The 72,089-nt window shown below is 46.9% G+C and overlaps 1 pseudogene; it reads right to left on the bottom strand.

The window, feature by feature from the left end:
• Positions 1 to 25,459: 25,459 nt before the first annotated feature.
• Positions 25,460 to 39,226, bottom strand: LOC107122453 (annotated as a pseudogene).
• Positions 39,227 to 72,089: the final 32,863 nt, after the last annotated feature.

Here is a 72,089-nt window from a genome sequence, read left to right as displayed (position 1 = left end):
GGTTTAGTGAGTTTTGACACACTCAGCCTGGAGGAAGCTGACAGGCTGCTCGTATCTGTGTGCCCAACCACATGCGATCTGGATCCATGCCCCTCCAGGCTTGTTAAAGCAGGCCACGAGGGGTTTCGAGGTGCTCTGCAGGAGATTGTTAACAAGTCCCTCATGGAGGGACAGTTCCCCAGAGCACTATGGTCCGCCCTCTCTTGAAAAAGCCATCTCTGGATCCGGCCGAATTGGCCAGCTATCGGCCGGTCTCCAATTTGCCCTATTTGGGCAAATTGATTGAGAGGGCGGTGGCGACACAGCTACAGGGCTACCTGGATGAGGCTTCTGTCCTCGATCCCTTCCAGTCTGGCTTTTGCCCTGGCCACGGGACGGAGACGGTGCTGGTCGCCTTGACGGATGACCTCCGTAGGCACCTGGATTGAGGAGGCGTGGCGGCGCTGGTGTTGTTGGACCTGTCGGCTGCGTTTGACATGGTCGACCACCAGTCTGGCCCACCGCCTCGCCGACGCAGGGATTTAGGGGCTTGCCCTTCAATGGTTTGTCTCTTTTCTCCAAGGTCGGGGACAGAGGGTGGCAATCGGGGACCAGCGATCCCGAAGGCATCTTCTTGAGTGTGGGGTGCCCCAGGGAGCTGTGCTGTCCCCGATGTTGTTTAACATCTACATGCGCCCCCTTGCCCAGATTGCCCGGAGGTGTGGGCTTCGGTGTCATCAATATGCGGATGACACCCAGCTCTATCTGATGCTGGGTGGCCAGTCGGACTCTGATCCCGAGGACCTTTATCGGGCGTTGCAAGCTGTGGCTGGTTGGCTCAGGCTGAGTCGGTTGAAATTAAACCCGGAAAAGACGGAGGTCCTGGGCCTGAGTCGGACCGGTCTGGGGTTGGGGCTCCCGCTCCCGGCCTTTGACGGGGTGCCATTGGTGCCTCGGTGTGAGGCTAGGAGTCTGGGGGTGCTCCTGGACTCCTCGTTGACAATGGAGGCCCAGGTAGCAGCCACTGCCAAGGCGGCCTTTTATCATCTGCTGCTGGCTCGGCAGTTGGTCCCCTACCTTGACCGCGAAGACCTGGCAACTGTGATCCATGCGACGGTCACCTCGAGGCTTGACTACTGTAGTGCTCTCTACTTAGGGCTGCCTCTGTTGCAAATCAGGAAGCTACAGCTAGTGCAGAATGCTGAGGCCAGGTTGTTTTTGGGTATCTCTAGGCGAGACCATATTCAGCCTGGGCTGCAAGCGCTGCACTGGCTGCCGATAGCATACCGGATTCGCTTTGAAGCGCTGGTTCTTACCTTTAAAGCCCTGAATGGCCAGGGTACGGCCTACCTGAAGGACTGCTTCTTCCCGTATGTTCCCTCAAGAGCACTCCGATTGGGGAATTGCCACCTCCTGGTAGTTCCGGGTCCCTGAGAGGTTAAGTTTGTCCCTATGAGGGCCAGGGCATTTTCGGTGGCGGCTCCTACCTGGTGGAATGAGCTCCCAGAGGAGATCCGGGCCCAGCGGGACTTTATGCAGTTCCGCAGGGCCTGTAAGACGGAGCTCTTCTGCCAGGCGTTTGAGTAGGAGCCACCGCTGTCACTATCCTACCAACGAGATAGTATGTCATCGGCTGCCCTACGAAGGTGGGACAGTTATGCCCAGGCTGAAGTTTTGACAGCTTAGCGGGGAGACTGCGTGCTGGAAATGGTTGGCCATCAAGCTGGAAGATCGTCCCCACTTTGGTTGATGATGTAGCACTGTGTTTTAGGTTGCTTATTGTGGTTTAAATATTGTATTTTATTGTGTGTTTTATTGTATTTTAGATTCCGGTTTCGCCGCTTGTGAACCGCCCTGAGCCTTTGGGAGGGCGGTATAGAAATCTAATAAATAAATAAATAAATAAACCGCTCCCGGGAGATCAATCCAATTGTTTAAAATCTACCTCATCCACCATGTTCCTCTGGAATGCTGCTGGTCGAATTGGAGGCTATTTGAATCCATGGGCGCGGCCACAAGCTCAAGGAAGAGGAGTGCAAGCAGGTGCTGGTCGAGGTCAGCCACAGCAAGCACCTCCTCAAGGTTTACAACAACCTCAGCCACCGGGTCGAGTACAACCTACTGTGCCACCTGATGCTGATCCTGTGCGAGCAGCTGTTCATCATGTACTCCAAAATCTCCAGCACAATCCAGTAGATTCTCCATGGTGGGACAGTACATTAGGACAGGATCCAATATCTCCCGTGAGAAACAATGTTCAAGAATTTGGTCCAGCAGACAATGCTGAGATTTTTGCAGCATTAAGTAGCAGTTGGTGTTACAGTTTTGCCATCTATACTCAGAAGTATTGATATCGCCCCATTTTCTGCTCAGGCGATACAAAACAATGCTATTGATATGGATGGTTACATACTGGCGTCTTGTATTTGTTGTCTAAGACACCGCCAACCTAGTGCACGGCATCAACAACTCATACTTGAGGTGATCATTCCTAGTCTGCCTGACAGTCAGATTCTTCCTCGGGCACAAGCAGAGCAACAACTTTATGATCTTCTCAACAATGTTCAAAATCTGCGGGACCAAGCATGGTTTGTAGAGGGTATGGCAGAGACAATGAGACATGCTGCTGCAGCTGCTGCAGCAGGTAAAGGTGCTGCTCCTCCTGATCCGTTTCCAAACTGGGATACAACAGATCCGGCACATCCAGGATGGACTCAAGGCACAACTTTGACAGATCAAATAGAGCATCTACGAACTGTGGTCAATCACATGGAAGGTCGCCAACGAGCAAGAGCACTGTACCCTGTTCTGTTATGTATAGTGTCCCTTGCTCTTAGAGGTGAGATCAGTCAACCCAAGCTGACACGTCTACAGTCCGATTTGCAACTTACAATGCCCACCATAGCAGGAAACTTGTCGCGAGAAGATATTAGATTGACTTGGACAAACTTTGGGCCTTACATAGATGATGAAAATGCACGAGCTATATTTTGTAGATGTTTGGGATTTATTCCTGCCCCTGCTGTTAGGCTCAGAGTAGCATTAGCTCAAGCTGCAGGATCTGGTTTGACATCTCTAGACACAATAGCTAGAGCAATACATGAACATCCTGATTTTCCATGGTTTTGGGTGCAAAAGCTTTATCCCCAGGATTGGCAGAATGCAGTTGCTGCTATACAGAGAGTAGGAGACAATCCCTACTATGGATTCAAAGGTGATCTCACCCATGTACGTTCTACACTGTTCAAGAAATTGGCATGGCTGTGTGGTCAACTACTGATAAAAACAGGAGATACTGCTCTAAAGTACTATAAAGGATTTCAGGAAGACACTAGGTATAAAACACAAGTAGAGCAGATAATTTCTGATTACATTGCTAATCTACCTCAACCTGATTTGTCTGTAAATCCTACTCCAGAAGAACATGGGGACTTTGGTGAGTTACTTGACGCTGTTGCTCTTTATCCAGGTGCTACAGGTACAGCTGCAAGAATGGATGGTTATGTGTAACTTCAGTTCATGAGTTGTGATAAACACTGTTATTACCTCATATTTTACTTGAATACAACTTGTTACCTCGGTTGATAGTTGGAGATCAACCAATTTATAGTTTACATTGCTTTAAAAAAAAAGAACCTCTCCCGCAGTATCTGGATTATTTTTAAAAACCTTTTTTGGGTGGTTGTTAATCTTTCATCAAAGACACTAAGGACTTCATTGTAAAGAAGTGTTCTTCAAAACGCAGTATTACTGATTATGGACGTCACAGTCCCAAATGAGGAAGCAAGGTTGATGGTTGAGAAAGTGTTTTGACTCATGCCCCATTAAACAGCCTCCAACCTTCTTTTTATTGGAACTGGAAGATTTAGTATTGGAGAAAAACTACTTTAGACACAAGGGTGTAGTTACGGGCAGCCCCATTGCTCCCAGTCCTGCAAATCTATTTATGACTTATTTTGGGGGAAAGTTCATTTACAATGAAGATGTTAACCCATTCCATAATTTTTGTCATCTTCACAAATTTGGAAGGACTGAGTTTTGTACATGGATTAATACTCTACATGAGACCATAAAATTCTCATGCCAGTACAATCATTTGTCTGTTATATTTTTGGATACATGGGTATACAGAAACAGTTCTAATGAACAGGCGGTAAAAACATACATCAAACCTTTTTGCCTGGGGTTGGTTGTCGGCCCTGCCCTCTGCTGTTGCTCTGCCTGTTGAGAAATTGGGTCTTTGAGCCTTTGAATTACAAGGCTCCTCCTTGTCAGAGGCAGAATTGAGTCAGCTGGGCTGGGAGAAGGAGCTGGGACAAAACGGCTGGTGAGGTGAGCGTTAGTCTTGCTTTTCCTAAACTGCTGTGGGAAGCATTAGCTGTGTGAGAGAACAGTGTGTGAGGGGGAGTGAGTGCTTGGAGCCAGCTGGAGAGGTATCTCTGATTGCTTCTGTGTGTTTGTTATCTGGTTTGTTGCTGAGGCAGGAGGGCCTGTTTGCCTCGGGCTGGTTGCTGGCCCAGTTCTCTGCTGTTGAGAGGTGGGAGCTGTGAGCCTTTGAACTGCAAGGCTCCTCCTCACCAGAGGCACAAGCTGAAGGGCTCTTGCCCTGTGGCTCTTAGCCTTGTGATCAGGCCTGAGGATCCCATAAGTACTTAAGAAAATTTTACATTGTTCTGCTTTACCCCTTTTGGCTCAGGTAGCCATTTGGTCACTTCTTTAAGTTTCAGGGTACATCAACACACCAAGGTATTTCTAGGTGAAAGAATCCACTTGAGACGTGATGATGTATGTGTACGGACCATTTCCGGTCACCTGTGGGGAGTGTGCCAGGTTTGTCCTCCGCCCTGAGGAAAAGATGGACTACGCTTGTCAGAAGTGTTAAGTTGATAGGACTCTTAGAGGAGAAGATTCGGAGTGTTGAGAAATGAACTAAGTTATGGTTTTATATCTGCTACACACGCAACACATGGACTGTGCACACATCTGTATACCATGAGCCAAAGAAAGCTGTTTGCATCGTCTACTGTGAGAGAGAGATTTCACATAGGGAACGCTTGCCTGCATTTTATTCTAATGTAACTTGCACACATTCAGCTCAGAGCATTATGGGTAGAAGAAGCACATGTTAGCCATTGTGAGCAGAAAAACAACCAAGAAGGAGGAATTCCCCCATTACTGAAAAGACGAGATGTCACGCAGGACACGGACCTGATCTGCATCTGTATTGCAAGTTTCCTGTTTATGCCTGGGAAAGTCAAGATTCATCTGTACTTCAAAGAGGATACAGGAAGCTGACATTTCACACCTGGCCAGATGGCATTCCATGAGATAGAGTGTAGTATTTCAAATATTGACCCAACCCATAGAATACCTGCCCCTTTCTCACATGCACCAATAGGGAAAAACTATGGGATGGATTTGTAAGTAGGTGGGATTACAGATTGGCAAGGTGCCACCCACCTGGAGATTCACCTATGAAAGTAAAGACCCAAACCCTAGGTCTTTGCTAGCCACCTCCCTTCTCTACGACCTCTATTTTCTTTACTACCCCTAAGGTCCAGCTTTCTATCCAACAATCCCTTTGTCTACCTTAAGATATCTTGGACTGCAGCCAAAGAGATCCATGCTTGCTTAGCTGGTTCTAGCAGGTGTGATTTAGCTTAAACGCCTAGGTATTACCTTCTACCTCATTCCCATTGCAACAGACAAGACTTCTGGAAACAGGTGAGTATAAACCGAAATAGCTACCTACCTACCTCCAAGTAAATAAGAAACTATCTTAATATCTTTCTGTAACTCTAAAGGAACCTTGAGTGTATGCAAATTGAGAGACTGATTATTTTGATATTGCTTAGTAAAGAAATTATTTGCTTTGGAAAAACACTCATGTGGTCTACATTACTGGGACTCTAGGTTCGGACACGACCCTGGTATAGCTGGCCAGGACTCACATTAAAATTTAGGTTGCCTCTGCTGTAAATAACAAAGACAAACAACATATTGCTGAACAAGCTCTTAATGTAATAAATATAACAATACAGATGTTATTTTGATTGTTGTTTTGTTTCAACAGATGAATACATCAAGAGACTAAAGTCTCAATGCAGGCAGGACGAACCTTCCCAGGCTTGACTGTCCGTTTCGACTTTTCGTCTTTATCAAACGTCCTATCAAAAATAAAACAATTTGATAGTGGGGGAAGCCAACTCTAAAGGAAGTCCATTTGCAATATTTCTCAATAAAAGTTTTTTTGATACATACAGTTTGTAGAAGTCTATCTTCAATACATAATTTTCATCAATATGTGCAAGTATTCTATAAGTATAAATATAAATACATTAAGTGAGATAATAATATATACCAATGTCATATTTACCAATTTATACACTCCAGACAATGATACAAAAATATATCTTTTACATTTACAAGAATCCTTATGATCACAGACATAATAAAAAGACATCTTACCAAAAGTGGCTACTTCAAGCTCTCAAGATAAACAGTTCCCTTCAGGGTAATGCATTTGAATATGTATAACAAGACCTTCAATATAAAGTGCAGCAGGCATCACATGTACTAGCTAGAAGGGAGGTCAACGTATCATGCTCCCATGTAGCCTATACTGTTAAAGTGATATAACACTAAAGAATCACTCGATGATACTATGTCAATCTTAGTCACCCAAAAAGCAAGACAGATCCAAAGCGGCATTGAGCCCCGCTGGTTGTTCGGTCCTGAGTCTGAAAGTCCACGCTGCCTCTCTTTGTAACAATAATTTTTTCATGTCCATACTAGTATAAGGTTTACTCCTAACTACTTCTAATACAAGACATTTGAAATCATTACAATCATGATTGACATCAACAAAGTGCTGGACCATCGGGGCTGTCATGTGTTTATGTTTGATCTTGGATTTGTGTTCCAAAACCCTAGTCCTCAGGGTCCTAGAGGTTTGCCCGACATATCTCAAATTGCACCCACAGATTAGGAGATAGATAACACATTTTGAGGCACAGGAGGAAAAAACTTTGATGGGCTTCTTTAAATTTACATCAGGGAAATCCAACACATCCGTTTCTATCATTAGCATACATGCGGCACACCTGCCGCACCTGTGATGACCATTTGGCAGACTAGCTTGTGAAGGCATCTTAAAGCTGTCTGCTCTAACTAATTTTTACAAAGAGAGGCAGCGTGGACTTTCAGACTCAGGACCGAACAACCAGCGGGGCTCAATGCTGCTTTGGATCTGTCTTGCTTTTTGGGTGACTAAGATTGACATAGTATCATTGAGTGATTCTTTAGTGTTATATCACTTTAACAGTATAGGCTACATGGGAGCATGATACGTTGACCTCCCTTCTAGCTAGTACATGTGATGCCTGCTGCACTTTATATTGAAGGTCTTGTTATACACATTCAAATGCATTACCCTGAAGGGAATTGTTTATTTTGAGAGCTTGAAGTAGCCACTTTTGGTAAGATGTCTTTTTATTATGTCTGTGATCATAAGGATTCTTGTAAATGTAAAAGATATATTTTTGTATCATTGTCTGGAGTGTATAAATTGGTAAATATGATATTGGTATATATATTATTATCTCACTTAATGTATTTATATTTATACTTATAGAATACTTGCACATATTGATGAAAATTATGTATTGAAGATAGACTTCTACAAACTGTATGTATCAAAAAAACTTTTATTGAGAAATATTGCAAATGGACTTCCTTTAGAGTTGGCTTCCCCCACTATCAAATTGTTTTATTTTTGATAGGACGTTTGATAAAGACGAAAAGTCGAAACGGACAGTCAAGCCTGGGAAGGTTCGTCCTGCCTGCATTGAGACTTTAGTCTCTTGATGTATTCATCTGTTGAAACAAAACAACAATCAAAATAACATCTGTATTGTTATATTTATTACATTAAGAACTTGTTCAGCAATATGTTGTTTGTCTTTGCTATGTAAATTGGGTCCTATTCTTTCATCTTCTGTAAATAAAGCAGTTGGCGTAACAGGAGCCTGGAGGAAAGGATTATTACTCTGCATGAAATCAAGGAAAGGGAGGAGTTCATTAACAGAAGTTTTGATGTCCAGCATAAGGAAGGAGAGACCAGTCAAAGGGACAACACAAGAGTATGGTTGACTGCCTTAACGAGACTCCTGAGTGCTTCAGCCCAACCCCAAATAAGACAAGTGAGATGGCACTCAATGCCATTGGAACTAAGGAATTGATTCCAGGCCCTTGCGGTGGAGGCAGAGACAGAAACACTGCCGGTGAAGGAATCACAAATACAAGGGAGGCAAAGGGAGGTGGACAGGGAGATACAAAAAAAATGGCACAGGAAGGAAAAGGAAGATCATACGTGACTCCCTGCTAAGGGGTATGGAATGTCCTGTGTTCAGGTCTGACACCCTAGCCTGAGATGTGTGTTGCTTGCCAAGGGTGAGAATTAAAGATATTATAGACATTATCCCCAAACTCATCAAACTTACAGAACATTGCCCATTTGTGAGGGTCCATGTGGTCCCTGTCATAGGAAAGGGAATTTGTGATGGTCTATGTGGGAACCAACAACATGGCTGTGAACACCATCAAAAGCATTAAGGTTGACTATGAAGTTCTCAGGAGGAAGCCGGAGGGAATGAGGATACAGGGGGGCGTTCTCTTTGATCCTTCCTGTCATGGAAAGGGGAATACAACCGGAGTAGACGATAATGAATGTGAACCACTGGGTGTGTTGGTGGGTGCCAGCAAAAGCAATCTGGATTCTGGGATCACGGGCTAGGTTTTCTGGACGACAACCTACTAGCACACAATGGACTTCACCTGTCAAGGTCAGGGAAGAATGTGTTTGGCAGAAACCTGGGGAGATTCATCAAGAGGGCTTTAAACTGACACCACAAGCGGAAGGAGACAACCAACATAGGGAGAGCAAACAACAGAGGCACATCTGGGAGGGCTGGGTCTAATGGACCCAAAGGTGTGGGGCCAGTGGAAAGTATCTGGTTGAGAATAAGGGAAGGAAGGACAAACACTGTTGTGGTTGGAGTCTGCTACAGACTTCCTGACCAGAATGAGGAGGTGGATGCTGGCTTCCTTGAACAGCTTGACAGGGTATCCAGACAACAAGGTGATGGCCCTAGTGTCATCCATGGTGGCACTAGGACTCTCCCAATATGTAACGACCCCCACTCACTGGGTTGGACACATGCTTGATTTTATCTTCGCAGCAGGGGTTTCAGTGGACTGGATCACTGCCTCAGCAGAGCCATGGTCAGACCACCATGCCCTGAAGGCCCATCTGAATGTTTCACCCCGATCCTGTTTGGGCAGCGAGAGTATTTTAGCTCACCTGCGGAGCCAAATATACCTTATGCAGCTTCAGATGGCCCTGCGGGATCTAATGCCCCCCAACTCTCAGCAGCCATCAATGAGATCACTCCCCAATGCACTCTGCGCCCTTGCTCTACAATGGCACCTTGGTTCACCCAGGAGTTGCAGCTAATGAAGCGAAGGCTAAGATGGCTAGAGAAGCAGTGGCGGTGCACCTATGATGAAGCTACAAGAACATCTTATAGGATGATTATGAGATCCTATGAGATGGCAGTCAAAGCCATGAAGAGAGAGTACTATGCGGTCATGATTGCATCTGCAAGCTCACGCCCAGCCCTGTTGTTTAGAACGATTCGGTCTTTGACTGTTCTGCCACAAAGCAGACCAAATGTTAGGGAATTGGACATTGGCTGTGAGGCCTTTGCAAGTTATTTCACAGATAAAGTCTTATCATTCTGCCAAGACCTCCCCACCACAGTTGAGACAGTGAGTGAACTCGAGGCTCCATGCATGTCTTCTAGTCAGGTTTTGGATTATTTCAGTCCGCTCAGAAATGTTTCCTGTGCAGCCTAAAGCTGATCTCACAGACCAGGCTCTTGATCTCTTAACTGGAAGTCAGCAGGAAGGAGAAGTCTTTTTTTTTTGGCCTAAAACCTGTATTGTTCAAGCAAGGCAACTACAGGCTGTTTTTTACAATTATTTTAAAGAAATTTTCTTCAATCACCCTGGAAAAACTCATCTTGCTACCCACAGCATTAATACCGGAAGTGCTTCAACTGTTGTATGTCATTCTTATTGAGTCAGCAGCAGGATGCTCGCCCCACTACTTCTAAAAGGAACGTCTTAAAAATCTGTTCAGCGTCTCATACTGTCGAGCAAAAACAGATCAATGAGAACCTCTTTAATCTGAACATTTCTATGAAGAATCAACTTGTTTACAAGGACTTTTGCAAAAGGAAGCAAGCCACCTACAACTAGGGTTGCCAGCCCCCAGGTCTGGGCGGGGTTTCCCCCACTTCTGGGGGCTTCAATCCACCTCACTGACCTGGTGGGTGGGGAAAGCTCCGCCCCCAAGAGCAGCCACCTGCACAGTCACCCCCTCCCTCCCCTCCTGCCTGATTTAAAGGGCTTCAGCCCTTTAAAGGTTTTTTTTTTTTAACTAGTGGAGCCTGTGCCTGTGACCTCCCTCTCCCTCCTGCTGGATTTAAAGGGCCGTCCAGCTGGTTGGCGGGCCATGTGGTCCCCACCGACCAACTGAAGCCCTTTAAATTGGGCAAGAGGGGAAAGGGGTGGCTGGGTGGGTGGTCACTCTCCACCCACACCTAGAATACCCCCCAAATCCCCCCACCAGAGTGAGGAGGGGACCTGGCAACCCTACCTACAACTCATCTCCCTGAAGAAACAAAAATATGTAAGAAACATTCTAGTCTTTTGCATGCTGCAGGCCACAACTGATCTTTCAGCAATATTGTCAGCTTCTCACAGCACACCCTCAGCCTGGCACAGAACTGTTCTTTCACAAGGACTATTCTTCTTCCTCACTAAATCCACACAGATAATATAGCTCTGGTGTGGCTTCAAGGACTCTTTTCACCACCTGTATCTGAAGATAGGCAGAATCTTCACAGCATACCAATTCACAATCTACTGCTAAACAGCTCCACTTCTCCAAACCATCTGACAAGACATTGACTACCAATTACCACCCACCCAAGGCTACAGGAAAATGGGCTGTAGATGGACCCCTCCCCAATGGTTGCAATGCCAGACTAGATGTTTACATGGAACGTTTTTGCTGCCAAGCCCAAATTGACGTGATCCAAGAAACAATCTCTTACAACACAACCACTTCTGCACCCAAAAAAATTGCAATGAACAGACTCAGAAACAATCCAGACACTAGTGAAGGAGATTGGGCACACAATAGAGACAGATCACTGGTTAAAAACATGGAAAACGCTAAAATACATGATAGCGACACCATACAAGGAAAATATATATAAAATGTTTTATAGGTAGCATTGGACCCCTGAAAAAATTGCAAAATGTTTCCCGAAGGCATCAAACTTCTGTTGGAGATGTAGAAAAATATAGGTTTATATCTCCACATATGGTGGAGATGTGATAAAATTCAGATTTTCTGGGGAAAAAATCTATTAAATATTTTAGAAGTAATAAAAATTAATATGCCGCTAATACCAGAAACATACTTACTAAATATGATACCGGAAACAATAAAAGACCATACACATATAATTGTATATATACCGACAGCAGCTAGAATACTTATAGCAAAATAGTGGAATTCAAAAAGCATACCCTCTATAAAAGAAATTAAGTATAAGATTCTGGAAGTAGCAGAAATGGACAAATTAAACATAGTATTACAAAATAAACCAGAGGAGCTATTTAGGGATAGATGGGAAATAATTTATGCTTGGCTAAAGATGGAGAAGATTAAACAGATCTGAAAATATGCTAGTTAAAGACAGATTATGTTTAAGAAGGAAGAAGAACTTTATGTTATGTTATGAAATGTATACGCTTTAAATGAAATTGTTTTGGTGAAAACTGAAATTAAATTTACCCAAAAACAAGAAAAAGAAAGAAACAATCCAGACACTATTAAAGAAACCGATAGAGGAGGAGCAGTTGTCATTGTGGACATTCAGGAAGCTGAAAGACAGCACTCCAATACTACTTTCTACAAATGACCATCCTCAAACCTCAACTCAAGAATACCAAAAAGAACTAAATGGCATTATGAAGAAATTATGCATACATGTACAGGAGTAGACAATGGTACTGCTGTTGTTGGACCTGTCAGCGGCGTTCAACATGGTCGACCACCAGTTGCTGATCCACTGGGATCCAGGGCCTTGCCTTGCAATGGCTTGTCTCCTTCCTCCAAGGTTGGGGACAGAGGGTGGCATTAGGGGAACAGACGTCCCAGAGGTACCCACTGGTCTGCGGGGTTCCTCAAGGGGCAGTGTTATCCCCGATATTATTTAACATCTACATGAGCCCCCTTGCTCAGATTGCCCGGAGGCATAGGCTAGGGTGTCACCAATATGCAGACGACACCCAGCTATATCTGTTGTTAGGTGGTCAAGTCCGACTCTACCCCAGATGACTTGGATAGGGCGCTTCAGGACATGGCAGGCTGGCTTAGACTGAGCTGACTGAAATTGAATCCAACGAAGACAGAGGTCCTGGTGGAATGAGCTCCCGGAAGAGATCAGGGCAATGCGGGACCTTGTACAGTTCCGCAGGGCCTGTAAGACGGAGCTCTTCCACCAGGCTTTCGAGTAGGAACCGCCACCACCACTATACCACCACCATGTTGTCATCCTTGTTGGTGGAATTTTCTACAAGGTGTGCTGGCCCTGGGATGGAAGAACTGACAAAGTGAAGTACTAACTAGAAGAGACGTCAGCATTCCCTGGAGCGTATCATCGGAATCCCCATCTTGGAACTATCATAGTTTACTGTTGAGCACCGATGTTTTAATTGTAATTATTTATTGGTTTTAAATCATTTTATGTATGGCATTTGCCTCTTATGTTAACCGCCCTGAGCCCATGTGGAAGGGTGGGATATAAATCTAATAAATAAATAAATAATAAATAAATATTGCCTTCCTTCATCAGACCATTTTATAGCAACCACCATCTGTACTTACTAACACTTTATGTAAATTGTTATGTGAATTTTATTGTATTTTATTGTTTTATCGTATTTTAAGTTGTTGTACACCGCTTTGAGCCAGTTTGCTTTGGCAAGGCAGGATATAAACCGAAAGTAATAATAAAAAATATACCTATATAGACACACCACAGAAAACCTTGTCCATGCACATTCAAACTTCTGCTCCAAATACCCAAACCCGGCAACCAAGGATGTCCTGTTGTCCTAGACATATGCACCATAACTTTAGGGATGTCTGGATACAAAGACTCCATTCTCAGATCCTATGCCATCAATGCCCCCAGTTATGTGTGCAACACCACAGATTTCCTGAGAAAAATACAATCTTTTAAGTAACACTATTTTGGTCACCATGGATGTTGAGTCTATGCACCAACATCCCTCACAAAAAGGAGGACAGGCTGTTAGGAACACCATCTGTTACAATACCACAACTGACCTCACTATCAGTTTGCCCTCACCCACAACTACTCCAGATTTTTGGTCCTGGCCTCAACCCGGTGGAACTCTCTACTGAACAACATCAGGGCCCTGCGGGATCTGAAACGCATTTGGTTCAGTTGCACAGCACTAACCCATCTATGTATGAATGTTGAAAAGTTTTTTTTATGTCTGAATGATATATTTTTAATGAGTCTAAGTTTTAAAATGTGTACACCTGAATAAATTTTGTATTTTCATAATATTTAGTGTCAGCTTAACCCTTGTGGATCCATAGCAACTTTTTGGGTTGAGCTCCCCCCCCCCTTTTTTTCCCTTTCCCCTTCCCTTCCTTTTTGTTAGCAGGCAGAGATGTCCTGCCAGGCTTTTAGTTGAGGGCAGCTGTCATGAAATGGGTCCTCGGGATCTAAGTGTTTGCATTTTCTGTAGAAATCTTGTCTGGATTGTTTCCAAGCTACAATGTACCTTAATAATGAGCAGCTGCAGCTGGTTACCAGTTAGCCGATAGTGGCCAGCTGTGAGCTATCAAAGTAACTGCTTGACAGCAGACTATCTTGACAGTTCAAGATCTATTGGCTGATCCTTGCGGCCGCCGCCGCCAGCGGTTTCCACCTCAGTCCCGGCGAAGCCGTTGTAGTGCTGGACCTCGCGAGTGGCTCGAGCAAGGTGGTGGTGGCGGCGGCGCCCGGAGGCATGGAGGCGCAGGGTGGCAGCCCTTTGCCGAGGCTGCGGGGTCCACGGCATAGCCCCGTGGGCGAAAACATGTGGGCAGCGCGACAGCCTCGCACAATCAACACAGCCACGTCAAGCGGAGGGGATGCGACGACGAGTCTGAGCCGGGACACGGTGGCCTTCGAGTCGGCGTATGACCGGCAGTGTCTGGAGGACCGACAGTTGTTGTGGGGCATCACAATGATGAGTCCTACGTTCGACAAGATCCCCATCCTGCTCGAGACCATGGAGTCGACTCGACGGCCTTCGTGGGAAGTCGCCTTGTGGCTCTGGGCAATTGTCACGGCTCACGTGGACTCGAGACTGGCCAACTGGGAGGCAACTGGAGAATGCGTGGGACCATTTCTCCGTCGTGAGGGACATGCTCCTCGCCACCTGGCGTGGCGAGATGACCGCAGACGTCTGCCTCGCTGCGCGAGCATTGTTGCTCGAAGAAGCGCAGCGGATTTTGACGGCGAGCGACGAGGACCGGCGGCGGGTGGGACCACCGCCGGAGTGGCTGACGGTGCGGTGCCTGTGTGCGGACCTGTGTGCAGACGGTGCGGTGCCTGTGTGCAGTCAATCAAGAACTGACACCTGAGCTAGGATAAAGTCAGGAGTCAGGAACTACCAAAGAATGCAAGAGGGTGCAAGGATATTCACACAGAAGACGTCAGAGAACGACGGGGAAGAACCTTCTGCATGAAGAGCTTGTGAACCTGCAGGAAGAGGTTGTCACTCTCTTCAGTACTTCTGCGTCAGCGTTGCTTGGAAGACTGCTGCATAGGGTCAGTGTTAGTGGCTAGATAGTCAGGGTTTTTAAAAAATGTTTGTCTTTGTTTCAGTGTCCACACCCTTCCCCTTACTTGTATGTTTTTACATATGTAATTCCTTTGTAAATAAATTTCTGATTCTGTTTTTTAAATAACTGGAGTTGAGTTACTGGCCCAGAACCCGAGTTTATGGTTAAAACCAGTGCCTAGAATTATACTACTTAAGGGGATTGATTTTTAATCGGCACACTACCCAACCCGATCAAAACATTGGGGGGCACGTCCCAAGGTTGTGACAGCAGCAAAGGGAGGTTGAGACTGGCACCCCTTTTTCTCTTTTTTTCCTCTAAGGCCCCCACATACCTTTCCCCTGCCCTGCCATGCGGGATAGCAGTGTGGCTGGCAATGGAGGACTATTTATCACCATCCTGATTGGTTCCAATTTCAAGTTTATTATTTGTGATTTTAATTATTTTTAACTGTTTATAGTGCTGTGAATCGCCCAGAGCCTGCTCTGCAGGGTGGGCGATTCATAAGTTTAATAAAATAAATTGGTGGTGATTTATTCCTTCGTATCAACAGAGCAGCCATGGGCACCCATGTGGCACCACAATATGTCAACATTTTGATAGCTGACCTGCAGCAGCGCTTCCTTAGCTCCCATCCGTTAACACCCCTTTTTCACCTGAGATTTACCAAGGATGTTTTCATTATATGGGCATGTGGGCAAGAAAGAACTGGAGAAATTTCACCAGGCCTCCAGCAACTTCTGCCCTACCATCCACCTGACCATGGACCAATCCACACAACTAGTACATCTTCTGGACACTGCTGTACAAACACATAAGCCAAGCATAGAAAGCACTTCATGCTGGAAAACATAATGTAAAAGTTTCCCTTGCCCGAAAGCTAGTCGAATCTGACTCTAGGGACGTGGTGCTCATCTCAGCAACCAAGTCGAAGAGCCAGCGCTGTCCAAAGACATTACTGTGGTCATGTGGCCAGCATGACTAAATGCCGAGGCATATGGAACGCTGTTACCTTCCCACCGAAGTGGTACCTATTTACCTTCTTGCAATTTCTTGCTTTCGAACTGCTAGGTTGGCAGGAGCTTGTGCCAGAGACGGGAGCTCACTCAGTCACACAGCACTCGGGTCTCGAAATGCCAAACTACAAACTTTCTGATCTGCAGCTCAGCATCTTAATAACTGAGCCACTGCGGCCCTACTGGAAAACATACTGATCACCAAACACCTACATGCCTCTAGTCACCATCCAAAACATACCAAACAATCCACTGTCTACAGCCAAGCTCTATACTACACCCACATTGGTTCCAACCCCTCAGACAGAGATGAACACCTGTGGGATCTACAACAGATGCTACAATACCACCACCACCCCATGTAGTAAGGGAACAATAAAGCCAGAATGATACAAAGGGATAACCTGCTACAACATAGGCCCAAACAAAACTACAACGGAATACCACTGGTGGTCACATACATCTCTCATCTCAAACTGGTTCAACACGTCATGAATGACCTGTGACCCATGCTGGACGACACTCCTCTGATAGGAGATCTAACCAAGAGCCCTTTCTTTGCTTTACTGGGAATTTGGATTAAAGACCTTTCACCTAATAAACATACTTGTCTCTCTCCTGAAGAAATGTGCAATGACTTGCTACTTTGAAGAGAGCTGTCATGGATCCTGGCTCCGCTGAGGATGACTATTCCTCAGGTGAGGAAGAAGCATGGAACAACCCAGCCTCCTCTGGAGCCAGCCCAGAAGAGGGACCTTTACCAGCACCTGAGGGAGAAGAGGCCCCAGCAGCTGCACAAGAGGGGCAGCAAGGCGAAGAGACTGAGGTGCCGTCAGAGGGAGAGACTGATCCAGAGCATGGCCCAGCACCCCCAGTTGGAGACACCCTGAGGCCAGAATCCCCACCTAGCTCACCTGATTGTCCCAGACTCAGGGCACGCCAGCGTCTGAATTGCAAGAGAGAAGGGGGAGTGCCAGATTTCAGCTTTTACAAAGGCAACGTGAGGTGGTGTGAGTCTTTGCAGAATGACTCCCAGGGAAGGGAGGATCTGGTTATAAACAACCTCGCTCACCTGCCTTGGCACAGAAGCAACCGTGTGTTCTCGGACCTAGTCCCAGCTGTCAGCCTCCGCTCCTCGCTCCTAGCTCCTGAAAACTCTGATTTCCCAGCTTTCTGACCTTCAGCTCCGTTTCTCAGCTTGTTTTTGGACTGTGTATCCAGTTTTCAGTGAAGGGTATTCGTGGTGACCGGCCAACCCCAACACAAGTGCCGTTTTGAAGATTATAAGCAGAAATATTAAAGAAATGGATATGAATGAGCAGACATATTGCTGGCCATCCAGAAAATTGGGTCATCAATAGATTACTGATGCTTTAATAGATTTGTAATTTGTAAGTCAATCACCGTGCCCAAGGGACAGCCAACCTGAGAGAAAAACCCAGAAAAGGGACATAGAGCCTCACAATGGGACATCCAACCCCAGATAGGTGAGGGTAGGGGACATTGACACCTATAGGAGCCGGGAGATCAAACCAGAGATGGAAATCCACTAGGAAGAGGAGAAATGAAGAGCGAAGTGGGGCCAAAGGACCAGAGTGCCAGCACTGCTCTCAGGAAGAAATCATGCTCCATAAACTGAAGGATGGGAGATAAGATGACCCCATTAACAACAAGTCACAAACCCCCCCATGACTGCCCCATAGCACAGTGACATGCCTGCAAGGATATGAAGATCAGAGCTCTGAAATACAAGCAGAAGTCTCTTTTGTTAGGTTTCTCCTGACTGGTCAGTTTTATTCCCAAATTGGCAATGCCACATGGGCACATGAGTATATCTTGGGGAAGTGATTTGCAATGCATTGTATTCGATAAAAGGTGCAGCTTGGCCTTCTTGAACACTGACAGTGACTCCACACAATGCTTGCCCTGGTGTGGGCACCCGAAATTATCATTTCCCACATGCTGCTGTGGGGTCAGCAGTTGACCCAAATCCCATGCCCTTTCCCCCAGATTTTTCTTTTTTTCAGTTTTCAGGATCTTTTCTCCCTACAGTGCTGGAGTCAGAGTATTCCAGTGGGGAACTCACGATTCACAGCTCATCACCCCTCCACTCTCTCTCCCACCCTCTTCAATTTGTTTGGCTGCTTCCCAAAAATTTTCCCCGCCCACCATCGTGTCTCTCCTTTCTGCGCATGCAGGTTTTTCTCTCCCCCCCCCCAGTTGCATTGCAATCCAATGATGGACCAACACCAAATGGCTGATTGCGTTGCTGTTTTTGTCATTTGTGTTGTCCTGTAGAATTAGCTATTGCTCGTGTTTATTCCTTTATTTTGGAGCATGACAATATTCAAAGTTCACAGCTCCACACAAAATGTTGTGACTAATAACGATGCAACCATACAATGCTGTGTAACTGCAAGCAGACCATTGCTGCATCCATCTAGTTGACAGAAAATGCCAACCTTTTCCAATTATTTCAAAGTATAGTTAAACTCCTGCAAGTGAGTAGTAAGGGGAGGAAAGCTTTTGTGATCAGTATTGATGCAGTGCTATGGATGAAGAAATGCATTAATGGACGCATGGGGCGTGCATTAATGTTCTCGCAGGACAACATGGGGGCAGTCCCTTTAACCCCAATGCTGCACCCATGGCCAGATCAGCTAATCAGGGAATGCTTGAGGAGGAGGAGGGTCGCTTTGAGCATAGACAGGAGGATTTTGGGTAGAGGAAGACTTGTAGGATCAAGCGCCATTTTGTAGCATCTGCTGTGCATCTGCTTTCTGCCTGTGCTGGGGAAACATGTCTGCAAACTCAAATATGGCTGGAGTCTGTGATGTTTCCCGGAGGGAAAAAAACTCTAGACCTGTTGGCGGTGTTCGACACAGTCGACCATCAGTTACTGACCCACCGCATCGCCGACACTGGGATTCAGTGGCTTGCCTTGCAGTGGCTTGTCTCCTTCCTTCAAGGTTGGGGACAAAGGGTGGCTTCAGGGGATCAAACATCCCGGAGGCACCCGCTGACTTGAGGGGTCCCTTAAGGGCCAGTACTATCGCCAATGTTATTCCACATCTACAAACGCCCCCATGCCCAGATTGCCCAGAGACATAGGCTAGGGTGTCACCAATATGCAGAAGACACCCAGCTATATCTGTTGTTGGGCAGTCAGTCTGACTCTACCCCAGATGACCTGGATCGGGCGCTTCAGGACGTGGTGGGCTGGCTTAGGCTGAGCTGACTGAAATTGAATCCGACGACGACGGAGGTCCTGTGCCTGAGTCGGAGTGGATCGGGGGTAGGGATCCCACTACCAACCTTCAATGGGGTGCCGTTGGTGTCAGCGCCAAGAGTTAGGAGTTTGGGAGTGCTCCTGGATGCCGCCTTAACAATGGAGGCCCAGGCCTCTAGATATCTGGTACCCTATCTTAGATAAAATAGACATTGACACCTTTGATTTGGAAACTATATCTAAAGCCAAATACAAGTTGTTGGTATTTGGTTAGTCTAGATTTCCCCAGCGAGACTTTTTTAATAGACTTTTTATGCTAATATTCATTGTGTAATCATTGACAGAGAGTCGTCATTTTGTATTGTAGTTTTTTATATTAATAAATTAAAAAAACAACAATGGAGGCCCAGGTAGCAGCCACTGTCAAAGCAGCCTTTTACCATCTTCGGCTGATCAGGCAGTTGGTTCCCTTCCTCAAATGCAATGACCTGGAAACAGTGATCCATGCTATGGTCATCTAGAGACTAGACTACTGCAATGCTCTCTACATGGGGCTGCCATTGTCCCAAATCCGGAAGCTGCAGCTGGTGCAAAACATGGCAGCCAGGCTGCTGATGGGCCTCTCTGTATGAGAGCACATCCAGCCTGTGCTGAAGGCACTGCACTGGCTCCCAATAGCATACCGGATTCGTTTCAAGATGCTGGTTTTGACCTTTAAAGCCCTATATGGTCAGGGGCCTGCCTACCTGAGGGACCGCCTTTCTCCAGAGAGCACTGAGGTCAGAGTCACAAAACTGCCTGGCTCTCCCCGGTCTGAAAGACACCAGATTGGCCTTGACCAGGGACAGGGCCTTTTCAGTGGCGGCTCCATACTGGTGGAATGAGCTCCCGGAAGATATCAGGGCCCTGCGGGACCTTTTACAGTTCCACAGGGCCTGTAAAATGGAGCTCTTCCTCCAGACCTTCGATTAGGAGCCGCCACTAGCACCAACAAATGGACAGCACCTGAACTGCTAACAACTAAACGGTTAAGGCCCTCATGTTGAGAGCAACAAGAACAGCTAATGACATGGGTATGGCCACAGTGTACTCTCTACCACCTAACATAGCCTTGGAGACGCTACCAACATCTATATGCGACAGCACTTTACGTATAAATGTGATTGCTTGATTGAATTTTAGGTTTTTGCTTTGTCGAGGTATCCATGTTTTACTGTATTTAATTCTGTTATTTTTTAACCTGTTGTAAGCTGCCCTGAGCCCTGCCCACACAGGGAGGGCGGAATATAAAGCAAAAGTATAAATAAATAAATTGGGAACAAGAGGAAGCTCTCGCTGCCTGCCACTGAAGCATTGATGTGTTCGAGGTGTGATGTGTTTGTACCTTTAAGTAGGTGGTTCTCCATTATAATGGAATGTATTTAAACTGATACAATGGGGAGGGTCGGTTGACTCTCAGGTGGTGTAATGTTGTTCTTTGCCCTTAGTTCTTGGCATCTCCTTCTACCAAATAAAGCTGTTCCACAAACAACGACTGGGTGTTGTTGTTCATCAGATGAGGCATATGGCCACAGAACATTATGCGAGAGGATCTCAAGGCAAATGCACGTCTTGGGGCACAAAACATCAGCAACGGAATGCAGGACCAAGTCAAAAGCTCTGCAGCAAGATTACAAGAGAATGGTTGACCACAACATGAAATCTGGGACATCACTGATATCGTGTCCCTTTCTCACACAGCTCAATCACACCCTGTGGAAGGATGCCAGCACCTGCCCACCAAAACTAAATTTGAGCCTGAAGGTGAAATATGTGAAGCCAGCAATGGTGAGAGAAACTGAACCCGTCTCCATATTACTACTCTCTTGGCTTATTCCCCCCCCCCCGGTTAGGTTAGGTGTAAGGGGGAAACACAATAAAAATGATTCACCAATGGTCTCTCCCCGTTAGGTTAGCTAGAAATTATAAAGGGACTAATAGTTGTTGGTATTGTAATGAACCCCCTCATGGATCACTGCCTTGTCGTGGCGAGGGGGCTTGCATAGTTCAATGAGGCTATGGGCTATGCTGTGGAGGGCCACCCAAGACGGACAGGCCACAGCAGAGAACTCAGACCAAGCGTGATCCCCTGGAGAAGGAAATGGCAACCCACTCCAGTATTTTTGCCAAGAAAACCCCATGGACAGTATCAAAAGGCTAAAAGATATGACGGCGGAAGATGAGCCCCTCAGGTCGGAAGGTGTCCAGTATGCTACTGGGGAAGAGCAGAGGGCAAGTACAAGTAACCCCAGAAAGAGTGAAGCGGCTGGGCCAAAGCCGAAAGGACGCTCAGTTGTGGATGTGTCTGATGGTGAAAGGAAAGTCCGATGCTGCAAAGAACAATACTGCATAGGAACCTGGAATGTAAGATCTATGAATCAAGGTAAGCTTGACGTGGTCAAAAATGAGATGGCAAGACTGAACATCGATATCTTAGGAATCAGTGAACTAAAGTGGACAGGAATGGGCGAATTTAACTCAGAAGACCATTATATCTACTACTGTGGCCAGGAATCTCGTAGAAAAAATGGTGTGGCCTTTATAGTCAACAAGAGAGTGCAGGGGGCAGTACTGGGATACAATCTCAAAAATGACAGAATGATTTCGGTCCGATTCCAAGGCAAACCATTCAACATCACAGTAATCCAAGTCTATGCCCCAACCACTGACGCAGAAGAGGCTGAAGTGGACCGGTTCTATGAAGACCGAACAACACCTCCTAGAACTAACACCAAAAAATGATGTCCTCATCTCTGAAGGCAAGATGGCGACGCCGCAGGAAGCTTGTGCTCACGTTCCTGCAGGGAAAAACTGAAAATGAGCTTGAATGCACTTTTTACAATGAGCCAAGGAAATGCCAGAAGGTCAGTGGACTTTCTAAGCGGGGAGAGGGCTATAACATCACCCCACTCTGCACGCTCTGTCTCGGCATGATCCCAACTGGCCAAAACATCCCGGCCTGGCCTACCTGGCGTGAGCTCGCCTTTTGTGGCCTCAGACAGCCATGGAAGCCCTGTCAGGGCTGGTAGATTGAGCGGCGGTGCTGGAACGGGGCCCGACTGGAGCGGCGGCTTTCCAGGGAGTGGCAGCGATGTGGGAAGTACAGCTGGAACGGCTCCCTCCCAACGGCAGCTGAGTGTCGGTGACGACAGTGGCAGTGGCAATACCATTGAGCCTGTGGCCACTGGAGAAGGCACCTGGGACGGGCCTCTCCTTCTCAGGGCCCTCTGGTCTCCTGGTGAATGGGTTGGTGTAGTTGTGGCCGCGGACTGCAGACTGATGCTGTGCTGGCACAGGGAACGTCGAGGAGGAGTGTTGGATGACTGCATTGCCGTGGATCAGCGAGCCGGTCGGGAGGAGAAGAGCGATGGCCGGGGAGGTAGCTTGGGCTTCGGCTCCGTAGGCTGTGGAGAAAGGTTGGGCAGCGGGACCCTGGGGAACCCAAGCCCGCAGTTGGAGAAAGCTGAGGGAGTAGTGCCCTTAGCAGTAGGACTACGGAAAAGCAGTGACCAGGAGTCACCTGGGCGTAATTGCTGTCTCCACATCAGCTTCGGGGATGACCTGTTAGAACATGGACCATCAGAACTTTTGAGACATAATTTGGGAGATCTGTGGGGGCCGAGCTTGGAGATACTGCTCGGTAACCCTGAGGGCCAAAACAACAGTGGCCTCCTAGCAGTGATTGGGCGAACTATCAGCTGACCGGTGACCTCTAGTGGTGACAGGGTGAACTCTCCATTGTTGTCAGGGCGGCTGCTAAGATCGGACGCTGCCAGGAATAGGGATAAATGAGTGAGTGATGTGGCTTAGTAAAAAGGGGTGTATGAGTGCTGGTGGCTGTGTATGGTTGATGCCTGGCTATTAGTGAATGAATGCTGGGTGGAAGTGTTAGCTGAGTGGGAGTACTGGGGATAGGGTTATTTAATTTAATTGTATTAGGTGTTGTAATTTTGTATTGTTACTTCCTAGTGGACCAGTTGAGTTAGGAACATTGTTTTAGTAGCATTCTAGTTCTTAGCAATAGAGCATTATTAGTTTTAGCCGTTGGTTCAGGAGTGTTATGTGGACCATCCTGCCTGTTCTGACCTGGCAGTCTAAAGTGCAACGAAGATGGCCAGGGGAACTTAACTATGTTGGCGCAGCAAATTCTGGTGCTCTTGGGGAGGGGGAAGGTTAGTGGTGGGCCTAGGCATAATACTAAGGGAAGGACGCGGAGACTGGCGAATGACTCGGTGCCCTTCCAGCCTACGGCTCATCCCAAGGGTGGCTGGCAGTGGGGCCAGGATTGATAACCCCCCTCCATCGTTGGTGTTGTGCAATGCCAGGTCCCTAGCCCAGGTGTCTTGATTAAGTTAGAAACTAGATCTCAAATTGCCCTCCAGTCTCCTCGCCCACCCAGAAAATTACAGTAGCCAATCGCTAACTTCTTGGCTATGACAGAACACAGCGTCACAGGAAAGGCCCCCTGGACCTAGCTCCTCCTCTAGGCCCCCCGAATATAATCTAGAATGCACCCACAGTTCTCTCTCTCGAGCACTCTCTCTGAAACCCCCCCATCACTCTCTAACGTCGCCCTCTATAACTCTGCTTTACCTCTTAAAGCCCAGCTTTCTTTCCCGAATCCTACCCATTCCTCTTTACGTTCTAGAGAGCCAGTTTGGTGTAGTGGTTAAGTGTGCGGACTCTAATATGGGAGAACCGGGTTTGATTCCCCACTCCTCCACTTGCACTTGCTGATGTGACCTTGGGTCAGTCACAAGCTCTGGCACAGCTGTCCTTGAAAAAGAGCAGTTTGTGTCAGAGTTCTCTCAGCCCCACCCACCTCACAGGGTGTCTGTTGTGGGGAGGGGAAGGGAAAGGAGTTTGTAAGCCGCTCTGAGACTCCAAGTGAAGGGCGGGGTATAAATCCAATCTCTTCTTCTTCTCTTCTCTAGTATTGCGCAGCTAGAACTTCTTGGCACGTGGTCTTAGCTGGCCTGAGTCCATTTGCCATTCTTTTCTAATTTTCTCCCCATCCTTACCCCTTCGCTGGAAGTTTGGAGCCACGCAGTTGAAGCTAGGTAATTATACCCCAGAGCATCAACCATCATTTTCCTGCAAATTGCAACTGTGCTGAATTACTCTATCTTGATTTCTTAGTTCTTGTGTGCTGTGATTGTTGTATGTTATTGAGTGAAGTGTGTCAGTAAACTATCATTATTATTAAGGAAGTCTGCCTCAGTCTCTCATTGGGAACCTCGGAAACAGCGCCATCCTCCGTAAACATAGACTGTAGAATCCCGAAAATAATAGCTGTACCAGTTGCTTCTCTTTGAGAGCAATTCGGCTAACAGTAGTCCCATGTGGCGGCGGCTGGAGACCCTGGACCTTCTGGACCTGTGGGGAGATAGGGCACTCCAGACCGCCCTAAGACAGTCCCACAGGAACATAGACGTGTTCCAAGAGGTGGCCAGAGGGGTGGATGCCCGAGGCCATCAGCAGTCTGCAGAAGAGTGCCGTGCGAAAGCCAAGGACATGTGTCTCAAATATAAAAAGACCGTGACTCAGAATGCAAGCTTGGGTGGTAGCAGACATAAATGCCCCTATTTCTATATCCTTTATTTTTAAGCAACAGCCCAACTTTGTCAAATTACAACGTACATTTAGAAGGATGAAATCTTAACCTCATGGTCAAGCACCTGCATGATCATGCATAGCACTGGAGTAATTTGGACTAGAATGCCCCTTAAGACTTTCCCACCCAATACTCGCACTTATAAGATCCTGTTCCACCTTCTCTTTTAAAAAAATGAAAGGGTCTGATACTGGGGCAACAGAACAGCAGACTCACATCACTGTATTTGGCACTGGCCCCATCTTATCCAAGGCTGAATCAAGATTCCAGTCGTTGAAGGAAGCATGGTAGGTACTAGCACCATGTATCTGTCTTGTAATGCACAGGAGATGCTTGCCACTTCTTGAAGGATACTGTGGATAACCAACCACTGTGTGGCCAAGATGGATAGGGAAGAGACCACCACATCTGTACAACCCTGACTTTCAACCATTCTAAGCCAACTAAGGGGCTTCTATAAGTTTCAAGACAAAAATGCCACCTACCACACTCAGAACCAACCAGTCTAGTTATGATACACACTACTATATACCTTAGAAATCTTTCCGTCAGCCATTGTTCTAAGTCTACCACTGGGAGGAGGGGGGAATTACATATACCCCTTCCAGTAGACCCAAGGGAAACAAAACCAAAGTCGGGGGGGGGGGGAGCCTTCCTTTAAAAACTGAAGTACATAAAGTGCTTCTTGTAATGATAAGTTTGAGATGTACAGTCAGGCTCAAGTTGTGCAGTTCACAAAGCATGGAAGGAAAAAGAGAAAAAGATGACAGACATGAGTTCCAAGTAGTTAGAAGCAGAGAGGGTCACGTTTAACCTAGGACTAGGCTGGACTTTCCACCAGGGGGATTTCTCCTAGATGGTGCAGGGGCTACTGGGCTAGGAACAGGTGCAGCCGGCAGGGGCTTTTCTTCATTCAGGCCTGAAGCAGTTTCTATTTCAGCGTCGGTGTTTTCTGGAACTTCAACTTCTCCACCCTTTGGATCTATATAGTCGCCACACTCTGCATCAGTAGACTTTCTTCTTTGGGACCCAGGTGCTTCAGAACTTTCACTGATATCACTGGACTTGGCTGCTGTTGACCTAGCCCAGGAAGGTGGATTCTCCTCCGGAGTCCCAAAGATGTTGGATGCCATCTTGTTTCTTCTCACTGGTTGTTCTTTTGGCTCATCAAACCCACTCAAGGAGAAATTGGAACCACCACCCGGAGGGCGAAGAACCCTGGAGCTGCTCCGGCCATTGGGATCCATCCCTTTGCAAGTGGTGGAGGAAAACCAGCCTGAGAAAAGCGCCCGATAAAGAGGCTACCGGGAGATGATATTCCCATACCTCTACTCCCTGCGACTGCAAGAGACAACTGCAGTGGCCTCCACATGCCCCTATTATGAGGAACTCGACCAATTCCTCCACACGGAGAGACAGATATGGACAGCAGAGCTGCTGCAGATGTCAGAGCTGCTCCCAGCCCAAGCCACCTCCGGGGGGCCCTCCACCACCACCTCACAGCAGCCATCCCTGGATCTGCTCAGAGCGCTATTGGGTCTTGTAGCACCTGTCGCCCTCTCCGTTGTACCCACCACCCGGCTTCCGCATTCCCGTGACGACCGGGCATCCGTGGCCAGTTTCCGTTTGCACACATGAGCGGATGCTTGTTCATGCGCATGTGTGAACTATGGTGGGAATTAAAAAAAAACTCGCTTGCCACGGGAGCGGCGCCTAGCAATTGCTGGTGCGATCGCGCCGCACCGCTTCTTTGCCGCGCTGCAGGATGGTCGTGTGATCGGCACCTCTCCCCTACACACGGAACCTCGACGGAACCTCCATGGGACGTCTGGTTGCACAACCATGCGTTAGTTTGCCCCGGGGCTGACTCCCCCCCCCCGCATTTTCCTGCCCGTGTGACCGGAGCCATAATAAGTTATTATGAAGCCTTTCTGTTAGAAGCATTATTAGAAATAGAAGGAGGAAATCGGAAATGGGTTAGGTTTGAAAATGAAGCAAATAAAGGAGTAGGAAGATTTAGTATTTTTACAAATAAAAGTTGAATATGGGGCCTAGGAACCCTACAGCACCCAGTATCGGAGGCAACCCCGTCCAGCTTTCTTTTCTAGGTATTGAAGAAGACACAAGAAGAATATAATAGAATATGATATAGAGGAAGTTGCATGCTGGTATTATAAGCGGGTAATAAAAGGAAATAAGAAAAAGATGAGAGTATAAACAAGATTGCGATTAAGTTATAAACAGGCAATATGTCACCTCAATGGTTGTTGATTTTTTTTTAGTTTCAAAAGGAGTATAATATATTTGGAAAGAATATCCGTATGACATTGTAACATATACTCAATAAAAATATTAATTAAAAAAATAGCTTGGAGGAAGTGGCAGTCAAAATGGTTAAAACGAACATCTAGACGGGCCCTACTAGAAACGTTAGAAGAGGTAGGTGTAGATTACAGATGTTGGGAATTACTCAAACAAAAAGGGTTCAGTAGAATACAGGACTTGCTGTCTACGAACACTTTAAAACCAAAACACTGGTTAAAAGTTGCAGGCTTATATAAAAAGATTAAAAATAATTGAAAATAGCAACATGGATATAGAAGAACCGATAGAAGAGATAAATTAATGGAAAAAACTAAAAGAGGAATAGCGGAAGTAATATACAAGAAAATGGTTTCAGATAAAGAAGGAATAATAGGCCACCTCCAAGGAAAATGGAGTATAGATACCCAAATAACAGAGCAGAAAGCAAAAAAGTTAATGGAAGGAATTAAGAGAATAAAAATACACCAGTTTAGGGAAATGGAACTAAAATTCTATACCAAATGGTACAGAACTCCAGCCACCTTAGCTAACATGTTCTCAGGGCTAAGCCCGAACTGTTGGCATTGTAAACGTGTGAAAGGATGGTACTCCCACATGTGGTGGGAATGCCCCGAGGTTACAAAATTATGGAAAATTATACTAAGAGTGATAAATGAGCTTTTTAAGGTAAAGCTGAATATAGATTTTGATCTGATGACGATGAGCCCTCTAGGTAATGAGACAATAAAGAAAAAACCCCAAGACTTATTGAAAGCAATGATATTAGCCGGCAAAGCAGTGATAGCATTAGGGTGGAAAGATAAAAGTAAATGGACAGAAAGAGCTTGGCATAATTATCTGTTTGATTTTGTCCAGTCAGATATAATGACAATGGCCCAGGATTGACCATGGGAAGATAAAACATCGAGGATCAAGGAAAAATGGATAAAAGAAGAACAGATATTCAGTGGAAGCTACAGGCCCCTGTGTTCCTGGCTGAAAGTTAAAGACTAGACTGAGGGGGGAGGGAATAGGGAGAAAATGTTAAAATTACCAAAAAAGGAACAATGAAAAGATGATATTGTATACTTTAAATAGCAAAAAAATTACTATTAAAAATATTACTATTTTTAGGTTTTAATTTAGCTGCCAAATACCTTACTATCCAATTAGGGACATGCATTAATGGATGAAAGAGATTCCCCCTGCACCTAGCTTTTATTAATTGTTACTGGCCAATGTTTTAATTAAGCAGATAAAGAGAACAAGGCTTAGCTATGTGGCCTATGGGAGCCCTGAAAGCCCTGGGTGACTTGACAGAACTTGACAGAAGAGAAGAGTAGAAAATAACACGGAAACAACAGGAAAAAGTGAAACATGATAGAGAAGAAATAAATATACAAAACACCAATAAAACAAAATAATAAATATAAAGAAAATAATACCTACCATAAGATCATACAAAAAGACTAACTGAACAACCACTGTTACTGAAGTGAGACAAACATATCTATACAGAGTAAACATTAAGAGTAGTCAGATACAACTGAATAGTGAAAATAAAATAAAATAAATAAATTTTTGCAAAGATGGCCACAGGGTCAGAGAAAAAAGTTTTTACGCCCCCTGGGCAAGGAGGTTTGTCACAACTTAAAGCAGGAGTAGTGCAAGTATCAATGACTGATTTACAGGCAATGATGCAAAATTGCCTAACCCAAGCCTCTGAACATACAGCAGAACTTATAAAAAAAGAGTTGGCCCCAATGCAAAATAAAATGGAAGAGATCTCATTGCAAATTAAAACAGAAACAGAAGAAATAAAAAGTGAGATTGCCAAAATAGTTCAAAACTCTAAAGAGCTAGAGGATAAGGTGGAGGATCTTGATCATGAAGTACAAGAAATAAAATCAAAAACAGAGAAAATAGAGGATACATTGATTGGTCTGGAAATGGAGACGGCAGGAACCATATTAAGATTTCAGAACATACCAGAACAAATAAACCAAAATTTGAGAGAAGAGCTGATAAATAATATAGCTGAACAGTTTAAGATAAGTGATGCAAAAGAACTTGCAGCTGATATAGACACGGTTTATAGGAAGAATTCTGCGTATACGAAAAAATATAAACTACTTAGAGAAGTCCAGATGAAATTCAATAAAAAAACAAGAAGAGATCAAATCCTCTTATAAGGCAAATACAAATAAACTAATAATAGAGGGAGAAGAAATAAGGATCCTGAAAGACATTCCATGGAGAGTCAGGGAAAGGCGGCGTACTTATGAGATCTTGATGAGACTATTGAACCAAAAACAAGTTCAATATAGGTGGTTAATACCGGAAGGTTTGTTGTTTACGTATAAAACTAGACGATACAAAATAAGATTCACTTTTCAAACTAGAAAAAAATTTTGATAAAGAGGGACAGGATTTAGGTTGGGAGAAAGAATATGAGGAAAGAAGAGGAAAAAGAGGGGATGGAAAAGAAGATGAGGAGGAAGAAGAGGAGGAAGAGGAAGAAGAGGAAAAAGAGGGAGAATTACAAAACACATTGTTACTAACACATCTTAATAGAGGATCAAAAAGAGAAACAGAGAAAAAGAAAAAACAAGTACTTAGGTTTAAAACCGAATCACAAATACGCACGAGATTGCAACTGAAAAATATTGTAAGGGCAAAGAAAGATAAACAAGATGGCCACTAAAAACTTAAAACTGTTATCAGTTAATGTCAATGGGTTGAATAATCCACAAAAAAGACAAAAAACCTTTCATCAACTAACAAAAATGCAGGCAGATGTTATCTGCCTCCAGGAAACTCATATAAAAGAAGAACATGTAAAATATATAGAATATAAAAAGTTAGGTTTGCCATTTGTTGCAGCAGATAAGGCAAAAAAAAAGGGGAGTGGTGACATATGTTAAAGAAAGGCTACATCCAATATTGAAATATAAATCAAAGGATGGAAGGATCGTGATAGTAACAATTAGAAAGAACGCAAAAGAACTTTGGATTGTAAACATCTATGCCCCTAATCAAAACCAAGAAGTATTCTTCAAGGAACTTAAAAATGTATTAGTAAGGGAGAATCCAGAAAATATATGTATATTAGGTTACTTCAATGCAGTCCTGGACCCAAAAGAAGATAGGAAAAAGATAGACTTTTGGACTAAAGTCCATGGAGACATGCAAAAAATACTAAAATTTTCCTTTAAAAAAGCACCTGAGATTCTGCTTTTAGGACTTAAAATGGAAGAACTAAACGTGAAGAAAAAGACTCTATTCTGGTATTTAATAACAACTGCGAGAATGGTTTATGCACAATGTTGGAAACAAGAGAAAATACCAGAAATAGAAGATTGGATACAAAAAGTTCTGTTCATGGCAGAAATGGACAAAATAACAAGAAAATTAAACAACAAAGAAGACCAAGAATTTTTTGAAAAATGGGATGACTTCAAGATTTATTTAGAAAAAAACTGGGATGTAAAACGAAATTTACTTTGTTTAGATCAATATTAAGTATAAGATTGTTATCTTGGAATGTATAAGACTTTTGGAGCACAGGGGAAACGCATTGCGGGAAGTCACTGGAGAGGAGGGAGGGGGAAGGGAAACTGACTATAAGAAAGTTGTATTGAATATGTGAAATATATTAAGAAAAATAAAAGTTTCTTGACCAAAAAAAAAAAAGTGAACAATTTAAACTTCAAGCCTTTGCCGACGACTTGGTCTTTATAATGGAAGAACCAAGGACTTCTATTGCACACCTAATGAAACAAATACAAGAATATGGGGCGATAGCAGGATTAAAGATTAATGTTAAGAAAACGAAGATACTAACAAAAATTGTGATAAGAAGGAAATAACCAAGATTCAGCAAATTACAGAGATGGAGGTAGTAAGCAAAATAAAATATTTAGGCATTACAATAACAAATAAAAATATACAATTATATGATAATAATTATAAAGTACTAGTAGAAGAGATTAGGAGAGATTTACAGAAGTGGCAAGAGCTACACATTTCGTTTATGGGTAGAATTGCTACGATAAAAATGTCCATTTTACCACGCTTCTTGTTCTTAGCACAAACCATTCCAATACTCAAAAACAACAAAATTTTCAAAAAATTAGATCAAATAATAAGGAAATTTATCTGGCAAGCAAAAAGATCAAGGATTAAACTGAAACTATTAAGAGATAAAAAGGAAAGAGGAGGACTTGGTATCCCAGATTGGCAACTTTATTATAAAGCTGCAGCGATGGGGTGGATAAGAGACTGGCTGCTATTAAAAAACGAGAGAATACTACAACTGGAAGGTCATGACCTATACATGAGTTGGCACGCCTATGTATGGTATGACAAAGATCAGATACAACAACACTTTCACAATCATATATTAAGAAGCGCATTAAACAAAATCTGGAGGAATATACAAGAAACATTTTATGACAAGATACCAGGATGGGTCTCACCATTGGAAGCGTTTATACACCCGAATTTGCTGAGTGGAAGCAAGAAAGCCAGTTATGGAGTACTATTAACGAAGGGAAAAGAATTAAAATCCTTTGAAACCCTACAAGAGCTAAACATTAACTTAACAATCTGGGGGGGAAATCAGTTAAAATCAAGATTTGCCAAAGATAAAATAAGAGACTTCGAAACAACGATATCGGAATTAGATAAAATCTGGCTCTCAACATCTGACAAATTAATACAAAAACTATACAGTTTTTTACTAAAGGAAGACATGAAGGAGGAAATCATAAAGCCAAATATGAGGTCATGGACGAGAGATATAGGTCAGGAAATAAGTATAGAAAAATGGATTAAAATGTGGAAATCAATAAAATTACTTTAGGCATGAGGGCTCATTTTATCATATGTGGTGGACTTGTGAGAAAGCTGTAGACTTTTGGACAAAAGTCCACAATGAAATGCAAAAAATACTGAAATGTTCTTTTAAAAAAGCACCGGAAATTCTGCTTTTGGGACTCAAAATGGAAGAAGTCAATACGACTAAAAAAACTTTACTCTGGTACCTGATAGTGACAGCGAGAATGATTTATGCTCAGTTTTGGAAGACGGAAAAGGTACCAGAGGTTGAAGAATGGATACAAAAAGTTCTGTTCATGGCACAAATGGATAAGATTACAAAAAAACTGAATAACAAAGAAGACGATGAGTTTTTTGGAGAATGGAATGATTTTAAAATTTATCTGGAAAAGAACTGGGATGTGAAACAAAACTTAATATGTTTAGATCAATATTAAGTCAAACGATGTTATCTTTAGATTGTAATGATGAAAAACTGATATTGTTGATGATATGAAGTAATTTGGAGCAGGGGTGGAAGCATTGTGGGAAGCCATTGGAGGGAGGGGAGGAACTGGGAATGGGGTAGACAATTGACAGAATGAAATGATTTAATCTAATCTTACATGTTGTATTCCTGAGAAAAATAAAATTTGTTTACCAAAATTACTTAAAGCTGTCTCATATAAAGAAAATATCCTCAAAATGTTTTACCGCTGGCACTGGACACCAGATAAAGTGGCAAAATGCTACAAAAATGCATCGGGCAATTGCTGGCGATGTAAGAAAAATGTTGGTTCCTATTTGCACGTGTGGTGGAGATGCGGAAAAGTAGTTAAATTTTGGGAAACAGTACAAAAACTAATATTAGAAATAGTGGAAATAGATTTGAAGTTAGACCCAGAAATATATTTACTGAATATATTACCAGAAGGGATTAAATATAACGACAAATGCGTAATATTTTACATTCTTACCAGCGCCAGAATTCTGTTGGCAAAATGCTGGAAATCGGAACAAACACCAAGTAGGGAAGAATTATGGAAACAAAAGAAATGGATAAATTAAATATGGTATTGTTGGCAAAAGATGATAATTTGTTTTTTAAAAGATGGCAGAAAGTAGATACCTGGATTGAAATAAATGTATAAAGAATCTCCAAAGAATGTTATGTATACAGAAAAAATGTTGGTATTGTTTGTGGTGGAAATTACGAAAATAAACGTGTTTTTTTTTAAAAAAAAGAATTTACAATACGCAAGCAGAGTCCTTGGAATAGGGAGACTCAGGTATTACAACTGGTGCTCCATTTGTCAAAGTGTAACACTCTGGATTTAATCAGTTTACATGCAGAGAAGTATCCATTTACTTTAAAGTCTCAAAAGACAGTCTGTGCAATCTATCATTGAATTATTTTTGCCAAAAACTCCGGAAACCATCTTTTACAAGTAAATGTAAATAACACTATGAAGAATGAATAAATATTAACTTAAGAATAAACGTTACAATCCAGGCTTTAGCTTCTAATAATGGTTCCACAAATTTCAACCAGATAGCTGGAGTTTTGCACAGAGTGTCAAATGTATAACTATCTGCCCACTGGACAGAAGTCTTGGGTGTGTGCCTGGTGCAAGGAGCTCCTGGTTCTCAGGGAGTGAATTTGCACCCCTGAGGCCAAGATGGCTGCCCTGGAGAAGCAGAAACAGTCAGCCAAACACATGGAGAAGACTCCTGGGGACTTGTTAGATATGTCCCACTCTAAAAATGGCAGCCCCACCACTGTCACGGAGCACGAGGGTCGAGAGGAAACAGGGCTCTGTGCTGAGGATAAGGGGAATGTGCCCATAGAAGGGACCTCTTCTTCAGTTGGTGAACAGGTATTCTTTCACACCAAGGAACCATCCCTGGGCAAGGAGGGAAGGGGGCTCTTGGTAGTTGGTGATTCAATCCTTAGGCAGGTAGACAGCTGGGTGGCAAACCCACGTACTGACCGTATGGCGACTTGCCTGCCTGGTGCGAAGGTAGTGGACAATACATGTGTTCTAGATAGACTGGTAGACAGTGCTGGGCAGGAGTCAGTGGTCATGGTACATGTTGGCACCAATAATGTGGGGAAATGCAGTCATAAGGTCCTGGAGGAAAAATTTAGGCTGCTAGGCAGGAAACTCAAGGCCATGACCTCAGAAAGTGGGCTGTTCCTGTCACAATTTTTTTTTAAATTCCAGCAGGATATTGGCCCATGAGTGAGACTAAGACTCTTCAGCTGGAAGGACTGAAGCAAACCTATTTCTCTGGGACATCAAGAGGAGGAGAAATGATGATTTACCAGGTGCCTGAGACGCAAGTGCATGGATGAGACAATGGTGTAGGGGGGAAGGGTCCCCTACAGGGAGAGCGGGATAAAATCTAAATTAAATAAATAAATAAATAAAATAAAATTTGTTAGACACTGGGATGCTTTTTTTGGAACAAGAGGGAGCTGTACAAAAGAGACAGTCTCCACTTGTCCCAAGAAGCGGTGGCGCAGTGTTGGATCCCAAGCATTCAAAACAACTCCACGTTTAAGAACAAAGCAAGGTTTATTTCAAAGCGTTGGTTTAACCAGAACAGGCCATTGTTAGGAATAACTACAGGTGACCAGGGAAGGCATAATAAAGACATTTGAACCAGGTAAGGACCAATGAGCCCATTTCCCGCTGGCGGGAATAGAACTTACAATTCGCGCCCATTGCATGGGAACGTAACAGTTCTATAATGTCAACACAGGTTCTGTTCACATGCTAGATACCCAAAACACTCTAGGCAAAACTTTCCTCCTACTACCAGCTGCACGACCTTGGCGAGTTCCGCGGACTACAAAACATAACTCAAGCAAACAAGGATGGAGGGGGGGGGGATGGAGAGGGATACTACACAGGAACCGGAATGACAATGGCAGCTAGCTGACACGCAGGCAGTAAGTGCAGCCTGCATTAACATCTGCCTGAACAGCTTCGGCTGTTCGAGCCCCACTGCGGCCGGAGTGAGCTCCCGGCCTACGTCCCAGCTCCCACCCACCCAGCGGCTTGAAAGTCCATTAAAGGGTGACTAGATAAATGGGTACCTGCTAATAGAGTGGGGGGGGGCACCCGTCCCTTGTGTAGCGGCGGTGGCGAAATGGTGAGCGGCAGCGGGGGAAAGAATATGGCGGCGGCTGGCGAGGTGAAAGGCGAACGAAAGGAGGCCGGACCAACAAGCGCGGAGGCGGAGTGATGCAGGCCGGAGCCTGCTTGGACGGAGACTGTGAGCATGCAGGGAAGTGTGAGTGCTTCAGGCCCAGAAACGAATTTGCAACAGCCGGAAGGAGGAACCTCAAAGACCAGCGCTGGAGTGGACGCCGCCGGACTACCTCCTGCAAGGCAGCAACAACAAAGATCCGCTACACAGAAAGGGTGCCTGGTAGGCTGTCACGTCCCCTACATGTATGTGGCCCTAGGTTTAGGATTGTATGAATTGGAACATGTAAGCCGCTCAGAGCCCTTAGGGGGGTGAGCAGGATACAAATTGAAATATAAATAAATAAATAAATAAGAAGGAACCAGGCTGCTGGCATTTAAAATCAACAAGGCAGCAGAGCAGTTTTTAAACTGAATATTTGGGGAAAGCCAACAGGAGATGAAAAATCTCTGGTTCAGGATGGCTCATTTCAAAGAGATGAAGGGGTAGCTGTTACTTTTCTACAGGGAAATTGATTAGAATTGTCCACTGAGACTGTGACAAACAATATGGACTGCCTGGCAAGGTCTTGAGGCAGAAGGAGGAAGGTTGCGGACCTAACATAGAAGTGTCCAAGGTAAAATTGGGGAGTTGGAATGCTTCTGTGCATACTGGCATTTTGTCTGTGTGAGTGCTCTTGAGGCATACGCCACTGGTGTTTGCTTTCAAAGTATCTGAGAACTGGGCTTTCTTTTAATAGCTCTATTTAGAGCTTTACTGTTATCATGAGGGCTTGTCCATCAATGTGGCAAAATCCAAGGCCATAGTATTCACCAAAAGGAAAAAGGAAAAAGGGGAAAACCTTCAAATGGGACATAGCAGGCCAACCTATGGAACAGGTCAATTTAAATATCTGGGAATCCACTTTGAAGCGTCTCTTACTTGGAAAACACACTTGGATCTAGCAAGGAACTCAGCTTTAGAGAGTAGGGAAGACAATTGTAAAACACTTCTACTCATCAGGAAGCCGATTTGTCCCCTCTGCCTTAAAAATATTTAATGCTAAGGTTCTAAATTCCTGTGTAGTGTGGAAATTTGGATTCAGGCCGCCTCTGAAAAAAAATGGATTCCATCCAGTAGGACTTTTTCCGATGCTTATTGGCTACTCTTAGACGTGTCTCAGGCATAGCACTGAGAGCGGAACTAGGCGAATTATCAATGGAAGCTAGGGCTTGGATTAAAGCATTTATGTAAACCATCCTGAGCCTGCCTTGGCAGGGAGGGTGGGGTAAAAGTTGAAGTAATAAATAAAGTCTGAGCTTGGGCTTATCCAGGTATATACACATTACAGCCAATGGGGTCTACTACTGGAAAAGAAAACAAAATGCGTAGAAATAACAAATGATATGATTAAAAATACAAAAACTAAAGACATTAGAAGACAAATTTAAAAATCTGTAAGGAAACTGGATGTTACAAGTACATCTATTAGGGCGTGTAGGGTATGTTCGACACTTCATCTGGGAATTGCCCTCCCAATGCAACTGCTGAAATATTTGTATCAATTGACAGGCCCAAAACTAAGAAGAGCTTTTACTTTGGCAAGACTGAACATTCTTCCCTCAGCAGTTTTGGAGGGCAGATATAATAAACTACCATACTCAAACAGAACATGCAGATGCTCATATCCAGGAGTCGTTTCGTAGAAGAAGAGCTAGGGGAACTCATTAGCATAACTCATTAGCATATGCCACACCCCTGGCATCATAAGGCCCGGCGGTGGACCTGCAAGGCCGGCGGGAGTGCGAGGAAGCCCCGCCAAGGCCCTCCCTGGCCCCAGGCAGGCAGGGGTGGGGAGAGGCAGGGAGGAAGCAACTTACCCTCCCTCTTCTCCTGCCTCCTCCTGGCTGAATGAGGGCCAGAAGCGGGGCGGCCAGAAGCAGGGGGTGTGGCTTCGTCGTGTGCCCCCCCACTCCTCACCCGTGGGAACTGCGATCCCCCACGTTCCCCCCCAAAATGACCTCTGCTCATATCATACAATTGAAACCATTGAACATAAGATTATGGAGTGCCCTACATTCAATGAGATGAGGGCTAATTTAATCACCCCTTTACTCAAAGATAGGGAACTGCTAAATGTGCAAGCCCCTGTGTCATGGCTACTATCGGATACCAATGATCATGTCACCCTCTCAGTGGCAAAATTCATAAGCACAATAATCAAATATAAGAGAAATAATAATGAGTAAGGTCTTTTAAAATATTTTCTTTGGTTCTAATTTCTGCTTAAGGTGACAGCCGTATGAGCAGTACTAGATGGACAGAGGTGGAATGCTTGGTGTCAGGGGAAAACAGACATTGTGGGTATTTCAGAAACTTGGTGGGGGTATTTCAGAAACTCGGCTGGTGCGGCAGTTGGTTCCCTTCCTCGACCGCAGTGACTTGGCCACAGTGATCCACGCGACATCACCTCGAGGCTAGACTACTGCAACGCTCTCTACATGGGGCTGCCTCTGTCGCAAATCCGGAAGCTGCAGCTGGTGCAGAATGCTGCGGCCAGGCTGCTGATGGGTCTTCCTAGTAGGGACCACATCCGGCCTGTGCTGAAAGCGCTGCACTGGCTGCCGATAGCGTACAGGATTCGCTTCAAAGTGCTGGTTCTTACCTTTAAAGCCCTAAATGGCCGGGGTCCAGCATACCTCAGGGACCGCCTTTCCCCATATGTTCCCCCGCGAGCACTACGGTCTGGGACGCAATACCTCCTGGCTATGCAAGGTCCCAAGGAGACCAGGCTGGCTGCTACCAGGGCCAGAGCCTTTTCAGTGGCGGCTCCTACCTGGTGGAACGAGCTCCCGGTGGAGACCCGGGCCCTGCGGGACCTCACACAGTTCCGCAGGGCCTGCAAGACGGAGCTCTTCTGCCAGGCATTTGAGTAGGAGCCGCCACTACTGTACCATCATTATGATCTGGCCCTGGAAGAAAGATCGATAGCACTAAGCGGAACAGATGGCACTGAGTGGATATAACAGCATTAATACACCATCTTTATGGTAATTTAATTTGAACATCAAGAGCACTTAATAATGCCGAAATCTGTTGATTGATTTTAAAATGTTTTTAATTGTTTTATGTGAGGCTTGTGCCTGATTGTGAGCCACCCTGAGCCTGCGCTGCAGGGAGGGAGGACTATAAACCAAATTTATAAATAAACTAGGGAGCAAAGCCCATTGTGGGCGGAGACCGGAGACAATGGCCTCCTAGACAGGTAGGGTGGGTGGGTGGCGAAAGAAAGGAAGAGAGCAGGGCCGGCCTGAGGGGTTTGTGCGCCCTAGGCGAGGCTGCCTCGTGGCGCCCCCCTCGGATGCCAACCTCCCAGTGGGGCCTGGAGACCTCCCAACTGGTCGCCTGGGGGGTGAGAGAGCCTGTGAGGTAGGTGGGGCTCAGAGAGCTCTCCGGAGTGGAGAGAGGCCGCAGGAGGAGGAGGGAAGAGGGAGGAGGGGCGGCAGGCCGGAGAGCGGGGAGGGGAAGGGAAAGGAGTTTGTAAGTCGCTCTGAGACACCTTTGGGTAGTGAAGGGCGGGGTATAAATCCAATCTCTTCTCTTCTTCTTCTTCTACTGTTCCCCGCTCCCTTTCCTGCCATGTCACATAGGCGCGGCGACTCTGCCCCATCCGCGCTGGGCCAGGAGGCGACGGTGCGGCCTTGGCCGGAGCAGCGCGGCAGCCCCGAAGGCAGCAGCAAGCTGTGCTGTGCGGGTGCCAGGCTGAAGAGGAGGAGGTGGCGGCGGTAGACGGAGCGAAGGGAGGCAGGAGAGCGCCCCCCCGGCTGGTTGGTCGGTCGGGCAGCTGGCTGCCTACGAGTGCACACCCCCCTGACACAGGCTGAAGAGTCGGAAGCGGGAGCAGGGAGGAGGGGCCAGCAGGCAGGAGAGTGCGGGCCCCTGGGCGGCCGGTCGTCTGCCTCCGAGCGCGCCCCCCCCTGAAGAGTCGGAGGCGTGAAGCTGCGTCTGAGGTGGGAGTTAGGGGACATGGCCAATGGACGCCGGGGAAGGTTTTGAGGGACAGTTCAGCCGGCGAAACACTGTGGGTGTGCATTTTCTCTCCTCTGCGTGAGTCTGCGTCTTATTCAATTATATATAAGGGCGAGATGAATGAATGAATGAATGAGGAAATTCAGTGGGATACAGTGATTCCTGGTTATGAATTATATCGGAAGGATGGGGGGGGAGGGTTGGAGGTGGGGTGGCTCTGTATGTCAGATAAGGTATACAGTCCAGTAAGACTGAGAAGGTAAGAGAATTAGATTTGCTTCTGGAAATGCTATGGGTCAAAGTGGTGGGCCAAAAGGAAGCTTAACACTGGTTTTTTATTGCCCACTAGATCAAAAAATAGAGGAGGATTATAAAATGATGAATGAATTAAAGATAGCAGCTAGACAAAATAAATGTGTCGTAATAGGTGATTTTAACTACCCACACACTGACCAGTTGTTAAAGGATTTAATAGGCCAATCTGATAATTATAAGTGCTTCTTTCCTCAAAAAATGCTGTAACTGTTGAAATAGTGGCAACTTTTTTTGTATCTGGCTTCCAAAAAGCGAGATTTGTGTTAACTATATTGAGTACTTCTTATGTCTTGTATTCTCCTTAGTGTATAATGCCAATAAAGGTTTGTTGTTTCTAGGCAGATGCATGCCCTTGGCAACAGGAGATCTCCAGAAGAATGCAGGACCAAATCTAAAGCGTTGCTGCAGGAATACAGACGCATGATTAATCATAATGCAAAATCAGGGAGTGATCCAGTATCGTGCGCTTATTTTGACTTGCTGGATCGCATTCTGCGTAATGACCACAGCGTGCTTCCCCCGGATCTTAAAAAGAGCTCCAAAGTCAAGTTCTACAAACCAAAAAGAAGCAACAAAGAGAACATACAAACACCAGTATCAGAGGATCATTTCAACTCTGACCTTATGACTATCAACCCAGATGACCTCAGGACATCCACCCCACTGCCTACGTCCGGTGAGTGCTGAGCCATTACTAGGGGTTGGTGGGGGAAGGGGGTTTTCTTTTGGAATCACATAACTTTTTATTCCTTAAACAGTGAGACCTTCTTGCTCCAGAGAGAGCTGCGTTGAAAGTATCACTGATTCACAAGATCCAGGAACAGGCGATATCTCACCGCGTGTCCCCACAGGAAGGGGTGAGTGCTTCAGCGGCACTACAGGGTAGAGGTTGGCCAGCCCAGCCCCCACCCCCGGTTGTCTCGCCAGAGGAGGGTGGGCGCGGGTTTCCCGCGGGTATTCCCATTCGTTCCTATGGGGAAAGGGGAGTCCAGGTCTACTCCCATGGAGTCCTATGGGGGAGAGGGAGTCCAGGTCTACTCCCATAGATCCCTATGGGGAAAGGGAAGTCCAGGTCTACAACTGGAAGAGGAGGGTTTTTCCTGCGGGTATCCACCTCCCTCCATATCTTTCCCCTCCCTCCCACCCAACATGCCGCTGCCACCTCTTCTTTGCCCCAGTTCTTTCCCTGCTGACCCAAAGGTCCACCCCCCCACACACACTTCCGTCTCTTTAAGGGCACGGATTTCAGTTGGGTCGCATCCTCCCGCGCCCCGTTATTTGCCCCATGGCAAATAAAATGCAAGTCTGTGATCAGGCAGGCAAAATGGGAATATGAAGAGCATATTTCAAAAAACAAATACCAACAATAAAACTTCCTTCAAATTCATTAGAAGCAGGAAACCAGACAGGGAGGCAGTGGGGCCCTTGGATGACCAAGGGGTAAAAGGATTACTGAAGGACGATAAGGAAATGACTGAGAAGCCGAACACATTTTTTTTGCCTCTGTCTTCACTGAGGAAGATGAGAAGTGCTTGCCCACTCCAGAACAGCTGATTTCGGGAAGAGTGTTGAAAGACCTGAGTCAGATTGAGATGACGAGAGAGGACTAATACACAGCGTAAAAACTGATGTATCACCAGGCCCAGATGGCATACATCCAAGAGTCTTAACTCACCCCCACCCTCCTGCTCGTACATATTTTCTCCCCCCACCCACACTTCCAACCCTTCACCCCCGCCCAGTGCTCTCCTTGAAGACTCCCCTTCCAGCCCAGCCCAAGCCCAGCCCCACCCTCATCCACCCCCACCCATAATCTTTCTGAAGCCTCCCTCCAGCCAGCCCAAAGCATTTTTACTCTAGACCCTCCCTCTTCCTCCTCTCCCAGCACAACCAGCTCTCTGCTTTCCCATTACTCTAGGGTTGCCAGCTCCATCTTGGGAAATTCCTAGAGATTTGGGACTGGAGACTGGGGGTTGGGAATGGTAAGGTCCTCAGCAGGGTATGATGCCACCAGAGTCCACCCTCTAAAGCAGCCATTTCCTCCGGAGGAGCTGAATCTGTAAGCAGCGATTTTCTCCAGAGGAGCTGGCCTCTGTAGTTATTTCTGGGACAATTCCAGGCCCCACTTGGAGGCTGGCAACCCTGTATCATCCCTCCTCAGCTCCACTATCCTCCATCTTTCCCTTCCTACCCCCCCCCCTTTTCAGGGATCCAGCACAGTCCCCTGTGACAGGTGGATTATTGGACTAGTAAGGCATAATACAGCTGCCCGTACTTAAAAATGACTGGGATTTGCAGTGCAATTTTGAAATCATCTCTTTCTCTCCTCTCTTGTTAGCCCCTAAGATTGACCTTCTCACTTCAGGATCTTCTGTTTCTCAGTATCATTTCCAAACACACCTGCATATACAGGAGACCCAAGACCAGGGCTGGGGTTGCACCTGGGAAATCCACACTCATCTATTTCCCGGGTTAACAGAGGCGTGTACACTGTCCTAAACAGGGCTATTTTTGGGCAGGAACGCGCAGGAACAGAGTTCCGGCTGGCTCCCAAGTTGGCCACGCCCAGCAGGAACTCATTAGCATAACAGGCCACACCCAACAGCAGCAATTCATTAGGATTGGCTACATTAGGGATGTGTGGCCTAACATGCAAAGGAGTCCCTGCTACAAAAAAAAGCCCTGGGCTTTGACAAACAAGGTAAACAGAATAAGAAGCAAAATGTGGGTGTGGCTGGATGACCACACTTCTGGTAACATGTGGGTGCGGCCTAATGTGCTAATGAGCTGTGCTGTCAGGGGTGTGGCCCAATATGCTAATGAGTTCCTGCTGTTGGGTGTGGCCTATTACGCTAATGAGTTCCTGCTGGGCTTTCTACAAAAAGAGCCCTGGCTAAACATAGAATATCACATATCCTGCACCCAAGGGAAGCTCAGATTCTGAGTAGATTCTGCAGTCTGACTAATTTGGCTTACGATAGCCATTTCACACGATACAAATCAATTTCTGGTTCAGCACAGTTTGTTATATATTTGTCCTGCCCCTTTCCCTGAAGTATTACCTCAGAGCCCACACTATTTTCATCTCGCAACAACCCCCCAGGGTAAGTCTGGATGAGAAAGCAATTGGGTCAAGGTCAGCCAGTGAACTCCGTGGCACAAGGGGGGGATTGAACCTGGCTCTCCTAGGACCTAGATGGGACACTCTTGACCACTACATCACACAGACTTTCACAGCTTCCCCATGTTCAGCCGCCCCTCTGACATTTGAGAATGCATCTTCCCATAGTCTGGAATATCTTCACAGTTACGGGGACTAGAAATCTAATTTCCACTGGACAGAAGGTGACAATTCCCAGAACAATGAACGGCGCATCACTTCCTGCCCTTCCCTGTGTTCTCACAAAATCGTGGTAGACAAACCACCCTCGTAGAAGCTTTTCTTCACATCAGGAAGTTGATATTCAATATCTGCCAACGAGGCCCCTCCTGCCCTTTTGAATATTTAAAAGGCTTTTTCCATACGAACTTCACGTTTAAGTAAGGGTCGAAAGGCTACTGAAGCTGTTCCCCACAAGTAAAACCGCCATAGGGTTTCTCCCGTGTGGGTTCCCTCGTGTAGAATAAGGTGAGGACACTGGTTGAATGTTTCCACTTGTAGAGTTTCTCTCCAACGCAGATTCTCTTGCGGTGAAGATGGGAACAGAACCACCTTTTGCGCACAACAATGCATGATTAGCTGGTGAAGCTTTTCTCACAGAGGGCACACCAATATGTTTTTCTCCTGTGTGGGTTTTCCCATACACATCGCATCTCCCCCCTGTGAATCAGCGGGTGCCGCATGAAGTGGAGGCTGGCAGCTGAAGGCCTCTCTTACCCTCACCACACTGAAACAGCATCGCTCCAACACGGACTCTTTCTTGATCCAGAAGGGAGATGTTCTCTGTTGGGCTTCCCACAGACATCCTGTACTGTTCCATTGTCTTTGGGCATCCTGGTGGAATGTATTTCTCATCATGTTCAGATACCTGAATGTGACCTGTGGGGAGTGAAAGATCAGGGGAAAATGTGAAACACTAGTGAGAAGTCACACTGTAGTTCATGTTTCACAGAAGGACCAAAAAAAAAAAATGCACTCATTTTAACACTCTTGGTCGGACCTCACAGACCGTAGTTTTTTTCCTACACCCTCGTTTTTTCTATCAATTGTTTCCACACACAATCCCACCTCCCCCATCCCAGGTTGGAATAATTTTCTCATCAAACCCACCATACTTGATTCCCTTTATGAAGCATATAATTTTTTAAAAAATCTTAGCAATCCTTAATTATCCTCATCCTTTCCTTCTCTCCCCAGTTAAAAACTTAGCTTTGCCCATTTTCTTTAAGCTTTTTATGTGTTTTATATCTTACACCATTATCCTGTCTTTCTGTAGCCCAGAGGTGCTGCCGTACTCTGGGGTAACCCTAAATAACAGGGCACCCCACTTCTAACCTGAATCAGAGACCCACAAACTCAGGTCAAGGAAGGCACTCTTGGCCTGAAACACAGAGCTAGCCACAGCTCTGGGAAAGGGGCTTCCATTTTCAAGGTGACACAAGGCAGCCCCTCCAAGGCAACCTCCAATCTCCCCCTCCACCCAGCAGAGATCTGCATACAGAACAACAATGGGTTCCAGAGGCCACCCAACAAATAGCCCTTCTGTCTCCATAATTTCACCTAGCCCTTTTTTGTGCACCTATGTCTATGCGAGAATCCCTTGTCTCCACAACTGTCTTTCCTGCTCCATCCCTCAGGATACTGAGATAAACCAATCATCTATTCAAATGTTTAGCGATCCTTCCTGACGCTAATCAGGAACCCATCTCCCACCTTTTGTATAAGCCTGGGAACCTACTCAAACTGCCCTGGCTCGACTATTAGTGACTGTCAAGCAATGTTCCCTTTAAGCTGTGGAGTCTTGTGAGCAAAAATTCTGCTTTGTGAGCAACTGGCATTAAAGTTGTGAGCGGGCCATTTGTCTACTGCGTAAATTAGTTTGCTCTGGAGCCCTCCCTTCCTGAGCTGAGACAAAAATGTGTGAGCCGGAGGCTAAAAAACTGTGAGCTAGCTTACACTAACTCAGCTTAGAGGGAACACTGCTGTCAAGCCCATTCAGCTAGCCCCAGTACAGTCGTCCAGCCCCTGGCTAATCCCACCAGCGCTATTGTGAATGCAGACTCTGCCCCTCTGGAACCTCACTGGTCACACCTAGGTCTTGCCTCTCCTGGCATCACACCCCCTGGAACTCATCATCAGACCAGGTAATCTTTTGTCTTCACCTGGGACAAGCCCCTCAAGGCCTCCCATGGGTCTGCATTGTTTTCCAGTGTCTAAGCGCCAGATCCTGGCAACGGCGGGTGCAACGCGTCTCGCTGTCCCCGCAGCAAGGATTCTGTGGAGACCTACGATCCCCCGCCGCGACTTGGCAACCCTAATATCCATCAAGGCACATGGCCTCAGATTGTGTGTCTGCCCCGGATGCTGACTGGCAATTCACCCCCACAAATATGTTTGGGCCATAATCTCATCTCCATGGACCCCTGCACATCTGGACAGGTAGTCTTACCCCGTAACTGACCCCTCCATTCGCTATCGATCACCTCTGCTTTCTTAGATCTGAACAGCTTGCTCTTTTTGAATGCTTAGTGTGCTTATAATTAGGGAAAACTTTTCAATAAAACTATTCAATTTACTCCTCAAATCTGGAGTCTTCCTATTGTACCGGATCTTGATATGAACAGGTATATGGGTCCCCCGGTGCCCCTCTGGGGTACCACCAATGAGCTTAGGGAACGGGGTTGCCAGCTCTGGGTTGGGAAATTCCTGGAGATTTTTTTTTGGGGGGGTTGAGCCTGGAGAGGGTGAGGGGTTTTGGGAGGGGAAGGACCTCAGCAAGGTACAATGCCATAGAGTCCACCCTCCAAACCACCCATTTTCTCAAAGGAACTGATCTTGGACATTTGGGGATAAATTGCAATAGCTGCAGATCTCCAGGTGGTACCTGGAGGTTAGCAACCCTATCAGGGAAGCATACGCAGGAACCCCTCCCCGGCTATCTGTAGAATAACCCTTCGAGGTAGGCTAGAGGCTGACAGCTGATGCCTGGCCTAGGGTCCCCCAGTGAACATCACAGCTGAATGAGTAGGACTGCCGACCTCCAGGTGGTTATACAAATGGGCAGAATTCCAAATTGTTGGAAAGGATGCGGATCCAAAAGTGACTTATTTCACTGCTGGTGGACCTGTTCAGAAATTAAAAACTTCTGGTCCCAAGTGTTGAAAGAAATAAAGAAGATCACAAGAGAAGACATCCCACTTGATCCGGCTGTATTGCTTCTTAACTCAAGTTATACTATTGAGGAATCGGAAGTTAAAATGACTGAATTAGCCGCCACATTAATAGCCACGGCACGGCTTGCTCTTGCTGCCTCATGGAAAAATCATGATCCTCCTTCTATTGCTCAATGGAGAAATAAATGTTGGGACCATTATGTGATGGATAAAGTAGCAGATAAATATGAGTCCCACATACAAGGATATGCGAGATCCCATGCCAATTTCAATCGAAAATGGAGTCCTCTTATAACATATTTTACAGAAAACGGTGTGTTACCAGCAAATACTAGTTATGCAGATTGGATACATCTTTAAAAAAAAAATATGGCTTGAGCATCCTGCTGACAAGTTAATAGATGGCATTGTGTTAAATGAATTTGCACTTACAGGCTGTATTAATGTTTAAATAGTAATCTTGTTTATGTATACTTGACTTATCTTTTAATAAAATCATTTAAAAAAACAAAAAAAACAAATGGGCAGAATAATCTGTCGCTCTGTACAAACCATGCTAGAGACTGTCGTCTTATACAGTTCTACATACAACCAAAATTAATACACATAACAAATAGTTTTGCCACCATGCATAAATGACAACGGCACCAGTTGAAGTGACCTAATAGTCCTTGAAAGTACAAGTCTCTCTTCAGACTGATGCGGTATCCAGAAGAAAGCACGCAATAGACGGCATGAGCTCAGGACTAGGGGCAGTGCGAACCAAAGGAGCAGTGACGGCACACCTAGGTTGCTTTGCCGTTTAAGTCTTCATCAGGCCGCTTTTCTTTAGTGGTGGAGCTCAACCCAGCTCTGGCAAGATTCAAAATGACACAGAGTCTACAAGTATGTTCCAAGTAGCTCGGAATCAGGCTACAGAGAGCCAGGGAGGGGTTCCTTTGCTATGTGTATTAATTTTGGTTGTAAGTAGATCTGTATAAGAAGACAGTAGTCTCTACTGAGCCAGTTTGGTGTAGTGGTTAAGTGCGCGGACTCTAATCTGGGAGAACCGGGTTTGATTCCCCACTCCTCCACTTGCACCTGCCTGGATGACCTTGGGCAAGCCATAGTTCTTGAAAAAGAGCAGTTTCTGTCAGAGCTGTCTCAGCCCCACCTACTTCACAGGGTGTCTGTTTTGGGGAGGGGAAGGGAAAGGAGTTTGTAAGCCGCTCTGAGACTCCCTTGGGTAGTGAAGGGTGGGGTATAAATCCAATCTCCTCTTCTTCTTCTAGTGTGATTTGTACAGCATGACTGTGCTGCCCCAGCCAGCGTTTAACTGTAGCTAAGAAGAACTGCCACATATCTTTAAGAGCAGTGGCCTCTGGGAATTGAAGTCTTTAGTTAGACATCCAAAAGCATTCCTGGGACTGGCTGATCAACAGTCATTTTACAGCCTTCTCCCCATTCCTCTGTCTACTCTTTAAACTGCAAGGAAGGCGGAGCACACTATCTTTTCCACTATTCCGTTAGACGCTTTGTTAACAAACGCCTTCTGGACCGATAATTCTGTTTGTTTGTATAACTTTGGGTCCCCATTAGAGAGAAGCAGGATTTAAATTTAAAAAAAATAAGGGCACGGACATGACCAAAGAAGGGTGATTGAAGCATACATTTAGCAGTTGCGCACGCACACAAAAATTCCTAAGCCATACATCAGGTTTCTTCTATTTGGCAAAAGCCAAATTGGGACTCTGTCAAATATCGCCTTGCAGTCGGTCTCTTACCCAGGGAAGCTTGTTGTTGGGCTGCGTTTTCCATATTGCCGCCTCTGCCACAAAGAAAACTTTCTCCTGTTCCCTTTTTGGTCTATGCAGACTTGGAGACATTTTCTTGCTCAAAAGGCTGGGCAATGCTCTTCCACTTTCTCTGTACCTAGCCCACGCGGACCCACTCGCTTGGAATCCTTGGCTCGGTCGTTTCTTCCCTTGGATACTTTCATCCTTTTGCCACCAGAGGAAAGAAATTCAGGTCACACCCCTGAGCAAAGAGGAAAGAAATGGAATGTGGAAAGAATGAAGGCCATGGAAGTAAGGAGAAATGGACCCAGGGTTTTCCTGTACAGGCTTTTTTACTGTCAGTTCTGGCCCTGTACTGTTTTGGTTTCGCCCCTGATTTCAGCACACAATTTTTGTGCCTTTAGTTTTCACTTCAAGTTTTCTGTTATTCCCTGGTTGTTTTGAAACCACTTTTACCCCATTCTTTCTCTGGAAGCCAATTTTGACTCAGCTTTTCCCTCCTTCTTTTGTGTGTAATATTTCCCTCGTTCTTTTGTCTCATCCACCTCCAGCCTGCTTTTTCAGTGACTGGACGGCCATCGTTTGTCAACCCGCTCCCTCTCTTCCCTCCCACCCTGAAGACATATCTGCTCATCCACACAGAATCATTTCCAAAACCCCTCCCCCTCTCTGTCACTCACCAATCACACCACTTGCTTGTTTCCACTACTCTAGACTTTCATACAGCCATGCATCCAAACTTTTAAAGGCACACACACACACACACACACACACACACAGTTAAACATGAAATCATTACAAGGGGTTTCAGATTTAATTTTTTTAAAACCAGTCCTAAAATATCAACACATCAATGCAGTGCTGCAATCAGTTTATGCAGGTTCTCTGAATTCCCAGCTTTCATTTTTAAAAAGTAGGTCTCTAGCCTCTTTCTTTGCAGAGTTATAAGGGATATGTTGATTAACACATGGAATTCACTGCCACAGGAGGTGGTGGCGGCTACAAGCATGGACGGCTTCAAGAGGGAATTAGGTAAACATCTGGAGCAGAGGTCCATCAGTGGCTATTAGCCACAAGGTATAGATAGGAACTCTTGGTCTGGGGCAAGGGATGCTCTGTATTCTTGGTGCTTGGGGGGGGGGCAACAGTGGGAGGGCTCCCAGTTTCCTGGCCCCACTGCTGGACCCCGATAGCCCCTGGTATTTTTGGCCACTGTGTGACAGAGTGTTGTACCGGATGGGCCATCGGCCTGATCCAACATTGGCATCTCTTATGTCCTCACGTAAAACAAGCTAGAGACCTTTTTTAAAAAAATGAACACGGTGAATTCAGAGTATTTGCTTAAAGTATCATTAAAATGCCACATCAGTATATCAATATTTTAGGGCCATTTGTAAAAAAATAAGGGGGGGTGCCGCTGTGAGGCCACCGATGATGACAGAACCCTCCTTGGAAACCCCTCATTATTTAAGGCACATGCGGAAGAAAATAAACTGACATCACGTGTGAAAGTGCAAAGGGGATGGCAGACATGAGGAAGAACCAGGCCCAAACCAATTCCAATGCTTGAGGGTCAACTGGCAAGGACATCAAGAGCAAGTCAAGCATGCGAAAAAGGTCTCAGTTCCAAATACTAGAGCTTGTGTGGTGTAGTGGGTGTCAAACAGGGTTGCCAGCGAACAGGGCCAGGTGGGATTTCCCCCACTTCTAGGGGCTTCAATTGCCCCTGGCCAGCTGGCCATCAGGGAAGGCCCTCCCCCAAGAGCCACCACCAACCTGGCCACTCCTCTCCCTCCCACCCGATTTAAGAGGCTTCAAGCTGATCGGTGAGGACCAGCTGATCTAGAGGTGAACACAGTGAATAGGGTTGCCAGGTCTGGGTTGGAAAATACCTAGAGACGTTGGGGGTGGAGTCAGGAGAGGGTGGGGTTTGGGGAGGGGAGGGGCCTCAGCATGGTGCAATGCCACAGAGTCCACCCTTCAAAGCAGCCATTTTCTCCAGGGGAGCTGCTCTCTGTCAGCTGGAGATCAGATGTGAAAGCGGGAGATCTCCAGGCCCCACCTGGAGACTGGCAACCCTAGTGCAGCAGTACGTGGGCCGGAATCCCAAGCAGCAAATCCGTCACTGGGAAATCAGCCCTGCATGCAGCAGCCCCCTCCCCATGCGCAAAAAGACCCTTTAAAGGGACTTTTTGCCTGTAGACCTGCAGCCAGCAACAGCCCCGTCTCCCTCCCTGCTGAAAGACTTCAAGGGCCTTACTTTTTTAAATGAAAGCTGGGAATCCAAGGAACCTGCTTAAACTGATTGCAACACTACATTGATGTGGTGATATTTCAAGACTGGTTTTTAAAAAAATAAAAACTGAAACCTCCAACGGAGATGGTCCTAATCCAGATGGGCCACTGGTATAAAGGGCATGCAGGATTATCCGGTTCTCTCACCTGTTCTTCCTGTGTCCTGGCCCCCTTGTTGCTTCTGCAGAAACCCCTCAGCCAGGAGCACTGCCAGCGGACGGGTCCCTCAGTGCCAATCCCTTCCTGGCCCTGGATTTCTCATGGAAGGATGCTCGCTGGATTTCGCTCGTTTTAACTAACTGCAGAAATGCACTGAAGTTGGCTGTATCCGCCTCCCGGTAGCAGAAATCCCAGACGTTTTGGTAACCCTTCTCCCTCCTGATGGTGTCGCCTTGTAAGGCAGCCGCCTTCTCTTTCCCATAATCCTCTCTGTCCAGCCAATTATGAGCCTGTTTGGGTTCCCCAGTGAGAGTCAGTAGGAGGCCACCCACTCCTCCTGGGGCCACTGGCCTTAGGGTCATCCCAGGGTGTAGGCTCCTCTGCCAACCGCCGCACTTTGGTAAGGAGACTTCATCTTCAGGAGCTCCTGCCATTGTCCGTAATAGTGATGTAGCCCTTCTCCTGGCTCTTTCGAGACTTGTTCTCTCAGCACCCTTTGTGGACGCCAGATGGGTTCTCCGGGCTGGATGAGGTGAAGGGCCTTCCTTGTTCCGGTCTCTGCTTCCCTTACTTTGGGCCCTGCGGCAATCTCCACTTTGTTCCTTACAGCTTGCTGCACGATTTCATAAGGAAGGGGGTCTCAGAGTTTCAAAGGCTATTAAAAAAAACAACAAAGCAGGGATAAACAGAAAGTTTCAGAGATCCAAATTTGCTCAAGGGAGGTTCTTCTCCCCATGACAGAGAAAGACATGATTTCATTTGTGATTTCATTTGCAAGCTGCCTCAAGCAGGTCTCTGAAGAGGCAGCATAAAAACAGCCTAAACAAATACAGTAAATAGAGAACAAAACCAAAGTCCAGCAGCACCACAAGGGCCAGCCGCATTCCCCCGGGGTATACGTTTCCATGAACCGAAGCTCTCTTCATCAGATACAAATAAGAATGAAGATCCACCAGCCCTACTTCTGCTTCCTAGCTCCAACTGGCCCTTCTTGGTCACTCCCCTCCCACCTTCTGACCTGGCTAGAAAGGCCGATGGGTCTTCGTTCTCACTTCGATCTGAGGAAGTAAGTTTTGAGTCATGAAGGCTTAAGCTCTGGGAAACATTGGTGGCCTTTAAGGTGCTGCTGGAACTGAATTTTGTTCTACTACTACAGACTATCAGACATCACAAGAAGAACAGATTTCTACTTGTTTATACAGAAAAATAGCCTTTTGACTTCTGGGCGCCACAGGGCTGCCAGCTCTGGGTTGGGAAATAACCTGGAGACTTTGGGGGTGGAGCCTGAAGAGAGTGGGGCTGGGGAGGGAGCCCGGGGGGGTATAATACCACAGAGCAAGGGTGTCAAACATGCGGCTTGGGGGGCGGATCAGGCCCCGGAGGGCTTCTATCAGGCCCACAGTGGAACTGGCTGTCTTTTGCTTCTTCTTCCAGTTCTGCTGCTGCGGCGTCATTGTAGGTTTGCAGCTTACAGATACACACCTGAACAGCATACTCCAGACTGCAACAGCATAGACATTTTGATGCAAGTCAGTTATCAGACACTTAAACAAAATATTGCAAGAGTGCTAATGTTTTAAGCATATTTTTTATTTTAAGTAAAAAAAACCCTTTGTCTCCACTACATGGCATTACATTTTATGACATACATGGCCCGGGTCCAACAAGGTCTCATTTATGCCAGATCCAGCCCTCATAACAGATGAGTCTGACACCCCTGCCATAGCGTATACCTTCCAAAGTGGCCCTTTTCTTCCAGGGGAACTGACCTGTCACCTGGAGATTCACTGTACTGGCGGGAGATCTCCAGCCACCCCCTGGAGGTGGCTAGCCCGAGCTCGTCAAGATCTCTGAAGCTAAGCAGGGTCAGCCTCGGCTAACTATTTGGACGGGCGACCTCCAAGGAACACCAAGGTCCTGACACAGAGGCAGGCAACGGCAAGCCACCCCAGAAACATCCGTTACCTCAAAAAAACCAGTCTGGCTCGCCACCTAATGGTACATAACACTAAAAGAGTTGGAACTTGTGGCTGCCAGACAATCTTAGGATCACACTGCCATACAATAATTATTAGTACCACCTGGAAGCTGGCAAGCCTACGGGGCCATCTCATTGTTCCCTACCCAATGAGAGCAAAGCACACTCCCCGCGCATCTGCACTGAGACCCCCACCCTGCTCCAGAAAGGTTGGCTGCTCTGGGTACTCACTGGTGGGGTGGGGGAGTAAACCGCTCACTATACTAACAGGGAGAGCCACATATGTTTCTATACTCCACGGCCACAACACCGATCACTGTAAGGCAGCATCCCCAAGGAAATGACAGCCTCTACGACGGCTCTCCAAATCAATATTTGTTGCTGAGAGCACAAGGACTTCAGTCCAGCTAGTCCAGAACCCCATTTCTCAAAGCAGCAAGCCGGAGCCTTCCCTGCCCTTGAATACTGCAACTCCAAGGAACCCACTGTATAGACTCAGGACAGACAAAAAATCAATACTTCCTTTCAGGGGTCATTTCGTAGGAAAAAGAGGAGCAGGAGCTCATTCGCATAACTCATTTGCATATGCCACACCCCCTGACAACACCAGAAGTGTGTCAGAAGGCAACACCCACTGCTCAGGCTCCACTGGACTGTTTTGGATTGCTAGCTAGTGGGGGGGAGGGAACGTACAGATCTGTCCTTGCAGGCGGGCCGGGGGGTTGGGGCTCTGCAACTTACCTGGCTGCTTCTTGCTCTGGCCGAGGGCTGCTGGGAGCAGAGGGTGGAGCTTGTTGCATGTGCCCGCCCCCTGGGCTCCTTACTGCTCCGCTCCTGTGCGCTCCTGCAGGAAATGACCCCTGCTTCCTTTACTCAATGAGTAATTACATTGTGGAATTAGCATCCAGTGGATGCAGTGAGGGCCACAATGGTAGATGGCTTTAAAATGCAGCTAGATTCACAGTGGGCAGCTCTATCGGCACACAGCTACCGGCCACGGCGGCTAAAGGGAACCTCCACATTCAGGGGCAGTCACCCTCTGAATCCCAGAGCCAGGAGGCAACCTCAGGGGAAGGCCTCGGCCTCTGTGCCCTGTTGCTGGCCCTCCAGAGGAACTGGTTGGCCACTGGCAGCCTCCATGGCCTCATCTTGCCCTGCTTCCTTTTCTCCTTCTCACCCACCAGTCAAACTTTTACCTGCCCTCTCCCCCTGCCCTCTCCCCCATCTTCAACTATATGTATTATTTACTTCATTTATACCCCACCTTTCTCCACAATGAGGACCCAAAGCAGCTTACGTCATTCTTCTCTGTTTTATCGTCACAACAACCCTGTAAAGTAGGTGAGGCTGAGAGTGTGTAACCAGAACGTCACCCAGTTTTGTTCCATGGCTGTGTGGAGATTCAAACCTGGGGCTCCCAGATCCTAGACCAGTGGTGGCGAACCTATGGCACGGGTGCCAGAGGTGGCACTCAGCGCCCTCTCTGTGGGCACGCATGCCATCACCCCAGCCATCATTAAAGTGTCGAATTCTCTGCCAAATAATTTTAAGTAAATGAAAGCATTTGGGAATGTTTTCCTTACTTTGTTTGGATCATATTAAGTTAATGTATGAGTTGTTTTTTCAAAAGTAAAACCTCAGTATTCAGGTTAAATTGCCTGTTGGCACTTTGCGATAAATAAGTGGGTTTTGGGTCGCAGTTTGGGCACTCGGTCTCTAAAAGGTTCGCCATCACTGTCCTAGACCAAAACTCTAACCACTACCCAACAGTGTGGTCCGTGGGGTGGCTGCTGTTGAACAATAACCTGCAACAAGGCTTGAGTGAGTCATGCAGCATCCAGGTGCCTGGGGGTTGCCACTGGGCCTAGTCCCAGTGAGTCCCCCTTCAAAGGCTGAAACAGCCCTAGAAAGAACCCCGCCCCCTGCCTCTTACTGACAGAAACAGGCTGGCCAATAGTGTTGCGGCTGCCTAGCAATAGCTACTGAGGGCATTCATTTCTTAAAGCTACAGGCACTGTTTCTATTATTAGGGGAGTTAATTCTCAGATTTTAAAAACTTTTTTTTTTAAGATGCCAGATTATTCTGCCAATCTGGGCCTTCACTCAGGTGCATGGGAAGACCTATGGTGCCTGTTCATCACTTCAGTCTCTGCACGTTAAGTATCCACAGATTTTTCCATGCTGACAATTAAATATATAGATACTGCCTCTGGGTTAGGAGTTTTTTGGGGCACTTCAATACCACTTTTCTCCCCAAAGGGACCCCAAAAAGGTTGCCGGCAACAAGTAGAAAAGTGTTATGCCCCCTTAGTGAAGGATTATAATAATTATTATCATATGGCAGTGGTGGGTGTAGTATAGCCAGGAGATCCTAAGATTGTCTGGCAGCCTTAAACGCGAGCTCTTTTTGTTGTGAGCTCCGGTGGGGGGGGGGCGCTAAGAGAACTGTGACTGACCTACGGTTGCCCAGCTGGCTTCATGCAGAGCAGTGGGGGAATCGAACTCAGTTCTCCAGGCTAGAGTTTGCAGCTCTTAACCACTACACCAGACTGCCCTCTGGGCCATGAAAAGTTTCCAGACATTAAGCCTCTCTTAAAGGGACAGAGTACTCTTATTCTCCACATTACTGGACCCAAAATAGGGTTGCCAGCTCTGGACTGCAAAATACCTGGAGATTTTAGGGGTGGAATCTGGAGATGGGAGAGACCACAGCAGGGTACAATGTCACAGAGTCCACCCTCTAAAGCAGCCATTTCCTCCAGGGGAACTGATTTTGGTCATCTGGAGGTCGGTTGTAATAGTGGGAGGTCTCCAGGTACTACCTGGAGGCTGGCAACCCTAGAACTTATAGAAAACAAGTCAACATACTTATAGAAACTACAATTGCAACAACCAGGGCTATTTTTGGGCAGGAACGCACAGGAACGGAGTTCCGGCTGGCTTCCGAGTTGGCCACGCCCAGCAGGAACTCATTAGCATAATAGGCCACACCCAGCAGCAGGAACTCATTAGGATTGGCTACATTAGGGGTGTGTGGCCTAACATGCAAAGGAGTTCCTGCTACAAAAAAAGGCCCTGGGTTTTGACAACAAACAAGGTATACAGAATAAGAAGCAAAAGGTGGGTGTGGCTGGATGAGCACACTTCTGGTAACATGGGGGTGAGGCCTAATATGCGAATTAGTTTCTGCTGTTAGATGTGGCCTATTACGCTAATGAGTTCCTGCTGGGCTTTTTCTACAAAAAAAGCCCTGGCAACAACCATAATTAAACAACATTAATTGAAAAGAACAAAACAAAGAAGAAAACACAAACGCATCCTAGACTGGCCCCAGTCCACTGAGGTACTTCATGCAGACCTGTGGCTGTAAGCCATGGCTGCTGGCTCCTTAATAGGATTGCCAATCCAGGCTGAAGAATTCCTGGAGATTTGGAAGAAGAGCCTGGGGACAGCATGGACCTCACCAGGGCTTTTTTTGTAGAAAAAGCCCAGCAGGAACTCATTAGCATAATAGGCCATACCCAACAGCAGGGACTCATTAGCATATTAGGCCACACCCATGGCAGCACAGCTCATTAGCATATTAGGCCACACCCCTGTGTTACCACAAGTGTGGTCATCCAGCCACACTCACCTTTTGCTTCTTATTCGGTTTACCTTGTTTGTTGTCAAAACCCAGGGCTTTTTGCATGTTAGGCCACACACCCCTAATTGTAGCCAATCCTAATGAGTTCCTGCTGTTGGGTGTGGCCTATTATGCTAATGAGTTCCTGCTGGGCGTGGCCAACTTGGGAGCCAGCCGGAACTCCGTTCCTGTGTGTTCCTGCCCAAAAATAGCCCTGGACCCCACTGAAGGATAATGCCATAGAGTCCACCCTCCAAAGCAGCTATTTTCTGCAGGGAAACTGATCTCTGTAGTCTGGAGAGCAGGTGTAATTCCAGGAGAACTCCAGGCCCTACCTGGAGAATTGAAACCCCACCCCAGCCTCCAGCTACACCAGACAAAGTACTGGCAAGCAGAGGAGGAACAAATCCAGACCAGAAACAAATTCAGACCAAATGATGGTCAGCTGCTGCTAGCAAGTCCACGGTATCTTATTTCTCCCCTGCCTGAAACTCTCCAGTCTTCCATCTTGACAGGGCTCCGAACAGACGCAAAAACTCACTTTCACAGACCAAGGCCAGCTGCACAGTTTACAGAATCATTACGCTCAAGGCAGAGACTGCTAAATAAAACATTTCTACTAGGGTTGCTAACAGGCCTGGAGAAAACTGCGTCCTGTCCCTTTAAGAGAAGCTCAATTGTGTGGAAATGGGTGAATCACAACACCTGTGATTAATATCCTATTAAACTTCTATTAAAGGGACACGATTTCCTTCAAGCCAGCTGGCAACCTTTCTGTTATCTTAACACTCCCTGCAGCAAGTACATTAGGGACATAAGAAGAGCCCTGCTGGTTCAAACCACTGGTCCATCTAATCCAGCATCCTGTCTCCCACAGCGGCCAACCAGTTCCTCTGGAAAACTAACAACAGAGACCACTACCTTCCCCTGATGTTACCTCCTGGCTCTGGGATTCAGAGAAGTAGTGCCTCTGAATGTGGAGGTTCCCCTCAGTCACCATGGCTAGTAGCCACTGATAGATTTCTCCTCCATGAATCTATCTAATCCCCTTTTAAAGCTGTTTTTTCCTGCAGCCAGCACTACTTCCTCTGGCAGCAAATTCCACATTTGAATCACTCTCTGTGTAAAGCAAAGTAGTATTTCTTTTTATCTATCCTGAACCTACTGCCCATCAGCTTCATTGGATGCTATTGAGTTCTAGTCTTTTGGGAGAGGGAGAAAATGTTCCCTTTGTCAACTCTCTCTACCCCACACATAATTTTATAAACTTCTATCATGTCTCCCCCTTAGTCACTATCTCTTTTCTAAACTGGAAAGTCCAGGACTCTTCAGCCTTTCATCACAGGGAAGGTGCCCCAATCCACTCATCATCTGGGTTGTCCTCCTCTGTACTTTTCCCAGCTCTGCAATGTCTTTTTTGAGATCTGGTGACCAGAACTGGACACGGTATGAACCTTTAAATACAAAACAAGGCGCCTGAACTGAGCCAGTTTCCCCTCCCCACATTCCTGAACCTTTCATGTGCCCAAAATTGCCAGCTCACTTTGGGCTAGCGTTTTCAAGAGATAATAAACCCACATTGTACTATCTCGTACCACAACTACAGGTTCACAATTCAGCCTCACTCCCTACAACACACACCCATCCCACATATTCCTTGGCTAGCAGCTTGCCTGAGCAACAGAACTAAAGCTACATTAGAATCAGACACACTAGTTTTCTAAACGCGGAGCATTTCAGTCTTCACCCTGAAACGCTAGCTTTCTACAGGCAGAACTTTTCCCCCAAACCATGAAGCAACATAGGACTCAATCCCACTCGGTTGGTTCCCCCACCAAGATGATACATACCACCCAAACACACAACGTTACCACCTCGGTGACAATTGGGACTTTCAAACTTTAGCTTATTCCCCCCCTCCCTTGCTCCAAATCCATTTTCTCACCGCGCTTCCCTTCCCAACTTCGACAACCTTTAGTTCTTCTATTACTTCACTCAGCCTATGTTTCATTCTGTATAAATCACCCTGAGCCTCAATAAGAACGGCAAAATATAAAGGATGCAAACAGATAAAAATAAACACAAACCCTTTCCCAGAAAGCATCCAAAATGCGAAATAACGGCTGCGCTTCGGATACACGGCAGACCAACAAGACCAGTCTGCGCTGAGTAAATACCTCTGTGCTTCTTCGAGTCTCTCACTCACCTTTTCTAACTTGGCAATTAGTCTCTCCGATCCCGCTTCTGCATTGGTTGAAAAGCCTTTCTCGTTTAGCTCGTGAAACGGGGGGGGGGGGGGGGGGAGAGAGAAAAGATCACTTTCGGTTCCCAATGGACCACTACTAGACTCACTCAAATTTTGTTGGGCTAGTCCACTGATATCCGAAGAAGAGAGCTTTGACCCTCGAGTCTCGAAAATTCATGCTCTGAAAATCATGTTGGTCTCTGAGGTGCTACTGGACTCAAATTTGCACGATTTTGCAGGAGGCGCCCGCCCCGCTTACGTAGCCTTCACTGGAAACCGGAAGTGTGAGGAGAATATATCGGTACTTTTCTCTGTCTTCTTGCGTCCTCTCTCCTTTTCTCTTTGGAAACTGCTCTTGGATTTAGGGAAACTGTGCTTCATTTTAAAATCCTAAAAATGTTAGGAACATTTTAATAATTTTTTAAAATCAAGTTTTCTGAGATGTTTTTTTAAAAGACAATCTGAGTCCTTAGAAGACCAATTGCCAATTGCCTGGAGAAAACAATACCCTGCCCCTTTAATAGGATGTTATTTCCCAGCTGATTCAGCTCCTTGCCATGAAAAACTTCACCTGCCCAGTTCCACACAGGGTGCATCAATTTAAGGGACAGACCATTTTCTTCCTCCTGGTTGTTAGCAATTTGAAGAATTTTCATACCCCTTTACTTTTGTCTGCTGCACCTGGGATTTCATAATGTATGTCTCCACTGTAATTGGATTTAGTGGTCCACACACATGATTTTAATGTGTTTATTTATGACATTTTTACTCCACCCTTCCTCCCACAAGGTCTGGGCTACGTACACCTGCTTGTCCACATATCCTCACAACAACCCTGCAAGGTAGGCAGGGTTGTCAATCTCCAGGTGAGGCCTGGAGATCTCCCAGAAATAAACTAATCTCCAGACTACAGAGATCAGTACTCTGGGGGGAAAATAGCTCCTTTAGACTCTATGCCATTACACCCTGTTAGGTCCCTTCCCAAACTCGGCCTTCCTCAGGCTCCACCACTCCCAAATCTGAATTTCCTAGCCTGGAATTGGCAACTTTAAGGTTGCCAATTACCTGGGGTGGAGGAATGTCCTATCCCTTTAATGAAGATATAGTGGGATGTTATTTGCCACTGCCTCCCTGCCCTGAAAACCTTTGTGCCCATTTCCTCACAAGAAGCTTCTGTTAAAGGGACAGAACAATTTTTTCCCAGATCTGTTGACAACCCTAGACCATCTCTCAGTGTTGTCTTGTTTGGGGGTTGCGCAAACACAGTGACCCTGTGATTTCTCCAGTCTAAGACAACAAGTCTGTTTAGACTACATTCAAGGGGACTTAACAAACATCTGGAGCACAGGTCTATCAGTGTCTATTAGTCACAAGGTATGGATGGAACACTCTGTCTGAGGAAAATGATGCTCTATATTCTTGGTGCTTGGGAGGGGCACAGTGGGAGGGCTTCTGGAGTTCTGGCCCCACTGGTGGACCTCCTGATGGCACCTGGTTTTTGGCCACTGGGCGACACAGAGTGTTGGACTGGATGGGCCACTGGCCTGATCCAAGATGTCTCTTATTATGTTCTTATGTTCTTAACACAGAAAAGTGTTTTGGGTTTTTTTAAAATATTGACCCCCAAATCCAGTTCTCCCCCCCACTAGACCACACTCCCTGTCATTGATTCTTCCTCAGGTTGCCTATGGATCCAGGCACTCATCTGGTTCCCACCAGAGCTTATAATTTTGGTAGATCAACGTCCTTTCATCTCCCCCTTTTAAACAATATATTTAAAAACATAAAGGCAATCTCTGCTATTCAAGATGGCCCAGTAGATGCCTCCAGGTAGGACCTGGGGATCCCCCAGAATTATAGCTCATCTCCAGACCACAGACATCAATTCCCCTGGAAAAAAATGGATACTTTGGAGGTTGGACTCTCTGGCTTTGTACCCCACTGAGGTCCCTGTCCTCCCCAGGCTCCAACACCAAATCTCCAGGAGCTTCCTAACCTGGATCGGGCAACCCTACCACAAGCAGGGGATGTAGTGAGGCAAAGTGTTCTCCCTCAGGTATTCTGAGGTACACTGCCTCTGTAAATGGAGGTTCCATTCTTAGCTTTCATGGTTAATTGCTGCTGATAGATGTGTGCCATAAAAATATTTCTTTTTCTGCATGGTCCATTTTTTGGGCTTATTTTATTTTACTTCATTTATACCCTGTCTTTCTCCACAATGGGGACCCAAAGCAACTGACATCATTCTCTCCTCCATTTTATCCCTAACATGTCACACACTCTCACACACAAATCATCTAGTCTGAAAAGTCCCAAGCTCCTCAAACTTTCTTTGTGGGAAACTGGCCAAAGATAAGACAGCAAGCAACCTTCACTGGTGAGGAGGATTTGAACCCAGCTCTCTCTGCTCTTACCCCTAGTTTACACATGCATGACAGGGATGAGAAGGCAGAGAACTGAGGTAGGGTTACTAACAGCCTGGAGGGAAAAGGTCATTGTCACTTTAACAGAAGCTCCATGCGATGTTATTTGCCAGGTGGTGTGAGTTCCTTCCATGCCAGAAAAGCTTCAGCTGCCCATTTCCACGCATGAAGCCTCTCTTAAAGGCACAGGACACACTTTCTCTAGGTTGTGGCAATCCTAATGAGGTGGAGAAATGGTTTGTCCTCCCGACTATCAGTGGAAGATCACAGAGGATCTGTGTTTGGATCCTAGAGTTGCCAGCTCTGGGCTAGGAAAATCGTGGAGATTTGAGGATGGAGCTTAGGGATGGTGGGGTTTGCGGAGGGGAGCAACCTCAGTGGGGTGCAGTGCCACAGAGTCCACCCTCCACAGCAGCCATTTTCTCCAGGGGTACTGATCTGTGTAGTCTGGAGGTCAGTTGTAATTCTGGGAGAACCCCAGGCCCCACCTGGAGGTTGACAGCCTTAGTGGATCTTCATTTCCTTTTCTGCTCATAGTAGGCACTGGTGTTACCAGAAGAGGGAAAAGGTGTTTTCTGCCAATTTGCCCCTCTCATTGTACTTAAGTGTGCTGTAGTGGCTAGATTGTCGGACTAGGATTCGGGAAAAACAGGTTGAAATCCCCACTCTACCACAGAAGGTTGCTAGTTGCCTTTGACACACTCTCAGTCTTATTATTATAGCTTTGGGAAAAGTGCAGAAAAGGGCAACCAGAAAGAATGATAAAAGGGTTTGAACACTTTCCCTATGAAGAAAGGTTAAAGCCCTTGGGGCTCTTTAGCTTGGAAAAATGACGGCTGAGGGGTGACATGGTTGAGGTTTATAAGATTATGCATGGGATAGAGCAGGTAGAGAAAGAGGTATTTTTCTCCCTTTCTCACAATACAAGAACTCGTGGGCACTCAGTGAAATTGCTGAGCAGTCGGGTTAGAACAGATAAAAGGAAGTCCTTCTTCACCCAAAGAGTGATTAACACTTGGAATTCACTGCCACAGGAGGGGGTGGCGGCTACAAGCACAGACGGCTTCAAGAGGGAATTAGATAAGCATATGGAGCAGAGGTCCATCAGTGGCTGTTAGCCACAAGGTATAGATAGGAACTCTCAGGCTGGGACAAGGGATGCACTGTATTCCTGGTGTTTGGGGAGGGACAACAGTGGGAGGGCTCCTAGTGTCCTGGCCCTACTGCTGGACCTCCAGATGGCACCTGGTATTTTTGGCCACTGTGTGACAGAGGGTTGGACTGGATGGGCTATTGGCCTGATCCAACACTGGCTTCTCTTATGCTCATACGTTCTTATGTTCTTAACCTACCTCACAGGGTTGTTGTGAAGACAAAAGAGAGAACAGAAAATGATGTAAGCTTCTTTGGGTTCCCATTGAGGAGAAGGGTGGAGTATACATGAAGTAAACAAGAAAGCGGTATTCTTGGGAATCACTGACCCACAGGAGCAAAATTGGGGGGGGGGTCACAGAATGCTGGAGTGGGGGGGATGATGGGACAGTTGCCTTTTATGCAGTGTAGGTCCAATCATGGAGCACAAGATCTAAACCCTATGGAAATGCAGCCTGATGTTTTTTGTTTTGTTAAACTCCCTGCAACTAGAAAACCAGCACTGAAGATAAGGAGCAGGAGGCAGAACCTTTCTCCTGACCCTGCTGGGCTAGTTTTCTGCTTGCAGGAATTTTTTTAATGAGTAGGAATATTCCAGTCTGGAATCCACTGCCTGCAGCCTGAAGGAGCATAGTCCATTCTACCACCTCATCCTCCTGCATGGTGTTAAACAGGGCAAAATCTTACTCTTAAGTCCCTGCATTACACCAAATATTTATTTCTTAGATCCTTGAATCTTATGGGTGCAGCTCCCTCCCATTTGCAAAGCATGCCCATTGTTATCCCACTCTTCCTTAAACAAACTCAAGAGAGCCTACATGATCTCTACTTTTTATCCTCACAACAATCTGTGAAGTAGCTTAAATTGAGAGACTGTGGCTTCACCAGAAGTACCATAAAACATTCTTGGTCTCCTTTTCTCAGGAGTTGCTGACACCAGTTTTTGTAAATCTTCTTGTTTGCACCTTAATCCAGGAAGGTCCCACTGAGCTAATAGTGAATAGATGGGCTTCTGAGGGCTGGGAACACTCCCCGGCTTTTTGAATGAGAGACCCACTACTACCAGAGCTTGGAGATGCAGAAGAAGAGCTAAAGCACTTTCGAACTGGGATGGGTGGTGTAATGTATTGAAATGATTACATGAATCACCTCATAGGACTCCCATGTTAAGCTTCGAGCCAGACCAGGGCTCCTCTGAGCGAACTTCCTATTGGTCGCTTCGTAACAGCGACCAATCAGAACGATACCATTCCCTAGGAGGGAAAGACTCCCATTGGTTTTTATCCTAGCAATCTCATTGGTTGTTATTTGTAAATAGGCGTGGCTACATTAGCCCGGTTATGTTTAAAAGGAGCATAAGCTCCCACTGTGTTCTGTTCTGGTTTCTTACTGAGTTAGTGCTTGTTCGTTACTTCTAAATAAAGCTGAATCACTTGCTGAATCACTCTACGAGTCCTTTGTTAGCGCGATCTAACAATTGGCGACGAAGGTGGGATGTTAGAGCAGGTAGGCAGCCCTGCGGACATCCACACTTCGGACTCGGAAGAAAGCGAGCAGAGCACAGCAGCCGATCCGGCGGAGGCGCCACCAGCTCCGGTGCCCAAGTCTCCCCCGATGGCTGGAAGCCAGAAGTTCGAGTGCTTCGAACCCTCCTCAGAAGACTGGGACTCCTACCTGTCCAGGTTCGAGTTCCATCTGGAGACCCACGACATCACCGATGAGGCGAAGAAACGAGCATGCCTCCTGAGTTCCTGCGGGAAGGGGACCTTCGACATAGCCAGGTCGTTGGTGGCCCCAACTGATATAAAGACTGTCACCTACGCTGACATCACGGAGAAGCTTAAGGCTCACTATTCTCCACAACCGTCGGAGATCGCCTGCCGGCACGCTTTTTACAAGCGGAACCAGGCCGGAGGCGAGACCATCGCAGATTTCGTGGCGGCCCTTCGCAAAGCCGCACGGCCATGTAATTTCCACAACGTGGAGGAAGCCCTCAGAGACCGTCTCGTCTGCGGTCTCAAAGATGAAAGGCTGCAACAGAGGCTGTTCGCCCGCACCACCCTGACCTGGGCAGTGGCCTACGAAGAGGCCGTGGCCGCGGAAGCAGCGGAGAAGTCCACGAAGGAGGTCCGCCAGCGGGTGGCAGAGCCCAGTATACACGCTCAACGAGACAGCGAGGGCGAAGACGCGGATGATGACGTCAACGCGGTTCGAGGCAAGCGGACCCCAGCGAAGACTACCAACGTCAAGCCTTGCTCCGGTTGTGGCGGGAAGCACCAGCGCGGCTCCTGTTGGGCTCGTGATGTCGACTGCAGAGCGTGTGGGCGGCGTGGTCATCTGGCCAGAGTCTGCAGATCAGCGAAGAAGGATCCCTCAACTAACAACCGGTCAGCGCAGAGGGGCACTCCAGTCAGCACCCAAGGCAAGACCCGTTCCTCAGCATCGGAAGCAAGCTGCCAGTTGACGGCGACCTTGTCGAGCGCATCGGCCGTAAATCGCACCAGCAGCCAGGGCAAGATCACCGTGACTCCACTCCTCGACGGCCGACCCTGTACAATGGAGGTGGACTCAGGATCGTCCGTGACGGTGATTTCTGCCGCGTCCTGGCGCCAGTTGTTCCCGAACCGAAGCCGGCGGCGGCTCCAGCCTGCGGGAACCAGAGTGTCCGACTTCCAGGGCAACCGAATTCCCTTGGCCGGACGGGACTCTGTTACTGTTGAGTATAAGGGGAAATGTGTTAAACTGTCATTCCTGATTGCAGAGGGAGACCGGGTTAACCTGCTAGGGTTAGATTGGTTTGAGCCATTGGGCATCGGTATTTCTGGGATTAACAGGATGTCTGAAAATAAATGGGGCATGCTGTACGACCTGTTCCCTGATGTATTTGCCGAAGGGTTGGGAAGGTACAAGGGCCCCCCGGTTGCGTTTGACTTAGATCCGTCAGTCAAACCTATTAGGTTGAAGTATCGGAAAGTACCTGTGTCTCTCAAACATAAGGTGGAAAAAGAGATTGACAAACTAGTTGAGCAAGGGGTTTTAGAGCCAGTACCATACAGCAAATGGGAGACCCCGATCGTAACCCCTGTCAAATCAGATGGGTCCATACGACTATGCGCCGATTACAAATGTACGATTAACAAGGCGCTGCAGCAACATTCGTACCCGGTCCCGGTAATAAGCCACATTTTGGCTTCCCTGGGGGGTGGCAAGATTTTCGCCAAATTTGACCTGGCCCAGGCATACCAGCAGTTGCCTGTCACCCCGGAGGCTGCCGAGGCCCAAACAATTGTAACCCACCAAGGGGCTTTTAAAGTGAACAGGCTGCAATTCGGGGTCAACGTAGCACCTGGGATTTTTCAGGGCCTCATGGAACGTCTACTAAGGGGGGTACCTGGCACAGTGCCCTATTTTGACGACGTGCTGATTGCGGGCGGGTCTGAACAGGAACTACTGGACCGGGTTAAAGAGGTCCTCAGGCGTTTTCAAAATGCCGGCCTCAGAGTTAAGCGCTCAAAATGCACGCTCGGGGTGGAAAGTGTGGACTTCCTGGGGTTTCGCATTGACGCAGAGGGAGTCCACCCCACGGATGAGAAGGTATCTGCAATCCAAAACGCCCCCAGGCCGGTGAGTAAGAAGGAGCTCCAATCCTTTTTAGGACTCCTGAATTTTTATCATGCGTTTTTACCGCATAAGGCATCAGTGGCGGCCCCTTTGCACGCGCTTTTGCACAAGGAGGCAAAATGGAAGTGGGGGCAGGCCGAGGAAAAGGCTTTTGTGGGAGTCAAGGAGCTGCTGACATCTAATGCCGTACTCACGCATTATGATGAACACAAGCTCCTGGTGTTAGCTGCTGACGCTTCACCGTTTGGAGTAGGCGCAGTTTTAAGCCATCTGATGCCTGATGGGAGCGAAGCGCCTATCGCTTTTTATTCTAGATCACTATCTGCGGCAGAGCGGAACTATGCCCAGATAGACAAGGAGGGTCTGGCGTTGGTAGCGGCTGTCAAAAAGTTCCATGATTTTATTTTTGGCAGACGATTTTTGCTGGTCACTGACCACAAGCCGCTACTGGGGATTTTTGCGCCCGATAAGCAATTGCCAAACATCATGTCCCCACGCATGCTTAGATGGGCGATATTTTTGCAGGCTTATGATTTTGACTTAGAGCACCGGCCTGGGAAAGCGATTGGGCATGCGGATGCCCTCAGCCGGTGCCCGGTGCCGGACATTGGCGCAGACCCTGCCCCCGCCTGTGAGGTCTTGGCAATTGAGGAGCTTCCTCGACCCCCGGTATCATCCAGGGACATTGCAGCACACACGGCCAAGGATAGCGTGCTGTCCCGAGTATTAAACTGGGTTTGGAGGGGGTGGCCGGTTGGAAGCGTTGAACCGGAGTTCGGCCCTTACAAAAGCCGTCAAAATGAACTATCCATTTCTAAGGGCTGTGTATTATGGGGGAACAGGGTGGTGGTTCCTGACAAACTCAGGACGAGAGTGTTAGAGTCGCTGCACGAGGGTCACCCCGGTATGGTACACACCAAAGCGTTGGCCAGAGGGTATGTCTGGTGGCCGGGGCTGGACAAAGAGATCGAAGAATGGGTACGAGGGTGTCCCAAATGCCAGCAAGTCAGACCCGATCCCCCACAAGCTACACCCCAAGGCTGGGAGTCATCTGGTAAACCCTGGGCCAGATTGCATATAGATTTTGCTGGCCCTCTCCAAGGGCAAATGTTCCTAATTGTGGTGGACGCTATGTCCAAATGGCTGGAGGTCGTGCATATGAAATCGACCACATCACTTGCTGTGATCCATGCGCTCCGCCGACTTTTTGCCACCCACGGGTTGCCTGACGTCATCGTCAGTGACAACGGGCCTCAATTTGTGTCTGAGGAATTTAGGCTCTTCCTCACGAGTAATGGCATACGCCAAATGACTTCGGCCCCTTTCCATCCGGCATCTAATGGCCAAGCCGAACGGATGGTCAGGACGGCCAAAGAGGCCCTGGGTAAAATGGACGAAGGGGACTGGAGCCAGAGGCTGGGCTCCTTTCTTTTGCTGCAGCACACCACCCCCTGTAGTGCTACAGGCCGTAGTCCGGCCGAATTGTTAATGGGGCGGAGACTCACGACCCGTTTGAACCGAATGCACCCAGACCTCACTGAAGAGCAATCCGAGCGTACCACGGCGCAACCGAAGGTGCGCATGTTTGAAAAAGGGGACAAGGTTTTCGCACGAAATTATGCAAACGGGCACTTGTGGCTTCCTGGGGTTATATCCGACTCTGTGGGTACTCGAATGTATGTGGTGCAGTTAGCTGACGGTCGAATATGGCGGCGCCACATAGATCAGTTAAGGAGACGTTGGGCTAGGGACAGCGCTGACTCTCCGACGGCTGAATCCCCTGATGTCGAGTGGACACCCCCAGAGCAGGCGGTGAGTACCGAAAGGCCCGGTACTGTCCCCGAGTCAGGGCAGAACCCTGTGTGCGGGGCTGAAATCCCAGTCGAGTCTGTCCCTGATCCAGGCTGTAGTGAACCCCACTCTGACCCACAACCTTGTCTGCCCATGGAGCCTGCACCGCTCCGCAGGTCCCAGCGTTCGCGGCAAATGCCGACTTATCTGAAGGACTATGAGTGTAAATACTGTTGGAATAACTGATGTACAAAGGTTGATTGCATGTTTGTAAATAATAAAACAATTGGGATGATGGCTTAACTTAGGGGGGAGGAATTGTAATGTATTGAAATGATTACATGAATCACCTCATAGGACTCCCATGTTAAGCTTCGAGCCAGACCAGGGCTCCTCTGAGCGAACTTCCTATTGGTCGCTTCGTAACAGCGACCAATCAGAACGATACCATTCCCTAGGAGGGAAAGACTCCCATTGGTTTTTATCCTAGCAATCTCATTGGTTGTTATTTGTAAATAGGCGTGGCTACATTAGCCCGGTTATGTTTAAAAGGAGCATAAGCTCCCACTGTGTTCTGTTCTGGTTTCTTACTGAGTTAGTGCTTGTTCGTTACTTCTAAATAAAGCTGAATCACTTGCTGAATCACTCTACGAGTCCTTTGTTAGCGCGATCTAACAGGTGGGGTATGCTATTTGATGCTGTGAGTTTGGCACTGGGAGGTGAAGCAAACGGCACAGACAAAGGGGGACTCCTCCCAGATGGGAATCTCTCCTCAGCTTTTGGTATGGGAGACTCCCCAGAGCTAGGAGAAGGTGAGAGTTTCTACCTGGGGTGAACTTAAACTGGGAAGAGGGGGGTTGTAGCCTTTGGGGAAGTGGTTGTGGTTCTGTGGTAAAGCAGGGCTTTTTTTGTAGAAAAAGCCCAGCAGGAACTCATTAGCATAATAGGCCACCACCCAACAGCAGAAACTCATTAGCATATTAGGCCACACACCCTGACAACACAGCTCATTAGCATATTAGGCCACACCCCCATGTTGCCAGAAGTGTGGTCATCCAGCCACACCCACCTTTTGCTTCTTATTCTGTTTACTTTGCTGTCAAAACCCAGGGCCTTTTTTGTAGCAGGAACTCCTTTGCATGTTAGGCCACACACCCCTAATGCAGCCAATCCTAATGAGTTTCTGCTGTTGGGTGTGGCCTATTATGCTAATGAGTTCCTGCTGGGCGTGGCCAACCCAGGAGCCAGCCGGAACTCCGTTCCTGTGCGTTCCTGCCCAAAAATAGCCCTGTAGGTAGAGCATCTGCTTGGCATGCGGAAGGTCCTAGGTTAAATCCCCGGAATCTCCAGTTAAAAGGAGGTGGTTGACCGAGGATCTAACTCAGGAAAAGGCAGGTCCATTAAGGGAGGGGGCCATGGCTCAGTGCTTGGCATGCAGAAGCTGTCAGGTTTGAAATTAGGGTTGCCAGGTCCCTCCTGGCCATGGGTAAGGGGTTGGAGGACACAGGGTGGCCAGCTCAAGGTTGGGGAACTCCTGGAGATTTGGGGATGGAGCCTGGGTAGGACAGGGATCTCTATAGGGTACAGTGCCATAGAGTCCACCCTCCAAAGAATCCATTTTCTGCAGGGGAACTGATCTCTGTTGTCTGGAAATGAGCTGTAATTCTAGGGGGGGACCCCCAGCTCCCACCTGGAGGATGGCATCCTTAGGCTTGGTCCCTGACACCTCCACTTAAAAAGGACCAGGCCTCTGCCTGAGACCCTGGAGAGCTCTGCTAGTCTGTGTTGACAATGCTGTCTTTGATGGACCAAGAGTCTGAGGCTCCCTCTAAGCTGTGGAGTCTTGTGAGCCAAAATTCTACTTTATGCGCTACAGGCATTAAAGTTGTGAGCGAGCAATTTGGCTACTGCATAAGTTAGTTTGCTCTGGAGCCCTCCTTCCTGAGCTAAGACAAAAATGTGTGAGCTGGAGGCTAAAAAACTGTGAGCTAGCTCACACTAACTCAGCTTAGAGGGAACACTAGGCACCAGGGCTATTTTTGGGCAGGAACGCACAGGAACGGAGTTCTGGCTGACTTCCAAGTTGGCCACGCCCAGCAGGAACGCATTAGCATAATAGGCCACACCCAACATCAGAAACTCATTAGGATTGGCTACACTAGGGGTGTGTGGCCTAACATGCAAAGGAGTTCCTGCTACAAAAAAGGCCCTGGGTTTTGGCAACAAACAAGGTAAACAGAATAAGAAGCAAAAGGTGGGTGTGGCTGGATGAGCACACTTCTGGTAGCATGGGGGTGTGGCCTAATATGCCAATGAGCTGTGCTATCAGGGGTGTGGCCTAATATGCTAATTAGTTCCTGCTGGGCTTTTTCTACAAAAAAAGCCCTGCTAGGCACCATCATGTTCGATTGCTCCCTGAGGATCCACTGCTCAGATTGTGGAGTCAACTCCCAATACATTCTGTGGGTATATCTGTAAATAGAAGGAATCTCACAGGGATGCCGGAAGGCTGTGGTGCTGCCTTCTCCCACAGAAAGCGAATGATGGCAGCCAGCCTCCCATACAGCCTGTAATTCTGAGCCCGCAAAACCATTCAGATCCTCTTCCAAAGATGCTGGAGCAAACACGTATTTAAGAAAACTCACTGCAACTTCTGCCAAAATGGCCAAGAGTGCAATCCTAACAGAGTGATACCTTTCTAAACAGGTGTCACGATCCTAGGCTTACGATAGTGAGGCCAAAAGGCTCTAGGGAGGCCTAGTGGCTCCAGAGAAGCCTGTATTGGAGTAGCTATCAAGGCTAGGGTTGCCAAGTCCATCTTCCGCCCCCAGCGGGGGACTTTGGGGGCGTTCCTGGAGGGGGCGGGGCATCCCAACGTGATGACATCACGTTGGGGACGTCCGCCGACCCCCCCCCCCTCTCCCGCCCGATCTCCGGAAACGCCAGTTCCCTGCACTTGAAGGAGCCGGCATTTCCCTTTTAAGTGCACGGAGTCGGCGTTTCCCTGCAAGCCTGATCTCAAGCGGAGATTGGGCTTCGGAGGAAACGCGGGCTCCATGCACTTAAAGGCAGCCACCCCTATCTCTCAAAGTAGACGTGATGAAACACGAAATGAACTCCGAGAAAATCTTTTTGTTTAATATATAAATAAAGTACTGGCAGACCCATGCTTCAGTTTATAACAGACACCCCACAACAACAGACACCCTGTGAGGTAGGTCTTTTGAGGACTGCTCTTGAGAGAACAGCTCTGAGAGAACTGTGACTGCCTCAAGGTCACCCACCTGGCTGCATGTGGAGGAGTGAGAAATCAAACCCGGTTCTCCAGATTAGAGTCCGCCCCTCTAAACCACTACACCAAACTGGCTCTTCACAGTCATACACTTGCTACAAAGGACCAGTTTGATGTCACCCTAATAACTTATATGAGGAGGTACATCTGAATTAACATACACGTTTAGGTATAACTTGCATTATCAGACTTTGAATCTCAAAACAATAATGATAAAAGAACAATGAAATACTGTGAAGCTACCTTTAAGATTTGACTTCATGATGCATGATCATAATGCCCAGGATTGCTTTTGATCATGGAGGATGCATTTGGACATCACAATAAACCTCTGTTTGTGACGGGCAAGAATTTAGCCTCTATGTCCTGCTTTGAACACAACTGAAATTTTTCTGGTCTAGGAATCCTTCAATCGAATTGTTTTGGCCGCTGTGTGAGACAGGATGCCGGACTCAATGGACCACTGGTCTGATCCAGCAGGGCTCTTCTGATATTCTTAAAACTCCATAATGTCATAATTTATGGATGTAAGAACCTGGGCAAATTGAAGTTCATTCCTTCCCCCGGAAATGGAGAATAAATTGAGATTTAGAGTCTTTTTTGTAAGGAGGAAACACATTACAGTTTGCCCGAAGGCCTACATTCAGCCATTATGTCTTTTTGCTCTGACTTGAGGATTCCCAAACCAGAAGACTTCAGCTGTGCTCTCCGTGCAAGAGCAGAGTGCTGTGTGTACGCCCATCGGAAACAGAAAGAGGTACGTTGTGCCATCTGAACGTGGCCAGGGTATAAGATTGTCAAAACCTTGCCTGTGCATTAGGCTCCTAAAGAGATATCCTTCCAGGCCCAGACCAGTATTAATCCCTTCAAAACAAAACAAACTGCATAGCAGAATCTAAGGTTACCAACTTCCAGGTCAGTCCTGGAGATCACCCAGCATTTCAAGTGATCTCCAGACCACAAAGATCCGTTCCCTCGAGGAAACGGCTGCTTTGGAAGGTGATCTTTATGGTATTCTAACCCTCTGCAGTCCTTCCTCTTCCCAAACCCTGCTCATTCCAGGATCCACCCCCAAATCCCCAGGAATTTCCCAAGCAGGAGCTGGCAACCCTACCAAAACCATTTCTAAAGATTCTAAGTACTTATAAAAGGGAGTATTTCATCTACTTCAGATTGCCCTTGGATTCAAAATCCTGTCAGGGTAGCCCAACACAAACCAAACGCCCTTGACCAGCTCGCTCTTTCCCCTGGATTTCACTCCCTTTGAGAGCATTCTCATAATCAGATTTGAAGATATGGAAAGGATTTCACCAGAGGTCATTTCGGGGGGGGGATCGCGGGGGATTGCAGTTCCCCCGGGTGAGGTACGGGGGGCGGGGCACATGACGAAGCCCCGCCCCCTGCTTCCGGCCACCCCGCTTCCGGCCCTCATTCAGCCAGGAGGCAGGAGAAGAGGGAGGGTAAGTTGCTGCCTCCCTGCCTCTCCCCACCCCTGCCTGCCTGGGGCCAGGGAGGGCCTTCGCGGAGCTTCCTTGCCCTCCCGCCGGCCTTGCAGGTCCGCCGCCGGGCCCCTCATGGGGCTCGGCAGTGGAGCTGCAAGGGCAGCGGCCGGGACCGTTGGGGGCGGGGCGTGTGGCCTTATGACACACTTCTATCCTGCATGGAGTTGTGGTGCTGGAAAGTGCTGTTAAGTCGCAACTGACTTATGGCAACCCCGTAAGGTTTTCAAGGGAAGAGATGAGCAGAGGTAATTGGCCACTGCCTGCCTCTGCACAGAGACTCTGTACTTCCTTGGTCGTCTCCTATTCAAGTACCGACCAGGGCTGACCCTGAATAGCTTCCAAGAACTGAAGTGGTC

This window comes from Gekko japonicus, unplaced genomic scaffold (assembly GCF_001447785.1).
Source record: "Gekko japonicus isolate JY-2015 unplaced genomic scaffold, Gekko_japonicus_V1.1 scaffold729, whole genome shotgun sequence".
NCBI lineage: Eukaryota > Metazoa > Chordata > Lepidosauria > Squamata > Gekkonidae > Gekko > Gekko japonicus.
The sequence above is the reverse complement of the archived record's forward strand: the minus strand, read 5'-3'. Positions and strand labels throughout refer to the sequence as shown.